The sequence below is a fragment of the Salvia splendens genome, chromosome 15 (genome assembly GCF_004379255.2).
Source record: "Salvia splendens isolate huo1 chromosome 15, SspV2, whole genome shotgun sequence".
Classification (NCBI taxonomy): domain Eukaryota; kingdom Viridiplantae; phylum Streptophyta; class Magnoliopsida; order Lamiales; family Lamiaceae; genus Salvia; species Salvia splendens.
Genome location: NC_056046.1, coordinates 25,343,495 through 25,415,583, shown reverse-complemented (window position 1 = coordinate 25,415,583; position 72,089 = coordinate 25,343,495). Strand labels below are relative to the sequence as shown.

The window sequence follows — 72,089 nt, the reverse complement described above, 5'->3', positions numbered from 1 at the left end:
CCTCCGTCATCTTCTCTCGCTCTCTTCCTTCTCTAATTCAAAGACGCCCCCATAAATTTGGATTTCCGGTTACGGATTTTGATGATTTCAATTTGGAAGAGGAGGAGATGAATTTGAGCATGATTCAAAGAATTAGTTCTGTTAACTACTGATAAAAAAAGTAAGCTTTGAAGTTGATGTTATTTACTTCAAACGAAGGGATGTGTAAAAAAAACTCCGGCTTCGGTATTTATCCCTCTTTTTTAGGGTGGTGGAAAGATTTGAGATAACTATCGTGGATTTGATATTGATGGATTTGGTGGTTGGAGAGATTTTAGGTAAGATGGAGATATTGAAAAAAAAATATATATACCCCAAAAAGAAAGGAAAAAGGCGGACGTTACAATCTACCCAACTTAACAAAAATTTCATCCCGAAATTTGCTTACGTCCTTCGGATATAGAATTTCTCCATCATCCTGTCTTCCAATTTCCAAGCACCTTCCTCATATTCTTTTTGTCCTTGTCGTTCGGGGAAAACGTAGGAAATAGTAAAATAGTTCACACATCAAGCTTGCTCCAACGTTTCGCGCCATTCCAAGAAAAAGTTTCATGGTCCACCGGCCTCCATTCGCACCCTCGATCTCCTTGCCCCGTCGTGCCTTGACAAATTAGGGGTTCACCTCAAACTTTCAGATTCTCGTTCGTTTTCATCACTCGGGAAAGTGATAGATTATTTCAACTTAAAACTACGGTTCGCGCGTATTCAATCTAGCCTACAACATAAGCACTATATATTCGCAACATACTTCAACATCTCACAGATCAACAACTTAGTATAACACAAGTATAACACACAACACTTTCACATCCCAAAGCAAAACACTTTCACACTTCACATTTACATTCAAAACTTTTTAAACAAAAATTTTCTTTACACTTTCACACTTTTCCTCAAAAAATTTCCATCTTACTTTCAATCTTATAGTAAAAGTTTTGACTCAAAACTAAAACGTATTTTCGCATCAACTTTCATCCTTCGTATAAAACACTCGATAGAATAACGCATCATACTTTGCACCTCATAACATAAATATCATCACACTTCCATAGTTCAATTTTCCAAAAGAAAGAGTAAAAACTATTTTCCTCGATTCTAAAAAAATTTGCGAACAATTCGTAAACACAACATTTTCTATTGATCAAATATTTTCATAAAAGACAAGTCATCCCATTGCAAGACATACATCTTTCTATCACCATAGATTTTCATCTTCTCGCAAAAAAAAATAAACAAAGATTTTTTTTATAACCATAGTTCATCTATCCCATTGTAAAACATACTTTGTTTTCATAACCATAGCTCTTCTATCCCATTGTAAAACATACTTTGTTTTCATGACCATCGCTTTTCTATCCCATTGTAAAACATACTTTGTTTTAATAACCATAGCTCTTCTATCCCATTGTAAAACATACTCTTTTTTTTTTCATAACCATAGCTTCTCATCTCATTTCCTGAAAACTTTCTCATAAAATTTTTTTCATAAAAATAAATTATCTCTTTCTTGATTGAGCGCGGCGAATCGGGATGTTGAGCCTTCAATACACAATTATTATTTTATTTATTTATTATTTTAATCTAGCGAAACAAGTCTAGACTAAGACTGAAAAAGACTCTCGAGCCCAGAGCGGAAAGAAAAATTGCTTTGATACCACTTTGTCACGCCCGCATTTTCTAAAGATAGAAAACACGGTTGATCGCGACTAAGGGAGGGTTAAAGAAGCGGGGAAGAAAGGGGGAAACAACATAACTCGACCAAAGCTCGAAACAAATGGGAATAGCTCGAATAAAATCATAGTATCTCAACAATCAACAACTCAAAAGAAACAATATTTAGCGGAAGCATTTCGAGAGTAGAATAAAGCTATGTATGAAGACACAACATATTCTATACATTTGATAGACATTCTTCACGTTTATGCTCAACACCCACCGCGCTCGCCACTGCTCAACCTGCACATTTTTTAAAAAAAGAAATGCAGGGCTGAGTACTTGATGCACTCAGTGGACTCATGCCGAAAACATTTTATAAAAAGTATTTATCATGCCACCATTGAGTGACCTTGGGGTTTTAACTTTAGAAATCGCCCAATACACTAAAATCATTTACATCGTAAAACTCGTGACTGCGCAGTCATTTTTCCATAGATGTCTACCATATCTGATCCATTGATGACAAAGAATGTGGCCACATTCCAAGTCACTAGACCGGCCGACCCAAAAGATGGCTCACGATCTCCATAGGTGTACACTAGCCTGAATAGGGACTCACTCCCTAGACAGACCCGAATTCGATTATCCATTGATGGCAAAAGCCACATCAGATAGGTTCCATAGAATAAAATAAAACACGGCATGACAAATATTCATATCATTTTCACATAAATATACTTAGGGCATTGCCCATATTTAAAAAGAAAGCCCACCTCGTTTGTTTAAAACTTTAACTTGTGTTTTATTTGGTCCTCGAAAAGCGTGCATGAAAAGCCTTTGTCATCATGAGTGTTCCCCTTAGCCCATCTCTTTTTAATTTGTAAACTCCCCATCGTGTTTCTCCCTCACGAGCTTCAACTCTGCCAGAGAACTTTAACATTTAGTTTCTTCTCTCCCCATCTTTTATTTTTCCTCTTCCACGATTCATTCTCGGAGACCTATGGCTGCTTTCCTCCCGCCGTGGCTGTGCACGATCCAGCCCAGAGCCGAGGTCGCGTCGCCGCTGCTGCTCGGTCGTGATGCAAGACTGAAGGTGCTGTCGTCGCGGTTAGCCCCTGCTCCTCGCTGTTCGGCCCGTCGCACTGCTGCATCGAAGTCGCGGTTCTAAATCGCCCTCAGTGCAGCCACACCGCTGCCTCACTCTCTCTCGCGATTGCTGCTGTCAGTACTCCCCGTGCTGTCCGTCGTCCTTCCTCCGCGAAGTCACCGCCCTCTGAACAGTCGTTGCCTCCTTGCTGCAGCTGCTGATCGGGCGCTGCTGCTCCGCCGGGACAGCCTGCCATGCCGCTGCTGCTCGTTGCTTTCACACCGTTATCTCCAGCCATCGTCACTCCGTCCAGCCTCCTCGCCTAGTGCAGCAGTTGCCGCTACGTGCCCCCAACATACCCGCCGTCGTGAGACTCCTCCTCCGTCATCTTCTCTCTCTCTCTCTTCCTTCTCTAATTCAAAGACGCCCCCATAAATTTGGATTTCCGGTTACGGATTTTGATGATTTCAATTTGGAAGAGGAGGAGATGAATTTGAGCATGATTCAAAGAATTAGTTCTGTTAACTACTGATAAAAAAAAGTAAGCTTTGCAGTTGATGTTATTTACTTCAAACGAAGGGATGTGTAAAAAAAACTCCGGCTTCGGTATTTATCCCTCTTTTTTTGGGGTGGTGGAAAGATTTGAGATGGATTTGATATTGATGGATTTGGTGGTTGGAGTGATTTTAGGGAAGATGGAGATATCGAAAAAAATATATATATACCTCAAAAAGAAAGGAAAAAGGCGGACGTTACACCTGTATTCACTGACGGAACCAGTATAGGGACAAACCCCTGCTCCAGCGGGGGCTTGCCTGGTGCCGGCAGCTCATTCATACATAGGAGGAGTTGAAGAGGTTGGAGGGGAAGGGAGAGAGGGAACACAGCGAGGAGACGGAAATGGTTGAGGAGAGACGGGCGCAGAGGAGAGAGAAAAGGGAGGGAGAAAATGGGACAGAAGAGGGGATACGTAGAGGAGAGAGAAAAAGTAGTTTCCTACTACACTATTTGTCAGTTGATTTAGTGTAACCTCACGAAAGGCTAGGAAAATTTTTATTTTGAAAATTTTATTCATTCTTAAAAAATTTCTTGTACTTTTATAAAATCCTTGAATTTTTGCATTTTATGTGATAAAATGTCGTACTATTATCTTCTATTTATAATTCATTATTATTATATGCATACGTTAATTACTTGTATTTACTTATGTTATTTTCTAATTATCTTATAATATCATAATCTCTGTATATTTTTATTAATATAAAAGGTATTGTTTTCTTTGTCTACAATTTAAAATTACATTTTGACTCGGCATGAGTTTTAAAAAATTATTTGACTTTGTAAAAGAAATGAGTGAAAAAGTTAGTAAAATTGAGTCATCTTTTATACTCTATATATTAATTTTATAATATAATATGACGGTAAAGAATTTGTAGAGTATGAGCCTCATTTACTAAAAATGGAAAAAAAGTAAATGTATTTCTAATTCGCAGACATTCTAAAATGGCAAAACATATTAGGTTTTACTAACGAAGTGAGTAATATTTATTTCGAATCCATTAATTGACAATTATGATATTCTGGCACTATTGGAATAGGCTATCGCTATCCGCTCTCGGAGATAATTAGGATACTAGTGCCACGCTAGCATATTTGTAGTTAAAATTCAGCACCGGCTTCTTTAAGTTTCTGGTTCCGTCACTGCCTGTATTCACATAGTAGCAAAAGCAAAGAGATGAAAATAAGTAGTTGGGACTCAGAAAAATAAGTAGGTAAACTAAAAAAAATGGAAATTGGAATATTTTGTACTCCTACAAAAATATTGTTCAATTGTTGTTAATTCTTGTTTAGGTATGTGGAATGAATGAAGGGAAAAGAGGTGGTGACGATGATGGTGTTGGAGTTGGAATTGGGTGTTCTCTCTCTGGGAATAAGGATTTCTTTGATGTTGTTATGTCAAAGACAAATGTCAACCCCCCATCATCTGGTATATATTCTCGTGTTTTTTCATTGCAACCTCTGAAATTTTAGTAGTACTATGTTGTGTGTGTAATAAATGGTGCATTTGATTTAATTTGAGTATTATTAGTTGATGGGATACGAACTAAACAACTAAACAATAATTGCGAGCCCAATAGCAGTGACGGCCCATCAGCCCAAAACCCAAGAAAGAGTATCAGTTCGGCACAACCAAAGAGTTCGGTCACAGCCTATAGCTCGGTAAAAGCCGACCAATCGAGCTCAACTCTCAGATCGGCAAAAGCTTCGGCACAACCAAAGAGTTCGGTCACAGCCTATAGCTCGGTAAAAGCCGACCAATCGAGCTCAACTCTCAGATCGGCAAAAGCTGATCGGCAAAGTTCAGCAGTTCGGTCTCAGTATTCGACCGAACAAGGAGATAGTGGACCCATGCAGGATCTCCACGACCTCCATTACACCCACGATCTATTTAGTGGTATTAAGCAGTTATCAACCCCCCTACCAGGGCTGCAAACCACGATCTTAGTTCGAATGTATAAATAGAACTTAGATCAGATAGACCAAGGTTAAGTTCTCTAGATCCTGAATCTCATATAGCAAATCAGTATTGTAATCTGTAAGCTAGATCAAGCAATACAAATTTGCCCTCTATTCTTCCCGTGGACGTAGATTTACCTCAGTAAATCGAACCACGTAATTTTCAGTGTTGTGATCTTCATTTATTACTTGCATTTATTCCCATCAAAAATTCGCTAAATCATCACTGGCGCCGTCTGTGGGAACACAGAAAACCAAAACTGTGATAAAAGCGAGTTTTTGATCCTCTTCCACCAAAAAATGCGTACCATATCACATAATACCCATACTTCCGTCCGTGATGAACGTGAGGAAGCTAGTCCAGCCCGTAGGTCTGGAAAACAGCCTCGGGAGAAATCTGCCTCCAGTTCTCACGGTGAAAGAACAAACCACTCAAAAAGTCATCGCACCGAGCCTCCCCAGCAGCTCGATTTGAATGAGGCTGTCAAGTTGTTCTTGGCTGAGAAGCAGGATGAGTTCTTAACATTCCTGCAAAAGAGCCAGAAGCCGGAGAAGAAAACGACGGATTCTCCCTCCCCCTCCAGACATGAAAGTCACTACCGCAGTAGTGTCGTATCTTCCAGGAGAAAGAATCCTCACCACCGATATGTTCCTTCTCCTCCTTGTTACCGAAATCACAGGAGAACTCCATCTCCACCATACCGTAGAGATGTCGGATTCGCTATGTATGGAGCACTGAAGACTCCATTTTCGGATGATATCACCAGAACTCCGTTGCCACAGAATTACCGAACTCCGTCAGTGACTTATGACGGGTTAGTGGATCCTCATGATTTCCTGGGACGCTATCAGTATAATATGGCGAACCAAGGTCTCAATGAGGTTCATATGTGTAAGCTGTTTCCCGAGCTGCTCATCGGGAACGCAAGAAGGTGGTTTGATAGCCTCCCTCAAGGCAGCATTAGATCTTACAGAGATCTAATGGATGCTTTTCATAGGAGGTTCTTCCAGAAAGCTGAAACCCGAATCACTTCGGCTCAGCTGCTTTCTATACGTCAAGGTCGCGATGAAAAGATTAGCGACTTCATGACAAGATTCCACAAGGAATGCCTACAAGTAGATGATCTCAATGATCTACTTGTCATTTCGGCATTCCAAAATGGAATTCTGCCAGGAGCTCTCTACAGAAAGCTCGTTGAATGCAGTCCGCAAACAGCTCAAGAGATGTGGGACATTGCTGACCAGTTTTCTCGTGCTGATGAGGCAGACCGTCGAAAACGGTCTTTAGACAGCTCTTCCAGAGGAGACAAGAGGAAGCCCGATCATAGCGATCAGGGACATCCTCGCCGAACTCCTTTTGAAAGAATTCAAAGGGCACCGGTACAAGACAGATTGGGACCACGTCTCAATCCTGAGAAACCACCCGCTCAGTTCGTACCATTGAACAAGTCGAGAGCGGAAATTTTCGAACTGCATTCTGATATGTTCGAAAAACCAAAGCCGATGACGAAATCGGCCACGCGCCGAAGTCAGGATAAATATTGCTCCTTCCATCAAGACCACGGTCACGATACCGAGGAGTGCCGAAATTTGGCAGCAGATATTGATGTTCTTGTGAAAGCAGGGACGTTAAAAAAATACCAAAGCAAGCCGCCGAAAAAGAATAAGAAACAGAGAAGTGCGAACTGCGCTCCTCAGGATCCTAAAAGGCAACAGGATCCCGAAGACGATGACGAGCCGCAATATGATGGAGTAATCCAGACTATTGACGCTCTCCCAGCCGGGAAGACTAAATCGTCTCTAAAATCAGAGCGCAGAGGCTTCAATCGAGAGGAGCCAACACATAAAAGGCTGAAGAAGGAGGAAGTAATTACATTTTCAGATGCAGATCCCGTCCCGGCCATTTCTCCTCATCAAGACGCTATTGTCATTCAAGCTGGAGTGGCAAACAAACTGATCCACAGAGTGTTTGTGGATACAGGAGCGTCGGTTAGCATTCTTTTTAAAGAATGTTTTGATAAACTGGAAGTGGATCCAGCTCGGCTCAGTCCGGCCCCACTTCCTCTGAAAAGTTTCGCCCAGGAGGACACCCGCCCTGAAGGTATTATCAGCCTTCCGATTACGGTAGGAAGAGCGCCTACTAGCTCCAGTACGGTGATCGAGTTTTTTGTGGTAAAAGCTCGATCCCCGTATAACATTATACTGGGAAGAGACTGGCTCAACACAGTTCGGGCCATTTGCTCTACTTATCACCTCACAATCAAGATCCCCACTAAAGGAGGGATAGCAGTCATCCGAGGTGATCAAAAGAGAGCAAAAGAATGTTTGCAGATTGCGCTTAAAAGTGCCGAACAATCAGATCGGCACCATCAAGCATAGCAATCACAGCAGCCGGAGTCAGAGGCAGGCGAAATGAACGAAGTCACACCGGAGCCGAACTCGATGAAAGTTCAGTTATATGAAGATGATCCATCCAGAACGGTCAAGATCGGTTTCGCGGGAACACCTCTACTCCGGGAAAAGACCATCCAGCTCCTCAAAGAGTACAAAGATGTCTTTGCGTGGTCTCCGTTGGACATGACTGGAGTGTCTCCCGAGGTAATTACACATCGGTTAAATATTGATCCTTTAGTCCGGCCTATAAAACAGAAGCAAAGACTCTTTGCGGCAGAAAGAAATCAAGTCATCCATGACGAAGTCCGCCAATTACTGAAAGCGGATGTATTATTTGAAGTAAAATATCCTTCTTGGGTGGCCAATCCTGTGATGATCAAGAAAAAAGAAGGAGGATGGCGGATGTGCATAGATTTTACGGATCTAAATAAGCACTGTCCTAAAGATTGCTACCCCCTTCCCAACATAGATAAAAAAGTAGAAGCTCTGATAGGCTTCGAAATTTTCTGTTTTCTTGATTTGTATAAAGGATACCACCAAGTTTTAATGGATGAGAATGATGCTTCAAAAACGGCTTTCATTACTGACTTCGGTATTTTTGCTTATAAAAAGATGCCATTTGGTTTAAAGAATGCCGGAGCCACATATCAAAGGATGGTAGATAAGCTATTTCGGCACCTGATCGGAAAAGAAGTTGAAGTATATGTTGACGACATAGTTGTTAAAAGCAGAAGCACTTCGGAGTACGAAAACAATCTCAAATCCACTCTCGACGTGCTCAAAAAAGCCAACCTCAAACTCAATCCCCAAAAATGTACCTTTTTGGTAGATTCGGGAAAATTTCTGGGTTGTTGGGTTTCAAAGGAAGGACTCAAGGCAAATCCCCTAAAGGTTCAAGTTGTTCAGAACATGGCAATGCCGAAGTCCATACATGATGTGCAAAGGCTAACTGGATGTCTTGCCGCACTGAATAGATTCCTTTCCCAAGCAGCCGAAAAGTAAATGCCGTTCTTCAATGTTTTGAAGAAGGCACCAAAGTTTGAGTGGGGAGCCGAACAGAAAAAGGCTTTTGACGAACTCAAAAGTTATTTAACCGAACTTCCTACTCTCTCTGCTCCAACAGATGCCGAAGTGATATTCTTATATTTAGCAGCATCAGATCAAACCATTAGCGCGGTGCTTGTGCGAGAAGAAGGCCTAAAACAGCGTCCTATCTACTTTACAAGCCGAGCATTAAGAGGTCCCGAAACAAGGTATCAACCTCTGGAAAAAATTGCTCTGGCATTAGTAAATGCAGCAAGGAGACTGCGGCCATATTTCTATGCTCACAAAGTATGCGTCTTAACCGATCTTCCACTTCGGCAAGTTTTGACTAAGCCAGAAGCATCAGGCAGAATTGCCAAGTGGGCCATAGAGTTGGGAGAACATTCAATAGAATATCTACCTCGGAAAGCCATCAAGGGACAAGCCTTGGCAGATTTTCTTGTAGAGGCAAAGTTCGATCAGGCAATCCCTATTATTGCCGAACAGAAAAATCCTACCAATGATGAACTAACACAGCCCCAGAAACCCGAAGTAGAGCCGCCGGACTGTTGGATTGGATTCGTAGATGGAGCTTCGAATAAGACAGGAAGTGGAGCTGGTATTCTACTTATCGCTCCCGACGGACACGAAGTAACTTATTCACTTCGGTTCTTATTCCCAACCACTAATAACGAAGCCGAATACGAAGCCCTTCTTGCCGGACTTCAGTTAGCGCAACATCTACTTGTCAAATCTCTCAAAATTCATTGTGATTCACAAGTCATAGTGAATCACATGCTGGGTACAAGTGAAGCCCGTGGTGAAAGGATGAAAAAATACTTGGACAAAGCGCAAAGTATTAGCCGAAATTTCTCTTATTTTCGGATAATCCACATTCCCAGAGCGGGAAATAGCCGAGCAGATACTTTAAGTAAGTTGGCCTCATATCCGAGCTCAAAGGTGGAGGAATTACCGCACAGAAGCATTGATGAAGCTGAAGTACACTCAGTAACCAGTTCACCAAACTGGATAACGCCAATATTAAAGTATCTAGATCAAGGACAACTGCCCGAGGATAAGAGAGAAGCAAGGAAAATCACATGCCGAGCACGTCGGTATGAACTTCATGAAGGAGTCCTATATAGAAAGTCCTACCTTCAACCGTTATTGCGATGTGTAGGACCAGAAGAGACGGATTACATCCTTAGAGAAGTTCATGAAGGATCTTGCGGTAGCCACATCGGAGCTAGAGCATTAGCTAAAAAAGTTCTGAGATGGGGATATTATTGGCCAACTTTGGTACAAGAAGCAGTACAGCTAGTTAAGAAATGTACGAAATGCCAAATCCATGCAAATATCCCAAGGACGCCGCAGACTGATCTATGTGCTATGCAAAGCCCTTGGCCTTTTATGCAATGGGGCATAGACATAGTAGGACCACTACCACAAGCTCCCCGGCAAATGAAATTCTTGATCGTTGCCGTGGATTACTTCACAAAGTGGGTGGAGGCTGAACCATTAGCTACGATAACAAGCTCAAAGGCATTAGATTTTGTCCTGAAGAACATAGTTTGCCGATTTGGCATACCCCATATCCTCATTTCAGATAATGGGACTCAGTTTACTGACAAAACATTCAAGAATTGGTGCCAAGAGTTGAATATTCAACAGCGGTTCACTTCAGTCTCTCACCCACAAGCAAACGGACAAACGGAAGTAACAAACCGTACTTTGGTGAAAGGATTAAAAACTCGGTTAGAACAAGCCAAAGGACAATGGGTAGAAAATCTTCCTCAAGTCCTATGGTCTTACCGAACTACACCAAAAGCCTCCAACGGTGAAACTCCGTACAGTCTAGTGTACGGCACTGAAGCCGTAATTCCGGTTGAGATCGGCATACCCAGCCCCCGAACCCTTAATTTCTCAACAGAACTGAATGACGACGGACTGAGAGCCGAACTACATCTTGCCGAAGAAAAAAGAGAATTGGCCTTCATAAAAGAAGCCAAGTACAAGGAGCAAGTAACCCGGTATTATAACCAAAGGGTGAAAAAGCTGCAGTTTCAAGTGGGAGATCTCGTATTGAGAAACAATGAAGTAAGCCGAGCAGAAAAGCTGGGCAAACTTGAACCCACATGGGAAGGTCCGTATCGGGTGTCAGAAGTCCTGGGAAAAGGGTCTTATAAATTAACCCACATGTCAGGAGAACAAGTACCCCGAACATGGCATATTTCCAACCTCAAGAAGTTCTATTTGTAAGAGACAAGGTCCGGTCAGTCTTGTGTCTAGTTCGGTCCTAGGGTTATGTGCTTTCATATTTTTATTGTTCTTTTTACTTGTCGTTTTTTAAAAGGTTAAAATCTTTTTCGTCCTTTTTATTTGTCTCTCTATGTGCGTTTTGTCTCTTATAAATGTTACTGAGGTATATTGCTCCTTAAAGGCTGATCCCCTTTTTTTAGAGCATGTATTAAAGACAATTGTGAGTCCAAGCTTCTAAGGAAGATACAAGATTCCACAATTCAGCTTAAGAAACAAGCAATTCGTCTGAAACGAACTGCAATAAGCCGAAAACCACTTCGGTTAACTAGGGAAAGTCCAATCCAAGCGATAAAACTCGCCAAATAAGGACACTAACTAAGTCCGGTCAAAGAAGAGTTTACTTCATAAGACCGAGGACGAGTACAATAAATGAAATAAAAAATCGCTGAACTGTAAATACGCAGTGATAGAAGCGAAATGAAAAAATTTCATTTACTAAGTCTTGTTGGGCATACAATTCCGCTGCCCTACGAGAATGCGTTACACCATTACGAAGGACTATTCTACTGTCTACGATTGCTAAAATTGAGCCACCTATCCGAAAAATCCTCATGATGCTGAGTTCGGGCGTTCCGAGCAGTTGAAGAATAAGTAGGTGGACGAGATGCTCTGATCGACCTACCGCCTCTTCCCTGAGTCCGGGAAGTTCTAGCACCTCGGCGGCGAAGAGTCTCTTCACGAAGCATTCGCTGATCTTGCTCACTCATATTCACAACTCCTCTACGAACTTCAGGGCGTTCTTGTCTTGACGTTTCCGGTTGCTCCTGAGTCCGTTGCTGATTTGGAGTAGAAATTTGAGTAAGTGGATTAGAGGTTTGAGTTGGAGTGTGAGCATCTGTTAGCGGGAAACGGCTAAGGAATCTCTCGATTGAGGGACGCCGGGAAAGAATGATGTCGTACAGAGAAGCCAAGCGCCGCAATGATTTCACAACTTGTTGGCAAGCCGAGCTCTCCAGCACATTGTTCTTCCGGAGTACATGAAGCTTCTCCCACTGTTCATCAACTTGATTCTGAACTTCAGATATAGTCATTCCCCCGCGCCCGCAGATGAAATCTTCATATGCAGTCCTCTCAGCGATGACAGTATTCAGCTCGGCCTCCAGATCTTTCTTTATGGACTCTAAGTCCTTATTGTTGGACTCCAGCTCCACTAAACGAGCCAAGAGTTCATCATATTTCATCTGGTCATCTATAGCTTTTTTCTCAGCTTCATTTAAAGCCAAAGAGTATAGCCGCTTCCAGTGAAGTACCTCCAGCTCCTTAGAGTTAAGAATACGAAGCAGCTATGTCAGTTCGGCATTTCAGTTTACCGAGCAGGCAGTAAACCACAATAGGAGTAAAAGAGATTAAGAAGAGCTATAAGGAAGACACGAGTGTAGAAAGAAGAATTTTTTTCATTCACAAGAAAAAATTTACACAAGGAGGGCTTCAAGGCCATTTTACAAATAGAAAGAAAGAAACTAAACTAAGAGAAGGGAGACGAAATCATACTTCGCCAGTTTCGTCTCCGGCTTCCCTGTGGGTTTCAGCTTCTTTCTCCTTGTCGACCTCGGTCTCAGCCTCGGCCTCCCTCCTCCCTCCCTCCTGCTCGGCGCCCCCATCGCCGATCTGCTGCACCTCTTGCTCGGCGTGCCCGTCGCCGGTCTGCTGATCCCTCTGCTCGGTCTCCTTGCCGGCCTCATTTTCCTGCTCACCCTCTTCTTTGAAAATTGAAGCGGGTGAAACAGGCCCCAAGGAGGCAAAGATGGCCTCCATGTTCTCGTCACGGTCAGCACGGCAATTACGGACTCGTTCAGCAGAAAGCAGGACCGATGAAGACGCAAGCTCCTCAAGGAGCGGCAGACTCTGGAGACGCGCTGCAATCTCTCGGCCATACAGCGGCAAGACGACTTCGGGTTCCTGCTCAACATTATCGGTCATCAATTTCAGCAGATCACCGATAAGGGCCGAAAATTGATTGCTCAAAAAGAGTTTCTCCGTGTAAACACGGAGAGCCTCCCCCTGAGCAACCACGGCAGCCGCCTCCCTCTGTGTCGACCGCTCTCTCTGGATGATGAGCTGGTCTTTGGCACGCTGGGCTTCATCCTGAGCCGAGATCATAGCGGCCCTTGCCCTCTCAAAGTCTGTCCGAGCCTGTTCGGCCTGGTGACGAGCAGCATTCAAATTCCTCTGCATCTCATCATAATCGCTGGACGCTTTAGAGAGTTCAACTGTGACGAGTTTGCAGAGCATATTGTTCCTCTGAAAATGGAAAAAGGAAAAAGTCAACAGAGGGGCCACAAAAAAAATATAGGAAAGAAGCAAAGCCAGAAAATCAAGAAGAAAATTCACCTCTACAAAGTCCTTTGGCCATAAAAAGGGCTCAGAGATATGTTCCGAAGTGGCCGTAACCACTCCTGATCCATAACCCCCCTGGACAATGTCTCTCTCTGGCGCTTTTGGGGGTTTCTGAGTCTTCGCCTTCCCCCTTGCCGAGGTCGATCCCGGCTTTTTTGGATCCGAAGACTGACTCGAAGAGGTCTTCTGCCTCTTCGGATTCTTCTCGGCATCAGACGCCGAGCTGGTGGTTTTCTGTTTCTCCGGCTCCTTTGATTCGGAGGATTTGCGACCAAGCCTGTTTAGCATGTTCACTGCCAAAAAGCAAGAAAACAAAGTTAGTTTTCGCCGCTAAAGCAGTAAAGCATAAAAAGAAATCCTCACCCTCAGTCTCTTCGTCCGAAGACGAGGAGTCGAACACGAAGTCACCCTTGACGAGCTCAGATTCCAAATACTGTTTCCTAATCATGGGAATCTTATTGAGCCCGCCCTCGAGCTCGTCCAACGGTTCTACCCGAGGATGAGGAATTACGGACTTCGGCCCTCTCCAGGAAAAGTCCGGAGCCGCTGTCCTATTGTAAAAAAAGAAGCGATTTTTCCACTTCGGCCATTTGGTTTTACAGAAGGCTCTAAAGGGCTGTAAAGGGATCAAGTAAAACCAGGATCCCTTTCTCTTAAACTGAAAGAAATTAAGGATTGCCCTCAGAGACAGATCCTTTTCTAGTCTACGCAGCTCGGCAGCAAAGGCCGATAAGTGCCTCCAAGAATTTGGAGTCACCTGACCTAAAGGAAGTTGGAAAAAATCAAGAAGCTCTACAAAGGCGGGGGGAAGAGGGAAACGAAGCCCGCATTCTAAGCAGGCTTCGTAAACGGTGGCATAACCCTCCGGCGGCGAGTTAGCCCTATGAGTGTCGTCGGGAATCACCACTAACCCCCCAGGAAGAAAATATTTTCCGTGTAAGGATATCACAGTATCCTTACTCAAAATGCTGTGAAAATATTCTACCGTCTTCTCCCCGGACTTTTTCCGGCCAGAAGATCCCTTACCCCCCTTCCTACCACTACCTGATTCAGAAACAGTTTCAGAAGAAGAAGACATGATTCTTACTCTTTGATGGTCGAAAGTCTCTGAAGAAATTCTTGAAGAAGCGGAAGAAAATTTTACGAAAAAGAGAGAGAATGCAGAAGAAATAATCGCAAAAGTGTTCCAATGATGAAGAAAGGAAATATTTATCAGATTCGCAGAGGCATTTCAAATTCGTCGCACCGTTTCAAATCCCACTTTTTCTGGATTCTCTGGCCGGATTTGCTGTCACATTTAATGCAGACACGTGCAGAGCACGTCCCCTGACGTCAGCCTCCCCCTTACACTTATCCGAAATGCCGAAGTGATTCACTTCGCTTTTCGGGGGGGTGGTGATGGGATACGAACTAAACAACTAAACAATAATTGCGAGCCCAATAGCAGTGACGGCCCATCAGCCCAAAACCCAAGAAAGAGTATCAGTTCGGCACAACCAAAGAGTTCGGTCACAGCCTATAGCTCGGTAAAAGCCGACCAATCGAGCTCAACTCTCAGATCGGCAAAAGCTGATCGGCAAAGTTCAGCAGTTCGGTCTCAGTATTCGACCGAACAAGGAGATAGTGGACCCATGCAGGATCTCCACGACCTCCATTACACCCACGATCTATTTAGTGGTATTAAGCAGTTATCAACCCCCCTACCAGGGCTGCAAACCACGATCTTAGTTCGAATGTATAAATAGAACTTAGATCAGATAGACCAAGGTTAAGTTCTCTAGATCCTGAATCTCATATAGCAAATCAGTATTGTAATCTGTAAGCTAGATCAAGCAATACAAATTTGCCCTCTATTCTTCCCGTGGACGTAGATTTACCTCAGTAAATCGAACCACGTAATTTTCAGTGTTGTGATCTTCATTTATTACTTGCATTTATTCCCATAAAAAATTCGCTAAATCATCATTAGTATATCTATCACACATGAGAATTCCTTGATTTTGGTGGCAACAGCGTCTATCAAAACACATTCTTCCCAAACTTCCTGATGTAAAGGTGCCTTTAGTTCTGAGGCATGGTGATAAGCAATGGCAGATGATGTATCTTGGAGACAACAAGTGGCCAGAGTGGTGTTTGGAAAAGATTCGTGGATGATAACAATCTGAAAGAGGGAGATGATAACAGCCACCGTATGGGTATGACAATGGTGAAGTCGCATGCGGGTTCTCCACCTTCCTTCTCTATATATCTCCAACCAAAGGAATAGTACCGCATTCACTAGAAAATTTAACAGTTACGAACCATATGTTAGGATAGTGAGAGCATAGATTTTACTCCCTCCGCCCGCCACTAAATGTCTCATATTTGACCGGCACATGTTTTAAGAAATTGTTTGACTTTATGAAGTAAAAGTGGGTAGAAAAGTTGGTGGAATGTGAGACATAATTTTATATATTGATTTTATAATAAAATGTGAGTGGAATGAGTAAGTGGGATATATGGTCCACTTACCAAATATATAAAAATGAAATGAGTCATTTATAGGCGAGCGGACGAAAAAGGCAAAATGTGACATTTAATGGGAGATGGAGGGAATAATAACTTTTCATATCAATTTAGTGAACAAGAATTCAGTATTAATTTATGTAATTTAATTATCTAAATTTAAATAAATTAACATGATTTTTAATTAAATACACATCAAATGGGGCCTCACTACTCCCTCTAGTATTTAAAAAATAGATAAATTTGTAAATGATATGAGTTTTAATGTGCAATTGGTAAACTAAGAGAAATGTAGGAAAAAGTAAGAGACAGATAAGAAAAAATAATGAAAGTAGTGTTAGTGGATTATGAGATCCACATTATAAATGATGTGTATGATTAGTATATGTTGAAAACTTTGTATATTTAGATTTAGTTTAATTTTGAGGATGACCTAAAATGATAAAACTAGTCTATTTTTTTGGGACAATGGACAATAAATTAAAAATGAATTGATCAAAATGAATTGTTCAATTTCCACCCAACCCATTTACTAGATTATTTATAATAACTAAAATGAAATATGAATTTTAACATGCGTTTATTCTCCTCCACCCGCTTTTATTCATACACGTGGAGAATATGAAGCTTCTTGGGTTATCCATATCATATTCGCCGCGTTTGAAATTTATCAAAGTTGCGTGTGCTTCCTTCCAAACGTTATTTAGTTCTTTCATTTCCATCTATTTACCAACCTTATTACTTATTACTCTCTACGTCCGCCATTAGGAGGTCTTATTTTTTTGGCGACATGAGTTTTAAGAAATGTTAAGAATGGTCAGTGGAAAAAAGTCAGTGGAATATGGTCCCACTTGTATATATTAGTTTTAAATGAAATATGAGTTGAATGAGTTAATGGAAGGTGTGACCCTATTACCATTTATGATAAAAAAGTGAACCGGAACTTTTTATTTGCGGACGGACTAAAATGGAAAAATGGAACTTCTATTCGCGGACGAATGGAGTAATATCTTCATGACCCTGGCATCAAGATAAATGAGCAATATTGAATTATTTTATCTACTCTATAAAAATATAAAATATAATAGTTTTGAATTATAGGGAAATTAGATCAAGAAAAAAATATACGCTAAAAAGTTTATGGAGAATTTTCCAATGTCATTACATGACTTATTCCGCCGCCGTAACCGACAAAAGTAAAAGGTAGATGACTATATGGACGACAAAAAATTAACACTTCACGTATACAGGTATTTAAGATAAATTGTGAAATTAAGAAAGATATACTCCCTCCGTCCCATGCTACTCGCACTTTTCATTTTAGGCCGTAAATTTGGGATTGATTTTTTTGTGTAATTAAAAAAGAATTTTAGGTGTAATGAGACATCACTTAATAAAAGAGCTCTTAACTTAAACTAACATATTAATTAAATGCATTAATTCTAACTTAAATTATAAATAGTGTAAGGACTTTGTGACGAGCCGAAAAGCAAACGTGCGAGTAGCACGGGACGGAGGGAGTACTATATTAAATTTAGTTCATTCTATGATTTCCAAAAATCAAATTGTAATTCACAAAATTGTTCAATACATGAAAATGTTATATCTTTATTAGGAATATTAACTATTTTTCCATAGGATGGATTTAAGATTTTAGGATTTCAAATCACAAAATTGTATAATTAAATACATGAATATTTATGTCTAGTAGGAATATTAACTCTTTTTTAATAGAATGGGTTTATGAATTTAGGATTTAAAATTGATTGTTACATCATCACATAGTTTACCAAATAATGAGAATAATTTGATGATTGCAAAAATTAATAATTTAATTTTTAAAAAGTATAAAATAAATTAAAATTTGATCATCTTTCAGGATCTATTTAGTAGTTTACCTTGAGGTGTAATTTGTTGCTAACTTTTCTTAAGTTGCTAACTTATCAACGCAGTGTATTAAAAATGTCAACACGATGATACTGAATTGTCAACATAAACTTAAGTTGATATTTTAATACTCCTTCCGTCCCAAGGTAGATGTCACACTTTCCTTTTTAGTTTGTCCCACAAAAGATATCACATTTATTCTTTAGGAAAAAGTTCTCTCTCACATCAATTATAAAATTATATTTTCTCTCACCACTTAACACACAAAATAACATTTTCTAAAATCTCGTGTCATCTCTCAAGTGTGACATCTACCTTGGGATGGAGGGAGTACATTGTTTTGACATTGATATTTAAATATGAATATAGTTTATTAAAATGTCAACACATATTTTGTGTTGACATTTTAATATGATCGTGTTGACATTTTTAATACAATACGTAGATGAGTTAATAAATTAGTAATGTAATAAAAATTAGCATTTTAAGATACCCCTATATCTTGTATCTAAATATTACATATTTTATAATATACTCCTTTCCTTGTGCTAACACCCTAACGAACTTGATTTTTTTCGCTTCTGAATTTATTAATTCCTTGACACTGATTTTTATAATTACTTACAAATATACTCTTTATTTAACTTTTGGAGATTAAATACTCGAACTATTTTACATATAATCACAACACATTTAATAAGGCATGTTTTTACAGCTTTACACATGTACCGTATAAATGTTGGCTACCGATTTAAAAATTCCTAAATTTAACATTCACAGAATTTATTAAGTCAAGCATAGCAAGCTGGAATATATACGACAAAATGTTAAATACAGTACTTATATTTTTCTTATAAATAAACATATAGTAGAGTATTTTTTTGTTTGGTATAGAGTTCGTTTATTTACGAAAATAAAAAAAACTTCGGAATTTGGCGTCGGCCCCTCTTGTTCTCGATATTTTCAATCAACTACTAAAATTATTAATACAGAGAGATACATACGAATGGGTGGAGAGAGAGAGAGACAGACAGAGAGAGAGGGGAAACCGGGAAAGCGAGGAGAAAGAAAATGACTGTTTCTGGTTCTCTGCAACTCTCTCTGCAGCTCGGAATTTGCCGGAGCAATGGGCGTACTAACAGATTTAGGGTATTCTATGCAAATCGTGTAGTCTCTCCCTTCAACTCAGCTATTTTTCCTCTAATTGTTTTCTAATCGTAATAATCACTTTCCAGCTGCAGAATCCGAATGCCAATGGCAGATTATGTGTATCCGCTGATAATCTACCCTCAATTTCATTGGTATGCTCCGTTATAGGATTGATTTTATTTTGAGCCATATTTCTGATGGTTTCATGGTAGGGGTGGAATTCCCATGTTGTTTTTTGCAGTTATATTTTCGATTGAAGTAGTTCTTTGAATTCTAAGAGGATTATTTCTGTTAATTGGAATGCCTCTCTTTGCTAGTCGTTTTTTGCAGGAACTTTGTGGTTTCTTACAATAATTCGTGTTTTTGGTAATCTGAATTTAATTATTGTTTCTCTTCCTATTACTTTGCACTTCATTGAAATTTGGCCTTCATGTTGTCTCTTTGCTCTTGGCCACGCTTGACATTATTATCCAATTACATTTTCAGCAACACTATTCTTGGAGTTCAAATGTTTCGAAGAGAATAAATAGAAGAGTATGCACGATTCCTTGTAGAAATAACCGGCTTAGGTGCCATTGTTTTTTAAATCTAGGCGCGCCTTTGGACACTAACTGTGTAAAGAATGCAACCTTGACATTAGAAAGGTAATTTCTCCTTTTCATCATCTGCTTTTTCGTCTGATTTCTCTGAGAAGACCCCTTAAGCCACAATTAAACCTGTTGAAGCATTAGTGTTGCACGTGAAATAGGGCAAAATTCTTAATGGGGTGCGATTATGGGCATGTATCCGCCATTTGTTGTACACTCTTTTTTTAACATTACAAAAGAGGGAACGACGCATTAGCGTTTGAAGGAAACGCGAGAATGTAACGCGTGTTTCTGAAACACTCAAGACTGAAACGCGTGTCTGTGGTACACGCAAGAGAGAAATACGTATCTTTGGTAATTATATTTTCTTTCTTGCGTGTACCATAGACACGCGTTTCAATCTTGCGTGCTTTAGAAACACGTGAAATGCTCATGCGTTGTTCCCTCTTTTATAATGTTCAAAAAAGAGGGTACAAATGGCGGATACATGCCCATAATTGCACCCCATTAAGTATTTTGCCAATGAAATAGTCATCTGATTTGAAACTGTGTGATTCTGTTATTGATTCTCTAGGTGTCAGATTGCTTAAGTCATAAGTTTGTGTGCTGCAGATCATTTAATCGTTTGCAAGGAAGTCCCCTTGTCATTAAATTGGCTTCAGCAGTCGGTATTATCATCTTTGCTGTATGGGGTCTTGGGCCACTTGTGCGACTTAGCAGAAACATACTCTTCCACGTATTGTGTTCTTCATATTTCATTTCCTGAACCTTTTTTTTTATTGTTTACACCCTTGAAAGAAGGGGTCTCTGAGACTTAGTTGAGTACTTGATCTTTGTAAGTCATCGACTAATTGAATACAATTAATCTGTCACATATGCAGAAGGGTGATAATACATGGAAAAAGAGTAGTACTTATCAAATTACAACAGCTTATATTCAACCATTGCTACTATGGACAGGAGCAATCCTCATTTGCAGGTTAGTATGTCTGTTAGCGGAAGATAGAAAAATCAGATTTGATAGGGTCACTAAACTATATTTAGTATCGTACAGAGCATTGGATCCAGTAACTATTCCCACAGAAGCTGGTCAGGTTGTTAAACAAAGACTCCTAAATTTTGTCAGATCTTTATCAACAGTGTTGGGCTTCGCATATTGTCTGTCAAGGTTAGTATCGTTATCTTTTTACTGACTAATGTTGACTTCTAAAGAATTTTATCTACACTATAGTGATACTTTCTTTTTGCTGTGACATTGACATTGATAGAGGTTGGTTTCCCATGATTCTTTTCATGTATATTGGCTGCTGGACTTACTAAAGCCCCCATACATATTTATGCACATTCACCTGAGCTTCCTGCTGGTTAATTATTGCATTCTTTTATACGTTCATGCTCGCAATATGCATACAGAAACTTACATCATACATTTTTGCGTTTCAAGATTCTTTCGTATCCTTCTTAGATAAGATAACTCCCTTTCTTGCTTGACTAGCATATTCACTGATCCATCACTTGCCCGATTTTTGTTGTCTTCTTTGCTCTTCTTTCTGAATTGTTATTTAAGCAAATACAACAGATAAATATAAAACAAAATGACTTGATAAAATAAGTAGGGTTTTGGACATAAGAATTTGCAACACATAAGAATAGTAGCCTCTAGCCTGGCTAAAGTACACATAGAAAACTTGCCTTGGTGCTTTCTAGGTGATTAATTGCGAGCTGTGTGTAATTCGACAACTTTGATATGTAATTTTAGTTACATTTTTAAGTGTCTATCACATTTTGGATCTATGTATAAGTATGTATCTTATTCCAGATTTCTACCAAACAGTTTACATCTCAGAGAACTAATGTCATTTTTTATTACTTTGTGCAGTCTGATCCTACAAGCACAAAAAATTGCAATGGAGACAAATGATTCCACAGATACTAGAAATGTATGTTCCCACTCTTTGTTTCACGCTACAGGATCTCTTCATGCGCTTGTACTACTGTTACTGTGAAAAAACGTATTTTACTTATGGTGGTGCACAGATACTTTAGTTATATCACCACTTTACAGTACTTTTTAAAAGCTTGGCCAACTGCATAGTTGCTTGATCTACACTTTTTTTCTAATATAATGGGTTCCTCCCCCCCTGAAATTCTTTATCTGGAACTTTTTTCATAATTTCATAGTGCATATCTTACCATTGTAGCATGTTTATTATGAACCCCCTGAATGTGTAGCATTGTACGCATTCAATACGCATAAACTTAACCCACACCATAATCATTGAAACTTATAGTTGGTATATTTATATGACAATGCTCATATTTTCATACAAATATGAACTATTAAAATGCTTGCAAATTGTGTGTATCATAGTAAATTAGGATCCTATTGTATCCATACAAACATAGAACTCTCTTACCACTAAATGATTTCAGTTAATGATTAGACAACATGTATTGATTTACAACCATTGTAATGCTTATGGATTCTGTATGTATTGGCAAGTTAAGGATCCTTCTTATTCAATCTACCTTCACCAGTTAAAAGTTCCACATGAGTGATCACTGATCAGATATTCAGTAAAGGCATGAAAAGGGTTTCAGTGGTCACCCAGATGTGAGGGTCAATGAATAAATATTTATTTCATTTTCTTTTATAGTTGGTTTATTAAATTACCAAAATAAAGTTAAGCCCTCAGAAATTTTGACTATTTGGCTTCTAAATCTTTATTTCATAATTTACTGTATATAACCTGCCTTCTGTATGTACTCCACATCAGGAACTTTTATAATTGAACATTTGTATCATTTAGATTTTAAATTTTATTTATAGTGAACATGGTTTTAAAGAAAATTTAACTGTTCTGTACAAAATGGCATTTCAGAGCCTTTTTTTTGTAAAAAAGGGTTATTTATATAATTCAACCTTCCAATGATTTTAACTTAATCTGATACCATAGATAATCCCACCCATTTTCCACAACTGAAAGTGATGATTCTATAGGTCAAGGTTAAAAATTTGATTGGCTGCGGCTCAATGGATTTTCATGCATAAATTGGAAGCTACCAAATGGAAGGATATATCTACGTATATGAGTAGAGAAAGCAGAATACGTGCTCCATTTGATACTGAAATTAGTTTACTCTCAACAGTTTTTTGTTGTTTCTTCACAGATGGGTTTTCAGTTTGCTGGCAAAGCTATATATACAGCTGTGTGGGTTGCGGCTGTATCATTGTTTATGGAGCTGTTAGGTTTCTCAACTCAAAAATGGCTCACAGCTGGAGGTCTGGGGACGGTCCTGCTCACACTAGCTGGACGTGAGGTGCAAATGAAATTTCTGTTCATTTTTTAGTATATCCCAATCATTTTTTATTTCTTGCCTATTTTAAGACCCATTTTTTGTAAATCCACTCAAGAGTCCTTGGTTTCTTTATTCAGATCTTTACCAATTTCCTTTCAAGTGCAATGATTCATGCTACCCGGCCATTCGTTGTGAATGAGTGGATTCAGACCAAGATTGAAGGTTATGATGTTTCTGGGACAGTTGAGGTTCGTATGGGGTTGTTGAAAAACAGTAGCAGTGTATCATAAAAATTGTATTAGGCATGTTGCTCCTTGAGACATGAAAATTGTATATAGGTTGTTTAATTATGTTCTCACAGTCTGTATATCTGTCTGGCCTATTACTGCTGTTCACACACTGCAATGCACATGAACTCGTGAGAGTTGCAGATGTCTACTTTCAGAGTGAATGGACAAACCTTTTTTCACCTTGTATCATGTTTCGGTCCTCACTGATGTTGCTTGATTTCAGCATGTAGGATGGTGGTCGCCAACAATTGTAAGAGGCGAAGATCGCGAAGCTGTCCACATTCCCAACCACAAGTTTACTGTGAATGTTGTGAGAAATCTCACTCAAAAAACTCATTGGCGTATTAAAACCCACCTAGCCATCAGTCATCTGGATGTCAGCAAAATTAATGTGAGTGCTGTTATACTTTGTGTAGTTGATAAATTCTGCTGCAAAGGAATGGATGGGTTCTCTCATTTTGATCCATCTTAAAATTTTATCCGCTCTGTGCAGAACATTGTAGCTGATATGCGCAAGGTATTGGCAAAGAATCCTCAAGTGGAACAACAGAAATTGCACAGACGAGTATTCTTGGACAATATTAATCCTGAAAATCAGGCCCTCATGGTGAGTTTTAATTCTTTGAAGTACAATTGAAGGGATTTTTTTTACTGTGAAAATTAATGGTGAAAACAGTTGATGTTTCCCTACCTACCTACCAAAACCCCAACCACACACAGAGAGTTTACAAAATCTTCTGCATTGAGCTTGATTTAAAATATGTTTGTGAGCATTGCACATCATCACCTGGAATATGCACTCGTGATACATATAAAACTCCATATTTATGCATATGTAATTTTTTTTGGTGTATTTGTGCAGATAATGGTATCATGCTTTGTGAAGACCTCACATTTTGAAGAGTATTTATGTGTTAAGGTGAGAATTTTTCTTAGTCATTGCTCTCTGACTCTCTGTCAATAAACACTGCTCTATACGACCTTAAATGATGCATCTTTGGAGGTCATGGGTCCATAGCTAAATAAGTATCAGAGAATGCAGACGCTAAACTGTCTCTATGATATGGTTACGAAGTTGATAGAAGTGGCACAATTTTTTCTCGGACTTTTCTTTTTTTCAACTTATACGCATGACCTTGGTTTTTTCTACTAGTTCAGATAAAACGCCTTTTGATTATTGTATTTGATTTCATTTATTTGGACAACAGGAAGCTATTCTGCTTGATCTACTCAGAGTCATCAGGCACCATCGTGCTCGACTGGCCACTCCCATCCGCACAGTTCAGAAAGTGTTTACTGATGCAGACCTGGACAGTGTACCATTTTCAGAAACTATGTACAACCGAGGGGGAATGTCAAATCGCCAAGTGCTGTTGATTGAACCATCATATAAAGTCAACGGGGAGGAAAAGCCCAAAAATCAAGCTCGACCAGCAAGAGCAAATGTGGAGGAAGATATCAAGGGAACATCTGCAAAGCCAGTATCAGATAGTAAGGTAGAAGCTAAGGGTGAAACAAATTTAAGCACTGATTCTAAATCCAGAACAACAACATCTGATGATAAGGCGAAAGACGTGCAAAAATTAGATACCAAAGCTGATTCCGAGGCTGGAAAAATGCCTAAAGTTGAGTCCAAGGAGGATCTGAAGACGGCTTCAAAATCCTCACCTGATCCTAAACTCAGTAGCAGTGCGAAAACTGTTGTGAATACTGACAGCAAGTCTATCGAAGAAGCAAGTCCGACAGCTGATAGTTCTTCTAAGCAACCACAAAAGGTTGGGCAAGATGCAAGCTCAATCTCCTCACCGGAGTTGGGGGGCCGAAGATCAGACAATGCCTATTCAACTCCACATTCGAAGCAAGCTGCACAGACACCTGCAGCCAAGCCGCCTATGGAAGAGAATATAGTCCTCGGGGTTGCACTGGATGGCTCGAAGAGGACCCTTCCCATTGAGGAAGAAATGGTTGCCCCTCCAAATCCAGAAGACATGAAGGAGTTGGCCACGTTGCGTAGTGGCAATGGGCCAGCAGTAATTGAGGAGAAATTGAAAAACGATAGTAAGAGGCCGAACACCCCTGGCTCTCCGAGTAGCGAGCAGTCAGATCAGCAAAAGTAGAAGCAAAGCATATCTGGCCTCTCCTGCAGTGCACAATTGGAACTGTACATATGCATATGCTATTTTTGAGAGAAGTGGATGATCTTAGGTAAATCTTCAATTGTGCTTCTTTATATATGAAGTTCAATTTAACTTTGCTGATGTAAGCATTGAACTTGCCTTTTGTGATGCATCTGATTTGTAATAGCTTGCCCCTTTGGTGTTGTACTATAGATATTGGGGGCATAAATCCCTTTCTCCTATATTTTTCGGGAATGAGGGTTATTTGTCATTCTATATTAAGTCCATTTTGATGAATTTTCTAAACCATACAACTCTCTGTTGAAGCCTATGCCTATGCCTATGCCTATGCCTATGCCTATGGTATTTTACTTTTCATCATAAACTGTACTGAAATTATATGCAGAGATTAACAAATCTTACCAAAACTGCTCGTTTTTTTATCCGTAGAAGCCTGCGATTTGACTTTTGATGTAACAAGTAGGGGATCATTTATTAAAGAACGACCCTGGTTATCAAATAATTGAACAACCGGGGGTAATTTACTTACGATACTTAGTTGACATTCATAAAAAGTAGTACTCCCTCGGCCTAAGGTAGTTGAGTTATATTCTTTTTTTTGTTTGTAACAAGGTAGTTGAGTAATTTATTTAAAAAAATATTTATTTCCTCTCTTACTTTACTATCTCTCAACTCCCTTATTTTATTCTCTCTCTTACTTTCATCTCTCCACTTTAACCTTTAACAAATCAATTTCTTAAATCTCATGTCCAAAAGAAATGCTCAAACTACCTTGGGACGGATGGAGTTCTATTGAATTATGAGTTTTCGATTGTTAATACGATATATAAGGACCGTTATCTTTCAAACATATTAAAATTGTTATTACGGTATATAAGGACCGCTATCTTTCAACATGAATCTATCTGATTCGGGAGGGAAGAACTTGCATCAGTATCTCAATTCAAACAAGGGTCTGATTCACACACTCCATGTTCTGAGTTACTATCTGAAAAGAGGAAAAAACGGAGTCTTTGTCTACAGAAAAACATTGAGAAATAACATATGTATAGAACCTTTCAACGAGATGATAAATTTAGATCCAATTGTGTTTTTTTTAATCGTCGTAATTATATGCAGCAAAATTATAACAAAGAGATGCACGTTTTCGGATTCCACCCGAGTGTAAAGTTTTTTTTGTTTAGCAATTTCTCTAAAGTAAGTCTCACTCACAAGAGAATTGGAAAGTTCAACGTACATAAAAAAATGAAATGCATTAATTGATTAAAATAATTTAAGATAGTGGAAATGAGTGGCATATTACAATCATATCCTAAATGCTGGTTCAAGATAATTGTATAGTTAATCACGACCTCAAATTTTACAAATATATAACTCCTAGGACGACCCCAAATGAATGAAGGGAAACCATTTATTGTCTAAGTAATGCAAGCCACAACCACACACTCTATCTGCAGCCAAAATTCATACAAGGATCGACCCGGTAAACGCGCAACCCGCCTCAAGCACTGCACATACAGTCCGGAGCTGGGTACGTATAGATAGACTGTTGGGACCTCCTTAGCCGGAGTATCCCTTGCCGACTTTTATGCCCTTCCACTACCGCCTCCTGAAACTCTAGCCATGTCAAGCTCTTGTTCAAGAAAAGCGGCCCTAAAAGCGCCATGTTAGGCCTTATCGTCTTCATATTCTCGTATGTCCGATGGCCAACCTGCAAATTTGGGAGTCAAACGTAGAAAACCAACAAAATTAACAAATACGATATGAGTATTGTTTGACACAAGTTTTCATGTTTGATAGATTTGACGGGAAGAGCAAATTACCATGGCATTGTGCATGTTTCCCGGTGAGGCGGAGATGAAGATATCGCTGTGCATGCTGACATAGTAATCAACCGCAGCTAATAGTGAAGCCTTTCCTTTGATTTGAGCTCTCTCCTCTGAAGATGCAAGGCTCTTTTTATCTTCCATAAGAGGAAACAAGCTACGCAACGTCGAGATCCTCCCTTCCCCGCCATATACCTGAAACAGAATCACAAGAAATTAGCAGCTTCAAGAAAGTGTTGGCTAAGCTATAAACATTTATGCAAGTAAAGAAAAAGGAACATTTGCTTGACATACCTTGTGAGAAGCAAGATACAAGCGAGTGCTGTTGTCGAACCCTAAAGCCGCTAGCAGCAATCCGATCTCTTCTGGAGTCAACGGGCACCGCCCCTGGCTCCTCAACTCCTCATCAGTGAATTGAGAATTTAACACCCTTCCCTGCCAAATAACCTGTCGATACTTGGCAAGAGCTAGTTCCTCGGCTTTACCTCCACCGAAGTCGCAAGCTGAGTGGGCAGCCATATCCTGAATAACGAATGAAACTGATGTGTTATAGTGTGCACTGTGCAGTCACCGAAAAAAGGTGAACTAGTCTCAGAGTGCGTCCCTGAAGATGCATATATCCAAGTTCGAGAAACAACATAAAAATCTAAAAAGGAATAAATAACTGTAGAAATAAGTCCAAAGAGAAATGAAATCAAATTTTAGCCCATAAATTATCTAAGCAAGCATACCTTGTCAAAACGAAGGTGGAGGACAACAAATTTTCCACTCCCTTGTTTGTCTTTTGAGTCGGTTACTCTTGTTAGGTAGTTACTGCTGTCGGCTTCGTTTGTGGTGGGAGGATGTCTTAGACGACTGACAAGGGTGTTGCCCAGATCCCTAATGTGAGGAACAAAGACTAGAGCCTGGAAATTGACCTTACACCGTAGCCTCTGGATGTCCTTGGGCATATTGTCAAAAGCCAGACGGTGGGAAAAGGGCGCAACTGCAGCAATACCGTAGCTGCAAAATGGAAAAATATAACAATTAAACCCTAACAAAATTGAAGTTAAGAACAAGAACAATGACGTTTATACTAAGGCCAGCCAGGCTGAACGTTTTATTCAGACAAAAAAGAAGCTTTTATATTAATTCCAGAACAAGGTACAGCAGAAGGTCATGAAACACGTGGTGTTTAAAAGAAATAGAGGAAACATGCCAAGGAAATGGCGAATGACATAAACACGTGGCATGATTGAGTATATGAGAAGAATGCCAAATCATTATTTCAAATCCAGAAAGCGAAATAAATCTCTAGGAGGTCCAACCTTTGCAGGACAGGCGAGACATTTTCCAGATACCAGTTTGCTGAAGCATGAACAGGTGCAGTCTTTATTCTGTTAGCACGAATTGCTTCAGCATAGTACTCCCGAGTGCTCCAAAAGTACTCATCCGGCAACTCTTTTACAATAGATATGTCGTCTTTCAGTACATTAATGAAGTGGTCGACATCAAATATTTCCTCAAATGTGCTGGAAGGAAAAGACAAAAGAGCGATGTCTCGTTCGGGTCAACGACTGACGATCAAAAAGAGAATAAGAACTAGAACTCTCGTCCTAACAAAACTCATTTGAAGGGTAAGAACTCAATAAAGAGGACCTTGAATCTTTCCAAACAGGATTTACTTCAAGATGCGGAATTATGAGTGTGGCATTCAAAATTTTAGCAAGAGCAACTGCATCACAAATCTTTATAAACGGATATATGTATTAGTGGACTCCATATAAACTAATATCAACCAGCTCAGAAAAAAAACAGAACTTGTGCACGTGCCACCTAATAATAAACTGAAGTACTTACACCCATTCTCTGCTGGTTTAGTCCTCCATCGAGGAACACCTGAATATAGCCTTGAGATTTCTCTGGCAACGCTGCTCAAGAAAGAACACCATTCATTTAATGGAGACAAGCAGCAGTTCAGATTATACATGCTTGCTCAGATTCGGCTATGCCTTTCTCTTAAAAAAATAAAGAGACACAAATTGAGAAGATGCAGAAAAATTTGCTTACTCGATGTACTAACTTGTTGAAGACAAGGTTTCCATCCTTGGTCGGCAGAAGGCCTCCATAGATCACGTTGTAGCTCCACAGACTGAAACAAAAGGAAAAACAGAAGCAAGAATGGCTCAGCAGCCTGAACTCTGAACAAAGAACATTGTTTAAGACGTGCGAATTAATCAGTGAACTCTTACTCACAGTTTGGCGTTCCAGAGCACTCCTAAGTAAACGAGTATGTTGTGGTTTTGGAGCATTCCACTCCTGCACCAGAAACAATTGTCAGCCAGTGAGAACGATAGCAGGTTGGTCGAGCGACAAGATGTTCATAGTAAACCAAAGCAAACACATTCATCATGAGATTCATGACTTTAATATCCGCGGAAATTGGGCTGGTAAACCTGTACATGTTCAGATCAGTCGTCCAAGCCTGTATCGTGAGTCGTTTCTGATAACCATATGCTGTTTTACCGATGAACACGACACCAATCATACACGCGTTGCCTTCATAGTTCTATTTAAACCTCATTTACTAACGCAAATCAATAATCCAGCCAGCAAGGGACCAGAAAGAATATACGTTCTATAAATACATAATCAGATCCAAATTACCTACTCTAACATGAAGTCAACACTTGAAATAATTATAGTAATAAGCAACTATGTCTGACACAATAATTCTATGCTTGACCAATTTGCTAGAAAAATTGAACTGCTTCAATATTTTTTTTTATCGGAAGCCAAATTCCAGATTCCTAACTATCTACTTTAAAAATAAAAGTTTTTCTTCTGGACACCAAAATATGATTAATAGTTCAATTAAAAACTGCCACCAAATCAAAGGAAATCCTCACTGGCAACGAAATCCTCAACAACCGAATAACTAACCAAGAATCAAGATTGCCAAAATTTCCAAAATTCCCATCAAGATCAAATCTTTTCCCTACCTACCTAACAATTCACAAATTTCCACAAAATACCATTTCATATAAAAGGCAAAAGTCATCCAATCTCACCTCTTTTGCAACAACCTCTCGTATAACTAAACAAAATAGCAAATTTTACTAAACACAGACACAAAAAAAGCAAAATTACCAAACACAAAGATAACTTCAAACAAACAAGACATAGATTCATCAAACATACCGAGAGAAGTGAGGGAAAGGCATGGCTGAAAGGAGTGAAGAGGCTGGGAAAGAGAAGGGGCAGCAGCAGCAAAAGGGCTCCAGCCATGGTTCCTCCTCCTCCTTTGTAGTTGTGAATGTGAGAATGACAACCCTCCCTCATACTAATAATAATGGCTCTTGATCTTTATTGCAAGCTAACTGCACATGTATTCTTTTTTTTTTATTGCTGTAAGCAATGAAAGAGGCAGAGATAGAGAGGGACTACAACTAGAAATAAAGAGGACCAATTTCATTCAGTCCACTCACCCCCGTTTATGACGCTCACAGACAAAACACACTACCAAAATAAAGATCCAATTTTTTTAACTAAAATATTGTCAGAAAAAAACCTTTCAATATTTACACCCAAAATTAAGGTGGAAAGAGTTAACAAGAACCACAATTACAATAATAGAACAATAATGCAGTAGCAAGAAAATATCAAATTACACTCACAAAACTTCACAGTGAGAAGACAAGAAACAGCTGCATAAATTTGGAGTCTCTTTATGGTCAAGGGGGAGTAATATAATTGGTTGGGATATCTTATCAAACAGCTGATTGTAATATTTTATCAGCCACCGCTTTCTACGCGTCGCACAATGAATTGGGTTATCTTATCAAACAGCTGATTGTAATATTTTTTGAGAAAATTCTTTCCAATTTTATTATGCGAAGTTCCCTTTTTAAAAAAAAATAAAGTAGGGAGGTTTATAAATTATTAGGTTTAATCGCGATCCAAATATTTGTGGGGAAAAGAAAATATTTTGTGGGGTGTTTTTTTTATTATTTTGTAATTGGGACATCGCGCCACCGACAGATTGCTTTCGCCATGGGCAAATTTTTGGATGATTTAGTTTTCTCTTTTTTACACTGTACTTATTTATTTTCATGTTTTTGGAATGTTTGGAAATTTGGGGTAATTCATAATTTAACGGAATGCATATGGAAACATGTTGTATTTTACAAAGGACATTTTTTGGAATGTTTGGAAATTTGGGATAATTTCTAATTTAATGGAATATATGGAAACACATTGTATTTTTTAGTAGGAAAGATAAATGAAAAAGATATATTATGTATTTACTATTCTAAAAAAAGTGAAATATACCCTTTCAAATATTAACACATTCTTAATGAAAAAGATATATTGAAAATAAATTATTTTTAAAATAAAACAATACTCCTACAAAATGCATTAAAAAACATAAAGGTTTAATACATTCTCAAATACCTTCCCCGTTGAAAAATGGTTTTTATGAAAAGAAGACAAATAGTTATAAGATTTTATCTCTCCATCGATGGAAAGTTAAAGATATGTCTTCAAAATGGAAAAGAGGTGTAATACATTCTCAAATACCTTTCTTTTTGGAAAATAATTTTTCTTAAGAAAAGAGTAAATATGATAATTATAAAATTTTACCTCTTCATTTACTCTCTCTTTTTGGAGATGCTTTTAGAAAACTTAATAAACATCTCATTTTCTTGCTTTCTTAAAAAAAAGAGAAAAGAGAGACGCAATCTCGGGTTTAATGCGAAAAGGTATGAATCTGACGGAAATTAAAAATTCATATAAATATAAGAAAATACGTTGTAAATAAAGAATATCATAATATAAACAATTATTTATTTATTTATTTATTTATTTATTTATTGCAATAAATCTCATTGAAGAAAGGGATCAAGTACTTTTACCAATCGTTCCATTGTAAAAACATTTTCCTTTGGATCTACAGAATGAATATTCCAATCAACGGTTGCAAGCAAAGCAATAGATAAAAGGAATTCTAATTTCCTAAAAGTAGAGGAACATATTTATTTATTTATTTATTTATTTATTTATTTATTTATTTATTTATTTATTTATTTATTTATAACTATTAGGGTATTTTGGGGCAACAAAAAATCATTTCCAATTTTGTAGTTAAATGACGTACTAATCACTTAATCTAAATTGTCGCATTTATGAAGTAGCCATCCAAACATGTTGTCGCATATGCTATATTTATTGCTGACGTACTAATCACTTAATCTAAATTGTCGCATTTATGAAGTAGCCATCCAAACATGTTGTCGCATATGCTATATTTATTGCACTTGTCATATTTTACCTAACTCGAGTCCTCACTCTTGATGACATTATTTTGATTCAAAACGACTCATTTATTCTCACTTGTCGTCTTCAAACCCTATTGACCACTAATGTTCTAGACATTAATTCTAGTGGTTAAAGTGTTTAAAGTACTATTTATAATAATCGTTTTGTATTGATTTTGAGATTCTAAATTAAATTTTGTGCTCTATCATATATATTAATAAGGCTCGTTTCATGCATCGGTTTAAGGGTAAAATGTATGTTACTTGATAAAAAAAAATATATGCTACTTGATCGGTTTATCGCGCAAAACAAGTGTTACATGTGCAGAAATGTCACTTGCCACTTGACCAAGGCAGCAAGGCCGAACTGATCAAGCAAGTACAAAAGGCGATAAAAGGCCAAGAATCGGGGGAGTTGATCAAGGGGGTGATCAAACAGTTAGGCGGGGACCGCTGGCTTCTAGAAGAAGAACACGTGAGGAAATGAGCTGGATATGGCGCACCATTCTGTTATCAAGGATGACGTTCTAGAAGGGGACATATGCTAGCTTATGAGACGCAAGGACAGAGCTGAGTCATGAATCTGTTACTCAAAAGCGTCGTCATTCTAGAAGAAAGGCACGTCGTAATTCTAGAAGAAAGGCACGTAGTAATCAATGAGTCGCTCATTCTCAGCATGAGTGAATATTCCCTGTCAAGATCGTTATCCAGCTGGAGGCCGAATCGAGCTTATAAATAGAGGGTGTGCCATCACAAGAAGGAATCCGATCTTTTACTTTCCGTCTAGTTTAGCTTAGGTTAGTTCTCTAGCTTAGTCCAGTTTCTAGAATAGCTTAGCTTAGATAAAGTAATGCGTAGTTAGAAAGGAGAATTAAAGAAGCGCTGCAGAATACTTGTTATCTGTCGGCGTATTCCTAAATTACCCACCGAGATTCTTCTCGGTTTACTTGCTTTCTTATTTTCCGAAGTATTAGTTTAGTTTCAATTTCACGCTGTACTGCTCTCAGTTTAGTTTAATCAAAGTTATTACATTTTCATTCTCGCGTTTACTGTTACATTTTCACCTGCAATTCACTTGACCCAGTAGTTAAATTTACCTCTATCAAGTTAGCAAGTTTAATTCTGCCTAGAGTAAAAACAGTAGTTAAAAAACTCCCAAGTTAAATAAAGCGTGGCAGCAACCAACCCCCTGTTCACTACACACACTCTCGACACACCAACTTCTCTGTGGGATAGACCCCGAACTTGCCGCTTTACTGTTAAAGTAGTGCAAAATTGGGAGTTTACAAATTACATTGGTAGGAAACGAGCGATAGCGAGTTTGAATCGATCAAGTGGCAACGACATTTGCTAACTGATCCAATCGGCTCAGTTATTTTCAATATAACTTGGTCCGAATTCGCGCCCCTCTCGAGGCCTTCCAAAATAACGCCGTTGCCGGGGAAGCATGGTGTTACTTTATGTTTGTGTGTAGTGCGTAGGTGTATATAGTTTTATTTCCTTGTTTTCTCATTTTGTTTTTCACTATTGATGAGAAGGTACCAACGCGGTGGACACTGGAATCACCCCTTTCTATACAGAGAGACTGACGCTCATTGGAGAGTCCAGGAAGCCGGCGTTGTCACCACTCATTACAGAGCAGCATTAGAAGCCGCAGCAGCCACTGAACACAACACACAACCACCTCCAGAACGAACAGAAGAGATGGCCCTTGTCGCTGACGACTCCGGTATTGGCTCTCTGTACACTCATGATGAGAAGGAGCCCACATATGCCATTGCCGCTACTCCTGGAATGCGGACCATCACGATCAAATCGGGAGTACTGGCCATTTTATCCCACTTCTACGGTTTTTCGAAGGAGTGTCCGTACGCCTTCCTAGAGGAGTTCTGCCGGTACTGTGATATTCAGCCCGTTCCGGCGGGATCCACATCCGAAGATTACAGGCTCAAAGCTATTCCCTTCGTTTTGAAGGGTGATGCGGGTGTCTGGCTGTCGAGGCTGCCGGAAGGATCCATCAGAACCTGGGCTGAATTCCGCATGAAATTCCTAGATCGCTTTTTCCCAGCATTAAAGACTAGTGCCCTGAAAAGGGAGATCACAGAGGCTAGGCAGGAGTACGATGAACCCCTTGGCCAGTACTAGGACAGATTCCAAGGTTTGCTTCAAGCATGCCCCAATCACAAGCTGGGGGAGCGGGAGATCTACTCGATCTTTTATGGCGGACTCACTGTGGATAGCAAGAATGATGTCAACCTCGCAGCCCAAGGGGATTTCTCAAAAACCCCATTCAGCCAAGCCAAAAACATCCTGGAGCGGCTTATTGAAGCCATGCGGTCGTACGAGACATCCCTAGGACAGTATAGAAGAGGGGCAGTGCACGCAGCAGAGGAGCGCAATGATGAAAAGTTGGAGGCTCGGTTTGAGCAGATGGAAAAGAAACTGCTGGAGGCAGTAGAGAAAGCCAGGCTACCTCCACCACCTGCACCAAAGGAAACGCAGTATGTGCCGCAACCGTCCCCACCAGAAGAGCATCACTACTACTATTGCGAGTTCCCCCCTGAGGTAGAACCACAAGCCCAAGTAAATGCCGTTGGCCACTGGAATGCAAATGGCAACTGGATCCAGGGAAAACAGAGAGATGCCCCATGGAGAGACCACCCAAATTTCAGATGGACTAATCAGAATCAGAGCCAACCACCACGACCCTCGACACTGCAGATACAACCCTCTGACGGGCAGCCAAACTGGCCTACTCGAATCCAGGAGAGGGCAAACATTGGAGGGAACAGAATGCAAGGAGGTCAGGCAGATTGGTAAGTGGACCTCAAGGGAACTGGTCAAGTGGAGGACAGTCTAAATGGTCAAGTCGACAACAGGAAGGAAACTGGGGGTACAGACAGCAAGGCCCTCAGTTTAGCAACCAGGGAAGGCAACTGAACAACCAGATGGTCAGCTACATCCCACCACACCTACGTGGAAATCAGCACCCTGGAAATCAACAGTACAACCAGCCGCGATATCAGCAAGAACACTACGGGCAATCTGACTACCTGTAGCCCAACTATAGTGGGGGACCACCGAATCAAAGATACAACCGACACCCCAACGAAGGCCACGGAGATATGTTGGTACCGCACCATCCAAATGATGCGATGCGGGAAATCCAGGAGGCTCAGAAAGAGTAGCGGGCGGCGTTGGAGATGCTGACGAAACAACTCTCTCAAGTTGCAGTGTCGCTGGGCGAGTTGAAGGGAAATGAAGCCACTACGCAACCACCTGGTCGTGAGAATATTAGTGAAGTATCCCTGAGGTCGGGGAAATTCTACCAAGGCCAAGCCATCCTGTGATATCTCCAGCAACTGGTTCTGGACCAAGCCGTGAAGAAGAGGGAGAATCCAGTAGATTGGATCAAGTGAAAGAAAAGGGCAAGGAAAAGGTGGGAGGTGAAGCCTCGGAAGAAAATCATAAGGAGAAAACTGAAAGGGTTAAACCTTATCTGTACCGTGGAATGGTGACAAGGAAAAGGGATGCTACAATTGATGTGGCAAGTATGTTCAAGGACGTGGATATGAAGGTACCGCTCTTGACGGCGTTAAAAATGCCCCCGATCAGCAAGTTCATTAAAGACTACCTGGCAGGGAAGGTCAATGAGGAAGGGAGACTAATTACAGATGAGAACGTCTCTGCCGTAATCCAGAGAAGCGACCTCCCCTCCAAGAAAACTGATCCTGGAATGTTCACACTCCCTATTTCTATCGGAGACATCCAGGTGGAGCACGCTATGTGCGACTTAGGGGTATCAATCAACGTTCTGCCATACTCCATCTATCGGAAGTTAGGAGCGACCAAGCTCGTCGACACTGACATAATGATACAATTGGCCGACAGATCATGTATTCACCCCGAGGGAATTCTGGAAGATGTGATTGTTAAGGTGAATAACTTTCTATACCCAACTGATTTTTTTGTGATCAAGATGGCGGAACCCGCAACAAAGGAGTCGAGTGGAGTCCTACTAGGACGACCGTTCCTGTCAACAGCCAGCACTATTATAGACTTCCGAAATGGGACGATAAGCCTGGATTTCAAAGGAGAGCAGTATACGTTCAATATTGATGAAGACATGAAGAAGCCAGCTGACGGCGAAAACGTATACTCCATAGATGTGACTGAGCCCTTGGTACAGGAGTATTTGGAGGAAGAATTCTTAAAGAGACAGTTCACTGACTCCGCTGCAGATAAGGAGGTTGAAAAAGAAGTAGAAGAGTGGTACGATACCATGAAAGTCGGAGAGATGAACAACCAGGCCGTCGTAAAGGCGATATCGGAATTTTGCGAGCGTCCGAGGCCAGCTGGGTCAAGTGGGACGGCTCAAGTGTCTAGCTTAGCGAAACGGCTTGATCAAGGCAAGCCACTGGAACAAGAAGTAGCAGAGAACCCTCTGCCCAATGAAGAGCCAAAGCCCGCAAAGGAATTGAAACCCCTTCCAGCACATCTAAAGTACGCCTACCTAGGTGAGGGTGAAACAATGCCCGTTATCATCAACAACCACTTGACCCAAGGGCAGGAAGACAGATTGTTGGAAGTATTAGGAAGAAATCAAAAGGCTATTGGCTGGAAGCTGACAGATTTGGTGGGCATCAACCCAGACTTATGTATGCATCACATACGACTGGAGGAAGGAGCCAAGCCACACCGCGACCAACAATGGAAACTCAACCCCAACATGAGGGAAGAGGTGCTGAAGGAAATTTTCAAGTTGGTTTCGATATGGATTATCTATTCCATTCCCGACAGTAACTGGGTCAGCCCAGTACACATGGTGCCTAAGAAAGGAGGGATTCAGGTGGTAAAAAACAAAAAAAATGAATTAATCCCGACAAGGCCAGTTACAAGGTGAAGAATGTGCATAGATTATAGGAAGCTGAATCAAGCTACGAAGAAGGATCACTTTCCTCTGTCGTTCATTGATCAAATGTTGGAGAAATTGGCAGGGAAGCAATACTTCAGCTTCCTGGATGGTTATAGTGGTTATTTCCAGATCGCTGTAAATCCGGATGGTCAAGAGAAGACGACGTTCACATGCCCCTTTGGCACGTACGCTTACAGGAGGATGCCATTTGGCCTCTGTAATGCCCCAGGCACCTTCCAGAGATGCATGATGAGCATTTTCTCGGACCTGTTGGAAGACTGCATTGAGATCTTCATGGACGACTTTACTGTCTATGGGGACGATTTCGATCAAGGGCTGCATAACCTAAACAGGGTATTAGAAAGATGTCGCCAGAAGGACTTGGTTCTGAATTTCGAGAAATGTCATTTTATGGTTACTGAAGGGATAGTCTTGGGACATGTAGTATCAAGCAGGGGAATCGAGGTCGACCCAACAAAAGTAGCAGTCATTGCAAAACTTCCATACCCAACCAACCAGAAGGAGATCAGAGCCTTTTTGGGGTACGCTGGGTTCTATAGAAGATTCATCAAAGATTTCACGAAGATAGCCCAGCCTCTGACGAGACTTCTCCATAACGATGTGGAGTTTGAATTCTCAGATGTCTGCAAAACCGCATTCCAATTTCTGAAGGACAGATTGATAAGCTCCCCAATAATACGTGCCCCCGACTGGAATCACCCATTTGAGGTGATGTGCGATGCTAGTGACTATGTTGTGGGGGCAGTATTAGGTCAGAAGATCGAAGGAAAGAGTTACGTCATTTTCTACGCTTCCAAAACTCTGAATCAGGCACAAAGGAGCTATGACGTGACCGAGAAGGGGATGCTATCGATGGTCTTCGCATTCGAGAAGTCCAGACCTTACCTGCTAGGGTCTAAAGTGATAGTGTATACGGACCATGTGGCCATCAAATACCTCTTGACAAAGAAAGAATCGAAGCCACGATTGATCAGATGGGTACTCCTCTTATAGGAGTTTGATTGGGAAGCAGAGGGATGCGAAAACAAAGTGGCTGATCACCTAAGTCGAATTTTGCCAGACGATAACGGTGAAGCCATTTTAGACGCCTTCCCTAAGGAACACCTATATCTGGTCAAGACAACGTCTGAATGTCAGTGGGTCAACCAAGTGGAAGAGGTTAATCAAGCTGAGTAACGAAGCAAGGAACAACACATGCGGAAAGAGCCATGGTTTGCTGACATGGCCAACTACTTAGTAACAGGAGAGCTGCCCGGGGATGATGAGATTACAAGGGCACAAAAATTGAAGCTTAAGAGCGATTCCCGGTACTTCTATTAGGACGATCCTTATCTATGGAAAATGGGGGCAGATCAAGTAATCCGACACTGTATACCCGAATGGGAGCAGGAAGAAGTGATGATCCACTGCCACGCACTAGCTTGCGGTGGCCACTTTGGACCAAAGAAGACAGCAAGGAAAATACTTGATAGTGGGTTTTACTGGCCTTCCATCCATAAAGATGCTTACGAATTCTGCAAAAGGTGCCCTCGATGCCAGCTTACTGGAGGGATATCTACAAAAGATGAGATGCCTCAGATTCCCATTATTGTCTGTGAAATATTTGATGTATGGGGAATGGACTTCATGGGACCCTTTCCCGCGTTTGAAGGCAATCTCTACATACTGGTGGCAGTGGACTATGTGTCCAAATGGATCGAGGCGAAGGCAACTAGGACGTGTGAGTCCAGAGAAGTGGTGAAGTTCTTGAAATCGAACATATTTACCTGATACGGGGTGCCACGGGCTATTATCTCTAACCAAGGAACTCATTTCGTCAACAGAACTATCGAAGCCTTGATGCGAAAGTATGGAGTCCACCACCGCCTATCCACACCTTATCACCCGCAGTCCAATGGACATGCTGAAGTTTCTAATAGAGAAATCAAGGTAATTCTAGAAAAGACAGTCAATCCCACCAGGAAAGACAGGAGCCGCCGACTGGAGGACGCACTCTGGGCCTACAGGACAACTTTCAAAACGCCTATCGCAATGTCCCCATACCGATTGGTGTTTGGGAAAATGTGCCATTTACCTGTGGGGGTGGAACATCAAGCCTACTGGGCAGTCAAAGAAATGAATATGAACACCGAGGCTGGAGCTGCAGAGAGGAGAATGCAGCTACAGGAGCTTGAAGAGCTCCGTCTGGATGCCTATGACTCTGCCATGTGATACAAGGAAAAGACTAAAATGTGGCACGATAAAAACCTTCGCAAGAAGGAACTCAAGGTGGGCCAGAGGGTACTACTGTTCCAATCCAGACTAAAATTGATGCCAGGGAAGCTCAGATCAAGGTGGATAGGTCCTTATACCATTATCGCCCTCTGAAAGAATGGAGCAATCGAACTTCAAGGAAGCAATCCAGATTCGCCTTCCTTCATGGTGAATGGTCATAGGGTAAAGCCATACAGAGAAGGAATGGAGGCATTTGTGGTGGACGACATTCCACTACTCATGACTAACTCCCTCCAATAATCGGGTAAAAGGGATGATCGGGTACTCATGGGTAGTCTGCTTGATCAAGCGACAAAGTCTTAATCTATTAAACTGATCAAGTGACATCCTAAGGGAACCCGGTCAAGTCCTTAGTAGTTAGTGTAAATAGTCTTTAGTATGTTAGTTTTATTTTCTTAGTTAATTAAAAGTCGGAAGAAAGGAAACTGATCAAGTGGAGCAAATTGAGTTTCATCAAAAATTAATTGTCCACTTGATTAGTGCAATTTGAATATAACGGCGATACAATGATTGAGTTGATCAGGGCAGGTGATGAAAGGACGTGCGTAGTCACTGAAAAGGTGTCAGGAAACGCCAACTGCTGCATTAAAAGGACGCCTTGGGGAGAATGAGGAAGCGTATCAGAGAAGCTGAGCCAGCTGGCACTCTAAAAAGGCGCTCCCGTAAAGAGTCGCAAAGATCTGAACAGTCGCAGGGATCTCAACAGTCAAGAATCCCAACAGCCGCGATATTATTATAAAAAGCAGATTTCAGATCCGTATATCACTTTTACCCAAGCCGTCTATCTTTCATTCCTTTTGCTCTCGTTAAGAATTCTCCCAAGATCAAATCCTTTTCCAGAACATCATCTTCCTTACCAAGACCTACCCCCATTATCTGTAACAATGTTGATGCAACAAATCCCGACTTCATCCTCATCTTCCAGTACCCGTGCCGATAGTGGTAACCCAGAAGCCTCCTCTCAAGCCCAAATAGAAAACCCTAGCCCACCTACACCAACCAACGCTCCACTACCCGAAGTGGACGAAGAAGTTCAACGGCGCTTGACCAAAATCCTCCGGAGTATGCCCTCCGATTTGGATGTCGCCGTTGCTTATGCCACCCTGAAGGCTCGAATGGGAATTTCCCTGTCAAAGGACCGAGCCACAACCTCCACCCCACAAAACCCTCCATCTTCCTAAACACAAGCCCAGCTGATCGCTCAAGCGAAGGTTTTGGAGGCTATCCGCCAACTGACTCTTGCTATGCGACCACCACCTCCCTCTGAAAGCTCCCCTCCAACTCGGCGCCAAACATCCTTCAGGCCACCTTCAGCTTCCCCAAGTCAGCCTCACAGGAAACCCTAAGTACACCCTCCCCCCAAATCTCAATTCATTTTGTTTCAAACAGTTTAATTTTCTTGTTGGTTTGTAAATACTATTTTTTTCACACTTAGACCTGTTTTGGGTCTAAGTGTGAGAAGTATGCATGCTCGTTTTTGCTCTATATGTTGTTTGCCTGACTTAGATGCCTATGTATTATGTTTTTCTATATTTGTTAGCATGCGTTGATCGCTGGCACTGTCTCACACTTAGCCCAGTGTCTAGTCTAAGTGTGAGAAGTTTCCCTTGTTTGTTGTTGTGCCGTTGCCTGTGCCTAACCCTTTTTTCCACTGCATCCAGTCCCTCGAGGACGAGTTCATATGCAGTGGGGAGGGGGGACGGGTTAGTTACAGTAGAATCATACATGCTAAATTTTTTTACAAAAATAACAAATTCCAATTAGTAATAAAATAGGCAATATGCATGAAATTGGATAATTGGAAGACTTGATTACTTTTTGGAAGAGTTAGAAAAAGGATTCAGTATGTTAAAGTGTAAAAACTTGATTGCAAAAACTTGATCAATTTGAACAACGCAAGTATGATGGAAACGCTCAATTTCTAAACCAAGTGTGAAGCCTCTCTATATGTGAGTTATAAGCCAAAAGTAGAACACTTTCTACTATTTTTACAAAAGAAAATTTTACGAGAGGCTGACTTTTAATATTGAGATGAAAATTGCACAAGTAGTAAGGACTAAAGGCATTAGGACTTAGCCTTTTGAGCCGTTTTTCTTCCTTCGTTCCGCCCCCGCCTCATTAATCAAGGCACCCCTTAGTTAACCACTTTTGAGCCCATACACTCTTACCCATTCTTTACCCATTCTTTGAAGCCTTAAAACCAAATTCAAAGTTTCATATCACATGAGGAAAGAGGGTCAAAGAGATGAAGTTTGTCAAGGAAACAAAAGGGGATAGCAATAGAATGGTCGAAATAAAGGGTAGCCGGGTTGATCAAGTTAGACAATCGGGTTGATCAAGTTAGTCAAATCTTTGGCTTTTTGACTCATGTGATTTTTCTTTTTACAATTTAAAATTTTTATTTTGAACTTAGAACCCCTAGGACCCTACCCGAATACGTTACTACCCTTGAGCCTTGTTACAATAAAAAACAAAGACCTTAAGGAACTATCTTGTGCAGTCCGATTCAAAGTATTAAATTTTTGGCAATACCGAGTGAACAGTCCTAACATCTCTGGTGAGAAATGAGTGACTGAGTGAATCCAACAGTGGTTTTTAAATTGAGCAATCTTGACAAGCTGACACCTTGATCAAGCAAAAGCGAAAGAAAAGGAGCACAAGCTACTGGAAAATGGATTGACCTCGACCTCGGGTATGATTATTGGAAAATTATTCGGTCTAATGCGTACATGTGAATACGTGTTTTTATTTTTTTAGTCTTGTTTTTCTTTTCGTTTTCTTTTACTTGTGAAATGAGTAAACCATGCCTGAAATTTGCCTTATCTTTTTCTTTTCTTTTTCTATATACTTGAGGACAAGTATGTTTTAAGTGTGAGCAGTTTGATAAGGCTCATTTCATGCATCGCTTTAAGGGTAAAATGTATGCTACTTGATCGGTTTATCGCGCAAATAAGTGTTAAATGTGCAGAAATGTCACTTGACCAAGGCAGCAAGGCCGAACTGATCAAGCAAGTACAAAAGGCGATAAAAGGCCAAGAATCGGGGGAGTTGATCAAGGGGGAGTGATCAAGCAGTTAGGCGGGGACCGCTGGCTTCTAGAAGAAGAACACGTGAGGAAATGAGCTGGATATGGCGCACCATTCTGTTATCAAGGACGACGTTCTAGAAGGGGACACGTGCTAGCTTATTAGACGCAAGGACGAAGCTGAGTCATGAATCTGTTACTCAAAAGCGTCGTCATTCTAGAAGAAAGGTACATAGCAATCAATGAGTCGCTCATTCTCAGCATGAGTGAATATTCCCTGTCAAGATCGTTATCCAGCAGGAGGTCGAATCGAGCTTATAAATAGAGGGTGTGCCATCACAAGAAGGAATCCGATCTTTTACTTTCCGTCTAGTTTAGCTTAGTTTAGTTCTCTAGCTTAGTCCAGTTTCTAGAATAGCTTAGCTTAGATAAAGTAATGCGTAGTTAGAAAGGGGAATTAAAGAAGCGCTGCAGAATACTTGTTATCTGTCGGCGTATTCCTAAATTACCCGCCGAGATTCTTCTCGGTTTACTTGCTTTCTTATTTTCTGAAGTATTAGCTTAGTTTCAATTTCACGATGTACTGCTCTTAGTTTAGTTTAATCAAAGTTATTACGTTTTCATCCTCGCCTTTACTGTTACGTTTTCACCTGCAATTCACTTGACCCAGTAGTTAAATTTACCTTGATCAAGTTAGCAAGTTTAATTAATCCAAGCCTCCTAGCTCAACTGGTTGAGAAGGGAGGCAATGATACCGCATCATCCTAGAGGTCGCGCGTTCGACCCCTGGGAGGCGCATCTTGGGGATTAATTTCCCTAGGGCCTAGTGGATTCACTGTCCTGACTCCAGAGCTTCAGGAGGTGATTAAGCATGTACCCGTGCCTGGACCCAGGAGCTGGGGGAGGTGAAAAATCCTGGACCCGTTCCTGCGGGGCTGGTGGACCCATTGGGTCCCACCTTGACAATGAAGCGCAGCTTGGTAAGACGCTTCACCTCCGACCGTTAGGCCGGGGGTCCGAGTCACTTCGGGGGTAGGTGGGGAACCACCGTCGATCCTCCTTTAAAAAAAAAAGTTAGCAAGTTTAATTCTGCCTAGAGTAAAAACAGTAGTTAAAAACTCCCAAGTTAAAGTGTGGCAGCGGCCAACCCCCTGTTCACTACACACACTCTCCACACACCAACTTCTCTGTGGGATCGACCCCGAACTTACCGCTTTACTGTTAAAGTAGTGCAAAATTGGGAGTTTACAAATTACATTGGTAGGAAACGAGCGGGAGCGAGTTTGAATCGATCAAGTGGCAATGACATTTGCTAACTGATCCAATCGGCTCAGTTATTTTCAATATAAATTGGTCCGAATTCGCGCCCCTCTCGTGGCCTTCCATATATCTAGAGTGATGCCAAATGGCCATATTATGGCTGGCCATAATTAGATTTTTAATTTGAAGATTGAGTCATTTAATGCACTTAGAAAGTATCAAAATTTTCAAGACTATGCTACCCCTTGCCTTAATTTATCCAACAATATTTTCCTTAGCCTTCAATAAAATGTACTACGTTCACTTTATACTTAATTTTTCCCACTATTTGCCAAATCTAGCAAGTTTTGGTAATAACTTATAGTAATAAGTAGATTATCAATTTATAAAAATTCATAATATTACAACATGTAAAACTATGATATTTCATATTATTAATTATAATAACATCATATACGGTATATTATTTGCAACATTAATAATATATAATATTATTAATCCATAATAATAACTTTATACAACAGTAATACAAATACATATTATTAATATTAATTAATATATTACACCATATTATAATATATCGATTAGTGGTTCATAATAATAATTCTATACCCCATAATATATTATGGTACTTGATATTAATGCGTATAATAAAATATATAGTGTATAAATTTACAATTTAAATATCTTAACTAATGACATTATGCAATAAACATACATACTTCATTAGTTCAAGATTAATTATACATGACTTTAAATATCCGATAATAATTACTTTTGGGAAAGAGAGTTGTAATTAAGAGCACCCGCAATGCGGGCCGCCCTCGTTCCGCGTTCCGTGCTGGCGGAACGGAACCGGCGCGCGACGCGTTGCGGAGGTGCGTTCCGTCTCCGTGTCGTTCCCAAGCCGTGCCGGGTGCCGACGGCACGACCCGCGGCACGGTCCGTGCCGCCACGCGCTTCGGCGACGTGGCTCGCCCTGCGTCGTGCGTGACGCCCACTCACCGGCCCGCGAGTGGGCGTCGTCACGCTGACGCAATAAATTCATTTTTTTTAAAAAATGAATTTTTAAAAAAATATTTTTTATTTATAAAAATTGTTTTTTATATTTAAAAACAATTTTTACAAATAAATGAATACTAGAAATTCGTATTAGCCCATATATATTTGATGGGCTTGCGAATTTATGAAACTCATTCTTGGTTGTCTCTCTTTTATAGAGACATCCTTGAATGTTTCATGTTCCACTTTCGATGTGGGACAAACTCATTCTAGGTTATCTCTATTTTATAGAGACATCCTTGAATATTTTATGTTCCACTTTCGATGTGGGACAAACTCATTCTTGGTTATCTCTATTTTATAGAGACACCCTTGAATGTTTTATGTTCCACTTCCGATGTGGGACAAACTCATTCTTGGTTATCTCTATTTTATAGAGACATCCTTGAATGTTTTATGTTCCACTTCCGATGTGGGACAAACTCATTCTTGGTTATCTCTATTTTATAGAGACATCCTTGAATGTTTTATGTTCCACTTTCGACGTGGGACAAACTCATTCTTGGTTGTCTCTATAAAATTGTATTTTAAATTATGTCATTTTTTTATTTTTTTTAGGATTTTAATTATGTCTTTTTCTATTTTTTTGAATTTTAAGTTGTAATGTTATTTTAATTTTAATGAAGTGTGTTTGTTTTAATTGAATTGGGTTGGAAATAAAAATAAAAAATGAAATTGAATGAATAGTAATTTAAGGAACGGATAAGAAACGGAGGGTTGCAGGTTTCGTTCCTTAGTTAAGGAATGGAGTAAAAAAGTACAGTGGGCCCGTAAATAGTAGTTTAAGGAACGGTTTAGGAACGGTGGGGGAACAGCGTTGTGGATGGCCTAATAGATAGAGATTGATCTCAAACAGTATAAATTTGAAATGCAATGTAAATTCGCTCCCCAAAATTAAAGGAAAAGGGTGATTATGTAAAAGTAATAAAGCACTATCTAAAACTATTATTTTATTATATTATAATTTTCAATTATTTACAAAATGCCACCGTATGGCCAGCCATATTGTGGCCGCACAGCATTATTGATATATTTAGTACTATTAAGGTTGTAAATCATGTCACAAGATTCTCCAAATAAAATTATAGGTCAAGAATCATCATTAAGCATCGATGTCGAAAAGATGATTTGGATGACGACATATTTGCTCTACTATCATTCTTAGAGCATCCACATCCGTGCTCTTGCCAACGAGCACGGATGTGGGCCCGAGCCCACTTTTACTCCCTGCTCTTAGGCAAGAGCACAACACCCACATCCGTGCTCTTCCGCAAGGACAAGCTCATGGGTCCCACCATTCAATTATTCAATTTAAATAAAAATATTTCCACAATATTAAAATGCATTAAAAATAACCGGAATAATACTACAAATTACAAAAAAAAATTAAAAATTACATAATTAAAATCCTAAAAATTAAAATTTTCATAATTAAAGTCTTAAAAATTAAAAATTACATAATTTAAATCCTAAAAATTAAAAATTACATAATTAAAAAACCCACTACTCGTGGACGAATTTCGCCCAACTGTGTTTGATTAGGTCTTCTTGTAGCTCAACGTAGGTTCGGGTATCGCGCATTGTATGCCTTGTTTCGATTCTCTCACCCACCGAGGTGTACCTCGCGGTTGAGCTTCCGACTTCATCCTCGTCGTAAAAGCTAGCCGCCCTTGGTCCTTCGTCGGCTATAATCATGTTGTTCAAGATAATACACGTGTACATGATGACGGTGATATTTTTCACGTGCCACAGCCGAGACGGGGCCTTCACAATGTTGAATCGGGCATGAAGGACCCCAAAAGCTCTTTTGACGTCTTTACGAGCAGACTCTTGACGCTGCGCAAAAAGAACCTGTCTCGGGTCTTGCGGGTTGCTGAGCGTCTTCACAAAAGTCGACCACCTTTGGTAGATACCATCGGTGAGATAGTAACCCATGTTTGTATGTATTTCCATTGACGTTGTAGTCGATTGCCGGTGCTACACCATTCAACACATCATTGAAGAGTGGTGAAGAATAGAGCACGTTTAAGTCGTTGTTGGATCCGGCAACACCGAAATATGCATGTCAACTCCATAGGCGGTAGTCGGCGACCGCTTCAAGGATAAGTGTTGGGCCGCCGCCTTTGTGACCGCTTAAGTGTTGCCCCGTCCAAGTAGTCGGGCAATTCTTCCACCTCCAATGCATGCAGTCAATGCTGCCAAGCATACCGGGAAAACCATGGACTGTTCGTGAAGACGAAGCAACCGTTGGCAATCATCGGTGGTGGGTGCCCGAAGGAATTCATCCCCAAAAGCTGAACGAACGCCCTCACAAAAATTTTAAAGGCAAAGGATTCCAGTGGACTCACCGACATGCAAATACTCGTCGAAGAGGTCAGTCGTTTTCCTAGTAGCAAGTTGTCGGATGGCACACGTACACTTTTGCAATGCCGAGAGACTTTGCCGACCGGCTGCGTTTGTACTTGTTTGAAAATATTCAACACGGGCGGACAATGTGTTGACAATACGCATAAACAAGCGTTTTGACATGCGAAAATGGCGCCGAAAGTAATCTTCCGGAAACCGCGGCTGGTCGGAAAAATAGTCGGCAACGAGCCTTTCGTTGGCTCCCTCCCGGTCACGATGGATGTATCGGCGAGTTGATCTAGTTGGTTGAGGAGGAGGGGTGGGGGTATTCGCTGCGACATAGGCTTCATAGGCGGCACGATGTTGTTCATAGTATTCTTGTTTTTCGTGCTCCGCTTCCGCAATGAGATGGGTGAAATCCATTTGAGGGTTTGAGTGAGAGAGGAAGATGTAGATATAAGTTGTATGAAAAAATGTGAATGAGAGATGATTTGATGTGAAAAATGGATGATGAAACTGTGTATTTATAGATGATTTGATGTGTAAAAAACGGCCAGATTTTTGGGATTCTGAAAATATATATTTTTAAATTTTTGGTATTATTTTCAATTTAAAAAAAATTGAATTTCCAACGGAAATGCAGTTGGCCAATCAGAACGCGCCACGTCAGCTGCTCGCTGGCACGGACGTGCTCGATGCATCGAGCAGCGCCGCGCCAACGGCAAGAGCGCAGCGGCGGACAGCGGTGTCGTGCCGCTGGCACGGACGGACGAACAACGTCCTGCTCACCTCTGGTGATTCTCTTAGTTACTCTCTCTACTATCATTCCTAGTTACTCTCTTGTTCAATAGTAATAGAGTCATTTTTTTAAACGATCCATAATAGTAGAGTCATTTTCTTATTAGTAAAAAGTAAAATTTTCCCACTCTTACTGTTCCCTCCCTTTTACTTTGTTATCTTTATTTTTCCTCTCTCCTACTTTATTATTTTTTATTTAATATATTACACACTTCTTTCTTAATCTTCGTGTCGGAAAAAAATGTCTCCACTACTATGGAACGGAGGGAGTACATTGCAAAATACTCCCTCCATCCACAAAAAATAGACAAGTTTTACCATTTTGGGCCGTCCACCAAAATTAGACTAAGTCTAAAATTGAAAAGTTTTAAACCAATACTAACCCTACACTTCATTCTAAATATGGACCCCACAATCAACTAACACTACTTCTATCACATTTTCTCTCTCTCTCTCACACACACTTTACCAATCTATCTATACATATATAAAAGGCGAGTTTTGACCTTAATTTGAATATTTATGAATTTTGGGTATGAATTTAAATATTTATAAGTTTTGAGTAGGATGTTTAATATTTATAAATTTTGAATGCAATTATTTATTTAATTTGTGTGTCAACTTTTAAATGCAATAACTGAAAAAAACCATTGTCATTTTTCATAATTTATTGTATATAAGTTAATTGACTATGCTAATGTAACCGTTGTTATTTGTTATAACTAATAATTAAGTCATGTATTTGAATTAGGTCATGTATTGGAAAGAAAATGGAATAAATGGAATGTAACTTCTGTTGTCCCTTTTCTAGTTCAGTTACAAAAATAAGAGTCCATATTGTGAAAGTGTGTCCATGCAAACTACTGATTTGATCGAGTGGTGGAGCCTCTGCAGCTCAAAGAAGAGATCAAGAAATGAAGCTCGGTTTTGAGCTAGCTCGGCTAGAAAGGAGTTCGGCTAGAAAGGAGTTCGGTAAGCTCGCTAGAAAGGAGTTCGGTAAGCTCGCTAGAAAGGAGTTCGGTAAGCTCGGCTTACCGAGCTGGAACTAGCCGAGAAGAAGAAGGCAGAAGAAGGAAGCTCGGCTTTGAGCTGGAACTAGCCGAGAAGGAAGAGTTCGGTTTTGAGCCGAGTAGCGGTTATAACTAACTTTGGGAAATAGAGTTAGTTGGATTTTATTTCTTGATTGCATCTTGTATAAATAACTCGATAGAGCTCAGTAGTGAAGTAGCAGAATTACACCATATACACACACACTCAGAGAGATTAATTCTCAAGATAGCGAGCAGTTGTGAGCGGTTGAGTGTGAGTGTGAGTTCATTGTAATTGTAAAGAGTTCATCAATAAGATTCCGGTCATCTTCTCCGTGGACGTAGGTGGTTTATCACCGAACCACGTTATATCGTTTGCGTGCTTTATTTTCTCGATTACGTGTGTGAGATCAGCGGCATCGCAACCCAACAGGTGGCGCCGTCTGTGGGAATTTCCCAAAGGAGTTCTTGATTGCTTTCTGGGATAGTTAGGGTCCAAGAATTCCGGTACTTGAGCTGATCTTGGCGATTGCCCACCGTCTGTTTGAGAAATGTCTACAGCTAAGTTTGAGGTGGAGAAGTTCACCGGGAAAAATGACTTTGGGCTGTGGAGGTTGAAGATAAAGGCCATCTTGATGCAGCAGGGCCTATGGAATATCTTGAAGAATGAGGTCGATGCCGAGAAAGAAGCGGAGGTCGATGAAAAAGAGAAAGGAAAGCTTCAGGATATGCAGTATAGAGCCTACAGCACCCTAATCTTGAATTTGTCAGATAGGGTTCTGAGGGAAGTCTCCAAAGAGGAGACAGCTGCGGGAGTATGGACAAAACTTGAGTCATTGTACATGACCAAGTCCACTACAAATCGTTTACACCTGAAGCAGAAGCTCCTTGCATTCAGATTCTCAGATGCGAGAGGAATTACAGAGCAACTTGAAGAATTTGGTAAGTGTGTAGATGATTTGGAAAATATCGATGAAATGATCAAGGATGAAGATAAAGCCTTGATGCTGCTGAATTCGCTTCCTAAGAGTTTTGAACACTTCAAGGATGCGGTGTTACTTGGAAGAGAGTCCAAGGTTACATATGAAGAAATTCATTCTGCTCTGAAAATGAAGGAATCGCAGAAGAATGATTATTCCACTTCAACTAGACAAAATGATCCAGTGGCTGAGAGTCTTTTCTTGAAGAAAGGTCAGAACAAGAAAGTTTTCAACAAGAAGAAACAAAACAAAGATAAGGCTGAGGGAGAGAGGGAGACTAGAAGCTGCTACTATTGCAGAAAGCCGGGTCACTTGAAGAAGGCATGTTTTGCTTGGAAAAGGAAGCAAGAACAAGCGATCAATGCAGGTTCAAATACTGCAGATCTTGCTCAGGAAGTGGAGGCCAATGAGGCCTTGAATATACTCTCAGGGGCAAGAATTGAAGAATGTTGGATCATGGACTCGGGTTGCTCCTTTCATATATGCTCCCACAGATCCTGGTTTCAAAAGTTGACAGCACACACAGGATCAGTAATGTTGGGGAATGATCAGACTTGTGATGTTAGAGGGATTGGAGAAATCAAGCTGAAGGTGAGTGATGGTAGTGTAAAAACTCTCACAGAAGTGAGGTTCATACCTCAGATCAAGAGAAACTTGATTTCTTTAGGGCTGCTGGAGTCCAAGGGCTACAGGTTTGAGTCCAGTAACGGAGTGCTCAGGGTGACAAAGGGTCCCAGAATAGTCATGGAGGCCAAAAGAAAGAATAGCCTGTATTACTTGGTGGGTGAAACCGTGATCAATGCAGCAAATGTTACTCAGTCAGAGAGCCTGGATCTGTGGCATGCTAGACTTGGGCATGTGGGGGAAAAAGGCATCAAGGAGCTTGCTAAGCTGGGTGTAATGAGGCTGGGGACATCAGAGAGGCTCAACAAATGTGAGTCTTGTATTCTTGGAAAGGCAAAAAGGCTACCATTCTCTGGTGGAAAGCACACTACAACAGCTCCCTTTGTATATGCTCACAGTGACTTATGGGGGCCTTCTCCAGCAGAATCCATAGGTGGAGGTAAGTATTTCATATCTATTATAGATGACTATTCAAGAAAGGTATGGGTTTACATCCTCAAAGAGAAGTCTCAAGCATTTGAGAGGTTTAGAGAATGGCATACTAGATATGAAAATGAGAGAGGGTCAGTGTTGAAGTACTTAAGAACTGATAATGGGATGGAGTTCTTATCTACTGAGTTTGATGGCTTCTGTAAAATGAAAGGGATAAGAAGGCATAGGACCGTGCCAAGGAACCCTCAACAGAACGGGCTGGCAGAGAGGATGAGCAGGACGTTGCTAGAAAGAGTGAGATGCATGTTGTTCCACTCTGGAATGCCAAAGAAATTTTGGGCAGAGGCTGTTTCTACTGCAGCTGATCTGATTAACAAATGCCCCTCTTCATCAATTTCTAATGAGACTCCTGATCAGAGATGGTATGGAACTTTGGGAGACTACTCAGGCTTGAAGATTTTTGGGTGTACGGCTTATGCACATATCAAGCAGAATAAGTTGGAACCAAGAGCAAGAAAATGTGTGATGTTGGGATACCAAGATGGAGTGAAGGGGTATAGGTTATGGAATATGGATGAAGGGGGTCAGAATATCATTGTGAGTAGAGATGTAGTGTTCGATGAAGGAGAAATGCCATTCAAGAAAAGTAGAGCACCCCCTGGTGGTGACAGTAGCTCTAGCATACAAGAGTTTGAGTTTGATGAGAAATCTGCTTGGTCTGATGCTGATGAGGATGTTGAAATCTCTGAACACCAAGAAGAAGGTGGAGCTTCCAGTTCTCAGTCAGATGAAAACACAAGAGGTGGAGATCCATCAAATCAAGGAAACAGAAGAAATCCAAGGAGGAATGCAGGCTTGCCCAGCAGGTTTTCAGATTATGATATGAGCTTCTTTGCTCTTTGTGTAGCAGAGGTGCTCATGTTCTCGGAGCCTTCAACCTATGAAGAAGCCATAAATTGCAAGGAAAGTCAGAAGTGGATCAGAGCCATGGAAGAAGAAATAGAGTCCTTGTTGAGAAATGGGACTTGGATTTTGGTGAATGACCCAGGGACTCAGAAACTCATAAGTTGCAAGTGGCTATTTAAGAAGAAGGTTGAAGTTGGGGAAGTTGAAAGCATACGTTTTAAGGCAAGGTTGGTAGCTAGAGGATTCACACAAGTAGAAGGTATTGACTACACTGAGGTGTTCTCTCCAGTGGTAAAACACACCTCCATTCGGATCTTATTGGCCTTGACAGCTCATTTTGATTGGGAGCTGCATCAACTCGATGTAAAAACAGCTTTTTTACATGGGGATCTAGAGGAGACGATCTATATGATGCAGCCTAAGGGTTTTGAAAGGCCTGGAGAAGAAAAGAAAGTTTGCTTACTTAAGAAAAGCCTATACGGGCTCAAGCAGAGCAGTAGGCAGTGGAACAAGAAGTTCCATGAGCAAATGGAGCTGATGGAGTTTGAGAGATCCAGTTTTGATAGCTGTGTATATGTCAAGAGAAGAGGAGATTTGATAATAGCCTACCTGTTACTGTATGTAGATGATATTCTACTAGCTGGATCAAGCTTGAGTGAATTGCAGATTGTAAAAGATGAGCTTAAACAAAAGTTTGAGATGAAGGATCTTGGGGAGGCAAAACGAATCCTAGGCATGGACATTGTCAGAAATAGGAAGAAGAAGGAACTGAGGCTTGTGCAAGCTGAGTACATCAAGAAAGTGATAAGGAAATATCAGGTGACAAATGCAAAGGCAGTCTCTACTCCATTAGCAGGCCGTTTTAAGTTGAGCAAAGAACAGGCGCCTAAAACCGATGAAATCAGAAGGGAAATGAGTGCGATACCATATGCGAATATAGTGGGAAGCATAATGTACTTGATGATATGTACAAGGCCGGATGTGGCTCATGCTATAAGCGTGGCTAGCAGGTACATGGCTGATCCGGGTAGAGAACACTGGATGGCTCTGAAATGGATCTTGAAATATTTGGGAGGATCTGTTATGATTGGTTTGAGATTTGGTGGAAAAGCATGGTCTGAGAAAGATGAGATTCTTGTAGGCTACTGTGATTCTGATTATGCGGCCAACTTGGATAATAGGAAGTCCCAAAGCGGCTACATATTCACTTTGTTTGGTACAGCCATTAGTTGGAAGTCGAATCTACAATCGGTGGTCGCATTGTCCACAACTGAGGCAGAATATATTGCACTAACAGAGGCCGCAAAGGAGGGAAAATGGCTACAAGGAATCTTACAAGATCTGGGGATAGAGCTGGGAGCAGTAATGATTAATTGTGACAGCAATTCAGCCATATGCTTAGCCAAGCACCAAATGTTCCATGAGAGATCTAAACATATCGATGTAAGGAGGCACTTCATCAGAGACGAAATTCAGAGTGGGAAGATCAATGTGGTGAAGGTTCCCACTGAAGAAAATGCCTCAGACATGTTAACCAAGTCACTGCCAACTTTGAAGTTCAAGCATTGCTTGAAGTTGGTGGAAATTGTGGAATGTTGAAGTATGGAACAGGATTGAGAAGGGAATCTAGATATTGATGGAGTTTTGCAAGGACAAGGTGGAGATTTGTGAAAGTGTGTCCATGCAAACTACTGATTTGATCGAGTGGTGGAGCCTCTGCAGCTCAAAGAAGAGATCAAGAAATGAAGCTCGGTTTTGAGCTAGCTCGGCTAGAAAGGAGTTCGGCTAGAAAGGAGTTCGGTAAGCTCGCTAGAAAGGAGTTCGGTAAGCTCGCTAGAAAGGAGTTCGGTAAGCTCGGCTTACCGAGCTGGAACTAGCCGAGAAGAAGAAGGCAGAAGAAGGAAGCTCGGCTTTGAGCTGGAACTAGCCGAGAAGGAAGAGTTCGGTTTTGAGCCGAGTAGCGGTTATAACTAACTTTGGGAAATAGAGTTAGTTGGATTTTATTTCTTGATTGCATCTTGTATAAATAACTCGATAGAGCTCAGTAGTGAAGTAGCAGAATTACACCATATACACACACACTCAGAGAGATTAATTCTCAAGATAGCGAGCGGTTGTGAGCGGTTGAGTGTGAGTGTGAGTTCATTGTAATTGTAAAGAGTTCATCAATAAGATTCCGGTCATCTTCTCCGTGGACGTAGGTGGTTTATCACCGAACCACGTTATATCGTTTGCGTGCTTTATTTTCTCGATTACGTGTGTGAGATCAGCGGCATCGCAACCCAACACATATAACCTTAGAATTAAAACAATAAATTACTCTATGTTGTGGCGTTTTTTAACCTAATAATATGATATGATTATACTATTAATTTCTCTAAGACTCACAATTTAGTGAATATGTATATGTTGTCCATGTCGTGCGATATGTTTTTAAATTGCCAAATTAATTACTCCATATAATAATGACTTGATATTTTTTGTCTATAATAAGTATGTATTATTTGCTAGCTTATATTTCACTTCCACACCACTTTCCTCCGTGGCATCACGAATTTTTTACAAAAGGACTTTATTTTTTCACTATTTTTAAACACTATTTTTGTGTGATTATTATGTTCCTAATATTGTGATCTTACTAGAGGAAGAAAAATGAAACAATGAAATTAACATTATTCAATAATCTAAAGCCTAGAAATACTTCACCAGTCATCAATGTCTGGTATGTGCATGTTTTTGAAATGACTAAACGTGGAGCCAAATAATGTAATTTCCCTGGAATGTGCTTTCCATGGTCGTAAAGTATAAGTGTTGTTTCGTATTTTTTTTAACGTCTTCATGGCAGAGGGTTAGGCGGACCCTCAACCTGTACATTTCACAAATTCAATTTTTACATGGTTGCCCAAAAGTGGCTTGAACTTACAACAATTAAAACAAAGCTAGAGTAGATGGATGACGTGATCTAGACAAAGAGCTCGGCACCTCTATACTCTGGCCCTCTCATGTTAATTATCTTCTTCCGTCCCATCTCCAAAAATCCTAACATTCGGAATCCCAAGTCGATCCAAGCAGGCTAAAGCCTTAACAAACGGCGGTGCTGAGTCTTGATCAAACGTGAGCCGGTGTTCCTGTCTTATTCCTCTTTTGGCAAGGTGATCAGCAATCTTATTCCCTCCCTAAGGATGTGTGTGATTTTGAATCTGCAACCCCTTAATTCGTTTCTAATCTCCGTCAGAATATGTCGGTGTTCCGCTGCCCCTCGTTTTCCCTTTTCAATTAGTTCCACCACCTCTTGTGCATCTACCTCAATCCAAATGTTGCCACCAACTCTTCTGGCCATGTTGATTCCTCTAAAAAGAGCCAACAATTCAGCTTCCACTCCAGAGCTTGCATTAAAGAAATCTGCAAAGCCCCCAAGAATCCTTCCATGTTCATTCCGGATGATTCCCCCGCCACCCGCAGGAAAGTTGGCATCCGAAAAGGCCCCGTCCGTGTTAAGTTTAATCCAGTTTGGTTGCGGCAATAGCCACCGGATTATGGCCGTGCGAGGTGTTTTATCTGGTCTTGACTGAGGGAAGTTGAATTTTACCTTAGGGGGCGAGCCCTTCCACTGTCTTGCTTCAAGTTTTCTAGCTGAAACTGCGCACTGAAGGTAATTTTGTATGCGCTCTATTACGATTATGCTGTTGAAGACGGCTCCCCTGTGTATAACATTGTTCCTTTCGGTCCAAATGAACCAGAGAATCAAACATGGGATGAGTATACTGACGTGGTCCCTTCCTATCCTCGCCGTGATCCCCTGTTGCCACCACCTAAAATGCTGCACCAGATCCGTTGTTTCGACCAGGAATGGTGGCGCGTCAGGAAACCTATTAGCGAAGTATCTCCAGATTTTTGCCGCAGCTTCCCCTTGGATGAAGAGGTGCTCGCGTGTTTCCCCACTTGGGTTCTTGCAACATCTACATTTTGAGGCCAACTGGATGTTCCTCCATTGTAGTTTTGCATCCACCGGGATCCTATTAGCAAGGAGTCTCCAAACGAAGATCAACATGGAGGGGGAGATGGCCCTGCTCCAGATCAGACCGAAGATTTCCATCCTTTCCTGTTGGTGTCTGACTAACTCCCATGCCGACGATGTGGTGAAGTTACCATGTGGCGTGGCGGTCCATCGTGCTACGTCTTTACCAGCTCCATCAATCGGAACTCCTAGAATTTTCTCCACAATGTCATTTGAACAGCCGAGTGGCAGAAGAGTAGCCTTGACCTGTGCCTCGTCCCAACTGTTATCAAGCCAGAATTCTTTGACAGCTTTCCGTGGAAGACTGGCTCCCGGGTGGCAGAGGCTTCTCAATGGAAGATCATTCAACCAAATATCATCCCAGAATTCCACAGCCCCTTCCCCTATCGACCATCTTATGTGCTGATAGGTTCTTGCTCTGGCTCGGGTCATCCGTCTCTACGTAGGGCTGCTCCTTTTAATTGGTTTTACCTCCGAAGGGGGGGGATGTATGACAGTATTTTTTGAACAGAAACTCCGCCCAGAGAGAATCTCTCTCCCTGAATCTCCACCATAGTTTCATGCCAAAAGCAGCCACCATATCTTTAAATCTCCTAATTCCAAGGTCACCTTCCTCAATGGGATGGCAAATTTGTTCCCACGAGATCCAAAGTGTTCTCTTGTTGTCATTGTTAGAACCCTAGAAAAACCGAGCAATGATGCTCTCCATCTGTTTCATCACCCCATCCGTGGATTCCGGTACTTGAAAAATATGCAGTGGAATCGCTCCCAATGTGCTTTTAATAAGCATGAGCCTCCCACCAAAGGATAGGTGTTTGTGGGACCAAGAGTGCATTCTCTTCCAAATTTTGTCCCGGAGGAACATGAGCATAGATGTCCTCTTGATGCCTCGGAATATAGGTACCCCTAGATATTCGAAAGGAAGGTTACCTTGTAGGGAACCACTCGCGCGGGATACTGTGCGTCCCCATCTTCTATATTTGTCATCAATGAAAAACTTACTCTTTCCCATGTTGATCTTCTGTCCGGAAACTGCAGTATAATGGTCGATGCATTCAATGACCTTACGAAGAGCTGGCCGGCTAGCCTTTGTGAACACGATGATATCATCATCCGCATATGTGATGTGGGATATTCCGGGGGTATGCCTTGCAGTACTGAATTTCAAATCTCTAGTGTTGTTTCGTATCTTATTACTCTCTCCGTCCCATGTTACTCGCACTTTTCATTTTAGGCCATAAATTTGGGATTGATTTTTAGTGTAATTAAATTAGAATTTTAAGTATAATGAGACATCACTTAATAAAGGAACTCTTAACTTAAACTAACATATTAATTAAATGCATTAATTCTAACTTAAACTTTAAATAGTGTAAGGAGTTTGTGACGAGTCGAAAAGCAACAAGTAACATGGGACGGAGGGATTACATTTTTTAGTTATTTATCTAAACTATTAATTATTAAATTTTTTTCGTGAAGGGCAATAGGATTCAAGGAACATTCCCTACATTTTACAAAATAAGTTTAGTGATCGAATTAGGAATGATCAATCGTTTCTATTTGCTTTTATTGTAAGAATAAATATAGTTCAGACTCTTATTACAAACCATTGTCAAATATGCTTTTTTATTATTATTATTATTATTATTATTATTATTATTATTATTATTATTATTTACTATTTAACATTTTGATAATCATATGAAAATTCAAAAAATTAACCTATTTTCTTATATTATTGTAAGAATGTATGAAAGTATGTATGTTGCAATCATTTCATTCTATTTTTACCTACTAAAATTTTTGTGTGATATTTTTGCATTTTATTGAAAATTGTTTAAAGACTTTGTTAATAATTGATTTTATAAATTTCTAATTTTAATACATAATAATTTGATATTATATACTTTTAAAATGAAATACAATGTGCCGTGCATCGCACGGGATGGATACTAGTTATATATTGAAATTCGTGTTATTTATAACTTTGTCTATTTTTTGTGGAGAGAGAGTAAATTTTCATTTAGCTTGTTTAGAGACCATGCAATTTAAAAGACCCCTACCAAAAAAAAAGGAGAATAAAAAAATGACAGCAAGTCCTGACGAAATTGGCCCCACTAAAATGGGCCATTCAACACTTGAAGCCCAAAATATCTTCAGCTTCCTCTCTTTCTTCTTGTAAATACTTATTGATTTTCTTCTGATCACTATGTGATTATATTTATATTTTCCTTTTTTGAGGGGACAAAGATTTGGAGTTTGGGACAGCCAAAATATGAAAAATAAAATTTTGATTTCTAGCATGAATGCATTATAAAACAAGAGATATGGTGTGTGGCATGAATCATTTATTATTGATACTATTTTATTTTCTTTGGAATTAAGATTGCATAGGATCGAAACCGACAATAAATTAAAGTACCATTCAAGTTTACATATCAATATATCATTAGTACTGGCGCAGACTATATTTAACTGACATGACAATTATAGATATGGTGCGTGACATGAATAGTTAATTAAGCGTAAGCATGGATGGAAAAAATATACTATACTCCCTTCATCTAAAAAATAAGAGTTTCATAAGGTGAGAGTCACGCAAACCGACAAAAAAATATTGATATACCCTAAAAACATACTCCCTTCGTCCCACTTAAGATGACACGTTTTCCTTTTTAGTTTATACTAACTAAGATGACACATTTCTTTTTTTGAAAATTTTCTCTCATCAATTAATACAACCAACTACTTTTTCTAACTCCTATTAAAATATTAATCTTTTTTTTATTTTTCTATTTTAATACTTACACCCACATTTTCTTTCTACAATTAAACACATTAATCAATAACTCCTAAAATTCCGTGCTGGCCAAGAAATGTGTCATCTTAGCTGGACGGAGGGAGTAGTTTTTTTAACTTTATGCCAATTTTTATGGAAAATAAAAAAAGGAGAAAAGATAAACGTATATGAATTTTATAATGGTCGTAAATTTTTTTGGACCAGCTTTATTTGAACCAATTTTATTATTAATTATATTGTTTATTTACTTATCACCTTTTATTATATCTTAAATCCTAAAACAAACTTTATTCTTAATATCTCATCAAATTATCCAATTATATACATTGGCTGATAAGTAGTACTTGTTTAAGAATTTGTTTTAACTTGTGTAGAAAAGTAAATGGAGAAAGTGAGTGTAATGTGAGACCCATTTAAAGTACTACTCCCCTGTCCTTGAAGAATATGCATTTTAGATTTGACACGAGTTTTAATGTAAAATTTGTAAAGTAGGAGAGAGATAGAGAGAAAAAGTAATTAAAGTATTGTTGGTGGAGAATGAGTCACACTTTATTAAAGAGAAAAAGAAACTTTCCAAAACTAGAAAATGCATATTCTTGTATGACAGACTAAAAAGGAAATAGTACATATTCTTGTGGGATGGAGGGAGTATTAGTTTTATATCGGATTGTGAGTATAAAAAGTTGATGGTACGTGAAGTTGTATATTAAAAGTGGAATAAAGTAAATGATTCTATAAATGTGAACAACCAAAAATAACAAAATAGTTCTTTAAATGGTGTACAGAAAACTTTAGTCTTTATGCTTAGTTTTCTTTTACCCTCTGCATTTACATTTTAGCGTGTTTCTTTCAAATTACCTTTCTCTTGCTCGATGGAGAACACATCTCATCGACTTATCTCCTCATGCTTCGTTCTTTTCCGCTGAAGATAACAAAAAATGATTAAAATTAATTTCTTTCATCAATAGATCCAGTCCATATAACTGTATATATGTTTATAATTTTTTTTTATTAATTTCTCTCTATACCGTTCCTCAAATGGAATTGTGGATCTCACAAAGAGATCACTGCTGCTTCAACTGGATAATAAACAACATCGACGCCAGCCTCGTAAACGAGGTTTCTCAATACGAAACAGCCCAAGATCTCTGGGAAAACTTGGCTGTAACGTACGGAAGCGGCGCCGACCCTTTCCAGATCTCCGACCTGCATCGACAAGCATACGGGATGAGACAAGGCAATCTATCATTGGAAAATCTCTGGCAAAAATTCCAGGATTTGTGGATCTCCATCGACAGTCGGGACCCGAATCCAATGGACACCCCGACATCCATCGAGAAATACAATCAAATTGTCCAACGACACCGACTATACCAATTCATCTGGGCGCTCGACGACAGATATGAGAAGATCAAGAGAGAGATCCTCAATATGGATCCCATTCCAACGGCCCGAAAAGCCTATGGAATGGTACGACGGGAGGCTGTCAACGAGAAGCTAATGAACTTAGAAGCCAACAATTCCGGAGTAGGGGTCGGGCTAGCAACCATCGACAGAAGAGGACCATATCCCACCCAGAACCAGCCACCACCATCAAAGCCGTATCGACCAGCCGAGGACAAAAGTAAACTAGTGTGCTCTCACTGTGGGGGGAAGAAGCACACGAAAGAGACGTGCTTCCACCTCCATGGATACCCAGAATGGTGGGAGGAGATGAAGAAAACACGCTAACAAAGAAATGCACACCGAAACAACGGCGGGGGGAGCGTACGGGCAGCATCAGCAGTGTCAATCGGCGATCGGGCCACCTACGCCGATATATCGGCGGGCGGCATCGGCTGCTCAATTGCAACAGATGGGAATGGCGACAGAAATCAACCGGCGACAGAGGAGAAAGCCGTGGCTCAGACAACAATCGCGAGAGTATGGTCCGAAGGTAATGGAAAAAGGGGAGACCTCACCGGCGACAGGCGGATGGCGGCGGCTGGGATCCCCACTGGAGAGGACAAGACGGCGGATGCTAGGGTTTCAAGCCAAGGAGCGGCTAGGGTTCCAGACGTATCAATTGGGGATTTTTCCCTAAATTACACCCCAAGTCCAAATCCTACAATTAACCCCAGACTTTTACCAAAATCGCACCCCGACCCCCGAGACAAAAACCTCTCCAAAATGACACCCCCGAAATCCCTAAAATCCCACTATGAACCCCGAACCAAAAATACCCTCCAGATCTTACCCCATAAAACCGAAAAATTACCAACCTACCCCAGAAATATTAAGCCACCCGATTTTCAACCCCTCAAGACTAAAAAATTCCAGAATGCCCCACACACAGCAAAAACCTTACAGATTGCGCCCCAAATGTTGGAAAAATTCGAAAACCTGCCTTCTGTACCATGTAGAAACTCTTTTGATGCCTTAGCCTGTTCATCCGTGTCACAAACAGGTCCTAAAGATACACAGTGGATTTTTGACTGCGGAGCCACTGACACCATGTCGTTCGATGCTTCAGATTTTCTGAATATCTCAAGGTCTAATAAGGCCTATGTCCAAACAGCCAGTGGGGATCTAGCCCGCGTCCAGGGGGCCGGCACGATCAAAATTTCGCCTACTCTACGCCTTTCTAACTGTCTTTTTGTCCCATCATTGTCACATAAACTCCTATCTATCAGCCATGTGACGAAGGAGCTCCATTGTAAATTACTAATGCAGCCAAAATTTTGCATGTTACAGGATATCAAGACGGGGACGATAGTTGGGCGTGGCACTGAGCGACGAGGCCTGTACTATGTGGACGAGATGGCCCAACAGAGTGCTGCGATGCTGACTCACGGACTGACAGACAGGCAGGCTTGGCTTTGGCATCGTCGGTTAGGACATCCATCTATAGGATATCTTCGCATGCTTTATCCTAAGTTAGTTAATTCTATGAACTCCTTTCATTGTGAAACTTGTCTGTTAGCCAAAAGCCACAGACACACATTTAAGTTGAACAATACGAGAATGAATAAACCTTTTGCTTTGATACATTCTGATGTGTGGGGCCCAGCTCCTGTTAGTGGGGGACAAGGTTTTTGATATTTTGTGTTGTTTATTGATGATTATTCACGTATGACTTGGATATATTTCTTGAAACATAAGTCTGAAGTTTTTGATAAATTTACCCAATTCTATGCCCTAGTCCAAACCCAGTATAACCAAACAATTCAGATCTTGAGGTCAGATAACGGGGGGGAATTTGTCAACAACAAAATGCAAGAATTTTTTCGGGAAAAGGGATTAGTTCATCAGACATCTTGTGCGTACACTCCAGAGCAGAATGGGGTAGCCGAAAGGAAAAATAGGTATATACTTGAAATCACCAGAGCCCTTTTAATCGAGTCCAAAATACCCAAATCTTTTTGGCCCGAAGCCATTGCTACAGCTGTCTACCTTATAAACTGATTACCCACAGGGACTCTAGAATTCAAAACACCCTTAGACCTTTTTTCCAAGCATTTCGACCTACCTTCTTCCCTGTCTCTGGAACCCAGGGTGTTTGGGTGTACTGTCTTTGTGCACATCCCTAAGCAAGATCGTACCAAATTTTCCTCATGTGCCCTCAAATGTATCTTCCTGGGTTATGGCAAAAACCAGAAAGGGTATAGATGTTATGACCCAACCACTAGAACCATGCATACCACTATGAATTGTGATTTTGTAGAGGAAGAATATTTCTATAGCCAATCTAGTGGTCAGGGGGAGACACAACCTTCAGATAATCATCCGAACAGTGACCTACTAAATTGGCTACCTACACCCATGCCTGACCCACAGGAAGTCCAGTCGGGGAGAGAACCACAGTCACAACCAAGTCCTGTCACAGACGTCGGTCCAACAGAGGAGGTTAGCAACACCACCGGGCCGTCACAACCAATAGTGCAGGACGAGGAGCAAGGTGGCATCATCCAAACATCAACCCCGTCACCAAATCCTGAGGTAACTAATTCATATATTGAGGCAGCCTTGGAAAACACTAATCCTGACAGGAACAATGGAGCCGAATGTGGAACCAGTGGAGGACGTGGTAATACGGGACAACCATATGAGTTACCCACTAGGAGTACAAGAGGAGTTCCACCTCGAAGATACTCACCTGAATGGAAGGGAAGAAAGGCCAGATATGCTGTAACAAATATGACACAACCTTCAGATAATCATCCGAACAGTGACCTACTAAATTGGCTACCTACACCCATGCCTGACCCACAGGAAGTCCAGTCGGGGAGAGAACCACAGTCACAGCCAAGTCCTGTCACAGACGTCGGTCCAACAGAGGAGGTTAGCAACACCACCGGGCCGTCACAACCAATAGTGCAGGACGAGGAGCAAGGTGGCATCATCCAAACATCAACCCCGTCACCAAATCCTGAGGTAACTAATTCATATATTGAGGCAGCCTTGGAAAACACTAATCCTGACAGGAACAATGGAGCCGAATGTGGAACCAGTGGAGGACGTGGTAATACGGGACAACCATATGAGTTACCCACTAGGAGTACAAGAGGAGTTCCACCTCGAAGATACTCACCTGAATGGAAGGGAAGAAAGGCCAGATATGCTGTAACAAATATTGCCCAAGGACAGATATCAGAAATGGCCCGAGCATTTGAAGCTGCCCTTTATGAGGAGGAAGAAATTCCACAGTCATTCGAAGAAGCGTCAAAACACAAACACTGGAGAGAGGCCATGAAAAAGGAAATAGATGCCCTCGTCATAAATGGAACATGGGAGAAGTGCACACTCCCTGAGGGAAAGAAGCCAGTTGGATGTCGATGGATTTACACAATAAAAAGAAGAGCAGATGGTTCGATCGAGAGATATAAGGCAAGACCTGTGGCAAAGGATACACTCAAGTGTACGGAATAGACTATGAAGAGACCTTCTCCCCTGTTGCGAAGCTGAACACTGTTCGAACTTTGTTATCTGTAGCAGCGTGTAAAGATTGGCCCCTACATCAGTTTGACGTCACCAATGCCTTTCTTCATGGAGAATTGGAAGAAAACAAGGAAGTCTATATGGAAGTTCCACCTGGGTGTTCGGCAGAATTCAGAACTGGCCAAGTGTGTCGTCTGAGGAAAACGCTATACGGGCTCAAGCAATCGCCAAGGGTCTGGTTTGGAAGGTTTTGCCAGGCCATGGTTAAACAGGGGTTTGAACAAAGCCAATCAGATCATACACTCTTCACAAAGAAACGAGGAGACAAGATAACCTGCCTAATTATCTATGTGGACGACATGATTATCACAGGAGATGACAGTGAAGAAATCCAAAGCCTAAGAGAGAACTTGTTCAAGGAATTTGCGATGAAAGATCTGGGAGCATTGAAATATTTCCTTGGAATCGAAGTGTTGAGATCCAGACACGGAATATTCCTGAGACAAAAGAAGTATGTCCTGGATTTGTTGGCAGAAACAGGATTATTGGAGTGCAAACCGGCTGAAACCCCTATGATCGCAAATCACGGATTGAAGATGGAAGAAGGAGCCGACCTTGCTGATCGAGAACGGTATCAACGGCTGGTAGGAAAGCTTATATACTTATCACACACACGGCCAGACATCACCTATGCAGTTGGTGTAGTTAGTCAGTTCATGCACCGACCACAAACCAACCACATGGAAGCCGCCTTAAGAATCGTTCGATACCTGAAAGGAACGGTAGGCTATGGAGTATTCTTGGCCAAAAGGGAAGACCTTGAGATCGACGGATATACTGACGCTGATTGGGCAAGTAATCCCGTTGATAGGAAGTCCACGGGAGGTTACTTCACCTTTGTTGGAGGCAATCTTGTCACATGGAGGAGCAAGAAGCAAAAAGTGGTAGCCTTATCAAGCGCCGAGGCAGAATTCAGAGGCATTAAGAGTGGACTTATGGAAATCATGTGGTTAAGGAGATTGCTAACAGAAATTGGCTATCCACCAACACGGAAGAGCCAATTATTCTGTGACAATAAGGCAGCGATCAGCATCTCAGAGAATCCGGTGCAACACGATAGAACCAAACATGTAGAAGTCGACAGGCATTTCATCAAGGAAAATCTCGAGGCAGGCACCATTGAATTCCCATTCGTACGATCCGAAGACCAACTGGCAGATATCTTGACAAAAGCAGTCCATCCAAAGGCCTTCAAGGAAATTTTGGGCAAGTTGAGCATCAGGGATACCGTTTCTCAACTTGAGGGGGAGTGTCAGAATATATCACGGAGGATATTCCCTCCAATAAGAAAAGATTAGGGAATAAATTAGAGATTCAATCATACAATAGCCTAGAATAGATTGATCCTACATTTATGGTATTTACCATATTGAAAGGAGAGTTTTACCTATATATTCAAGGTTGTAATACATTGTAATCATCTAACAAGAAATAAGAAAAATATTCCCTATTCTACTCTACTGTTCGATTCCTTCAAACCTTTCACCACCATGAATCACCTCTCTCGATTACCATCTTCAAGACTCCTTCTCCTTCTCTTTTTAGCTATTCTATTATGTTCATTTTTCAATTTGTCTGCACCTCGTCTCTTTACTCTCTCTTTCATATATGTTTAGAAATTAACGGCATTATAATGTTGCTGTGTTAGATTCTTATGATATAAGGATTTGGAAAGGTGCATAGGATAATAATATATATAGAATCGTAATCATTTGGTAACTTATTGCAGAATTACTAATGATGATGAACATTTTACCCACCTGTAATAATCATATAATGGACTATCTCTTGTAATGAACATTATAGGCATTATGTTTATTACAAGGAGACAGTTCAATACATGTATATATAAAATATTCATTACAGGTACATAAAATGTTCATTATTTGTACTTCTACGATAAGAATTGTTTGTATTTTCTAACACCATGAAATTAGAGAATTAAAGTCCACTCGCATGCCCTAAACATTTCTCCACAAATTTGAGAATCGGCATTAAAATTGTAGTATATCTTGATCATGAATAGTAGTGATATTCGAAATATTCTACTCTTTATTTTTGTACCTTGAGTTAAACGCGTGATAATAATAATAATAATAAAAAAACAGATGCAATCCTTTAGTATTAATTACATCTTAATAAGAAGAATAGCACAATTGTGAACTTTGCGTTCTTGTTTGGAATGGTATATATACTGGCTTAACAGATAATCGCTCTATTCAACCATAGTTGAATCGTTTTTCTATTTTTGGAAGTTCCTTCATATTTAAATCGTTTTTCTGTATAAAATAATTAATTCACTTTTTTTTCCTACTTCATTCCTCTTTTCCTTTATTTTTTCTACTTTATTCACTTTTCTACTTTATTCTATCTATTATTTCCTCCTTTTTACTTTTCTCTTCCTCCATTTAACACAATAAATATATTTTTTAAAACTCCACGCTGAAAAGAAATGCCTTAACTATGACAGAACAATACTATATTAGAATCTGTTGACTATAATTGGATTCAAAATATAACGAATAAATATATTTTTCTTTATTTTTGGAGTTGGGCGTATGATGAAATTCAGGAATTAACCGTAAAAAGCTAAGGTGGTAGTCCTAAAATATTAGCTATAAATGGAGATGCGAGTACATCGCTCCGAAGCGGCCTTGCAGCAGCAGCAGCCGGCGGTACCTCGAACCATCATCGTCGAACTATAGTACCCCGGGACCACATCGCTGCACACCGTCGGTTGTATGAGGACTACTTCGCTCCGAAGCCGCGGTTTGGGGAGAACATGTTCCGACGACGTTTTATGATGCATCGTCCGTTATTTCTGCATATCGTGGGCGCTTTAGAGCGTCGATACGGGTATTTCAGGATGAGGGAGGATGCGGTTGGTAAACCCGGCCACACGCCCATACAGAAGTGCACTGTCGCAATCAGACAGCTGGCATACGGAGATGCGGCCGACATGTTCGATGAGTACCTCCACATCAGCGAGACGACTGCCCGCAAATGTCTGAAATATTTTTTTGAGGTCATTAGAGAGATATTCGGGGATAAGTATCTTCGGAAGCCTACCTCCGAAGTACCTCCGAAGATTGCCAGGCTCTGATGGATATGCACGGGAGTCAGCACGGGTTTCCGGGAATGTTGGGCAGCATAGATTGTATGCATTGGGAGTCAGCACGGGTTTCCGGCCGTCAGTTTCGTCGCCAACAACAACTAGCACAATATGGGCTATTATTTGGTGGATGAGATATACCCTATGTGGCCCGTCTTTTTAAAGATGATCAGATGCGCAACAGACGAAAAAAAGATCTATTTTGCGGGTCGTCAAGAGGCAGTGCGCAAGGATGTGGAGCGGGCATTTGGTGTGCTCCAGGCTCGATGGGCGGCAGTGAAGAGTCCATCACGACTGTGGTGTATTGACAACATCGCTGATATCATGTACGCATGTATTATCATGCACAACATGATTGTCGAAGATGAAGGTCCATCAATGACTGATTGGGCCAATGATGATGTTGATGTTGCAGGTCCAAGCCACGGCTTGGCCACCGCCAATGTACGTATGGGGATACCCCAAGAAGAGGCCAATCGAGTCCGTGCATTTACCGACATGCGCCAACGACAAGCCCATATTCGACTCCAGAACGATATAATTGAAGAGCCATGGACGCGGAGGGGTCGTCGTTGATATTTATAATGTAATTATTTTAGAATTTTTTTTGTTGAAATGGACTTTTTTATGTATTTTATTTAATGAAATTATCATTGCACTTTCTCCGTCCGTATTCGTGTCGAAATTTTAATTTCGTAATTATTTAATTAGTGAATTTGTGAATTTTTATTATTGTAGATGCCCGTCGGGATGTCCTTGGGGATGTCCGCCATTGTGCAGTGGGATGTCCTTATGCCGTGGCAGTGCAGTGGGATGTCCTTATGACATGACAGAAGGTGTTTTTGGGAAGTCCGTCGATATGTCCGATGGGACATCCGTCCCACTGTGGATGCTCTTAGCCCCATAATCGAATTTGCTGATCGCACACACATCAGATTCCTCCCACCAACATCAATCTATATATCTCCCTAACTTCAATCATTCTCTCTCTGTCTCTCACAAGATGAACTTCACTGCAGTTTTCACAAATTGAATGTGATTGTGTGAATTGAATATGTGTTTTGTTTAGTCATTTTGTATTTTTCTTTGAAAATTGATTTTTCCCAGTAAAAAAAAAGTAAGGTAGATATGTGATGGGGTGCGTACTAAACAAGCCCAACAGCAATGACGGCCCATCAGCCCAAAGCCCAAGGAAGAGTATGAGTTCGGCATTACCAAAGAGTTCGGCCTCAGCCTACAGCTCGGTAAAAGCCAACCAATCAAGCTCTACTCTCAGATCGGCAACCAAAGCAGTTCGGTCTCAGTATTCGACCGAACAAAGAGTTCGGCCTCAGCCTACAGCTCGGTAAAAGCCAACCAATCAAGCTCTGCTCTCAGGTCGGCATCAAGCTCTGCTCTCAGATCGGCAACCAAAGCAGTTCGGTCTCAGTATTCGACCGAACAAGGAGTTAGTGGACCCATACAGGATTTCCACAACTTCCAACACACCCACTACCACTTGGTGTCAACTCAGGCCACGATCGTAGGCCATGACCTACGCTACATCCACGATCTTAGGCCATGACCTACACGACATCCACGACTTAGGGTGGTGATGCAAGCCACGATCTTAGTTCAATATATAAATAGAACTTAGATCAGATAGAAAAAGGTTAAGCTCTCTAGAGATAAAATCATATAGCAAGTCTGTGTTGTAAGCTGTAATCCCAGATCAAGCAATACAATCTTGCCCTCCCTTCTTCCCGTGGACGTAGATTTACTTCAGTAAATCGAACCACGTAAATTCTTTGTGTCGTAGTCTTCATTCTCTACCAGCATTTACTAACATCAGAAATTCGCGGATCCATCACTGGCGCCGTCTGTGGGAAACAGAGAACAAAATTTGTGATAAAGCGAATTTTTGATCCATTTTTTTTTCCCACCCAAAAAATGCATACCAGATCGCAGAGTACCCGTATTCCTGCCCGTGAGAACCAGGAGGAAGCCAATCCATCCCATAGGTCTGGAAAACAGCCTAGGGATAAATCCACCACCAGTTCTCATGGCGAAGGAACAAGCCGCTCCAAAAATCGTCCCACTGAGTCTTCCCAGCAGCCCGATTTGAATGAGGCTGTCAAGCAGTTTTTGGCTGAAAAGCAGGAGGAATTCTTAACCTTCCTGCAAAAAAGCCAAAAGCAGCCGGAGACGAAAACGGCGGATTCCCCCTCTCCCTCCATACGAGATAGTCACTACCGCAGTAGTGTCATGTCTTCCAGGAGAAAGAATCCTCGGTACCGGAATCACAGGAGAACTCCATCTCCTCCATACCGAAGAAATGTCGGGTTCGCCATGTACGGAGCATTGAGGACTCCGTTCTCGGACGATATTACCCGAACTCCCCTACCACAGAACTACCGAACTCCGTCGATAACCTATGACGGACTCGTGGATCCTCATGATTTCTTGGGACGCTATCAATATAACACGGCGAACCAGGGTCTCAACGAGGTCCACATGTGCAAGCTGTTTCCCGAGCTGCTCATCGGGAACGCGAGAAGGTGGTTCGATAGCCTCCCCCAAGGCAGCATTAGATCTTACCGAGATCTAATGGATGCTTTCCACAGGAGGTTCTTTCAGAAAGCGGAAGCCCGGATCACTTCGGCTCAGCTGCTTTCTATACGTCAAGGTCGCGACGAAAGGATCAGCGACTTCATGACGAGATTCCACAAGGAATGCCTACAAGTAGATGATCTCAACGATCTACTTGTCATTTCGGCATTCCAAAATGGAATCCTGCCCGGAGCTCTCTACAGAAAGCTCGTGGAATGCAGTCCGCAAACAGCTCAAGAGATGTGGGACATTGCGGACCAGTTCTCCCGTGCCGATGAGGCTGACCGTCGCAAACGGTCTTTAGACAGCTCATCCCGAGGAGACAGGAGGAAGCCCGATCATAGCGATCAGGGACATCCTCGCCGAACTCCTTTTGGCGATCAGGGACATCCACGCCGAACTCCTTTTGAAAGGATTCAAAGGACTCCGGTGCAAGACAGATTGGGACCCCGTCTCAATCCCGAGAAGCCGCCCGCTCAGTTCGTACCGCTGAACAAGCCGAGAGCGGAAATTTTCGAACTGCACTCTGACCTGTTCGAAAAGCCAAAGCGGATGACGAAATCAGCCGCGCGCCGACCCCAGGATAACTACTGCTCCTACCATCAAGACCACGGTCACGATACCGAGGAGTGCAGAAACTTGGCTGCAGGTATCGATGTTCTTGTGAGGGCAGGGACATTGAAAAAATACCAAAGCAAGCAGTCAAAGAAGAATAAGAAGCAGAGAGGTGCGAACTGCGCTCCTCAGGATCCGAAAAGGCAGCCGGATCCCGAAGACGATGACGAGCCGCAATATGATGGAGTAATCCTGACTATTGACGCTCTCCCTGCCGGGAAGACCAAGTCGTCCCTGAAGTCAGAGCGCAGAGGCTCCAATCGAGAGGAGCCAACGCATAAAAGGCTGAAGCAGGACGAAGTGATTACGTTCTCGGATGCTGATCCCGTCCCGGCCATCTCTCCTCACCAAGACGCCATTGTCATCCAAGCCGGAGTGGCAAACAAACTGATCCACAGGGTGTTTGTGGATACAGGAGCGTCAGTCAGCATTCTTTTTAAAGAGTGCTTCGACAAACTAGAAGTGGACCCAGCTCGGCTCAGCCCGGCTCCGCTTCCCCTGAAGAGCTTCACCCAGGAGGACACCCGCCCTGAAGGTATTATCAGCCTTCCGATCACGGTGGGGAAAGCGCCTACTAGCTCCAGTACGATGATTGAGTTTTTCGTGGTGAAAGCTCGGTCCCCGTACAACGTCATCCTGGGAAGAGACTGGCTCAACACAGTTCGGGCCATTTGCTCCACTTATCACCTCACCATCAAGATCCCTACTAAAGGAGGGATAGCGGTCATCCGAGGTGACCAAAAGAGAGCAAAGGAATGTCTGCAAATTGCGCTTAGAAGTGCCGAGCAGTCAGATCGGCACCACCAAGCATAGCAATCACAGCAGCCGGAGTCAGAGGCAATGACCGAAGTCATACCGGAGCCGAATTCGATGACGGTTCAGCTGTACGAAGACGATCCATCCAGAACGGTTAAGATCGGCTTCGCGGGAACGCCTCTACTTCGGGAAAAAACCATCCAGCTCCTCAAGGAGTATAAAGACGTCTTTGCATGGTCTCCGTTGGACATGACCGGAGTGCCCCCCGAGGTAATTACTCATCGTTTAAATATTGATCCTTCGGTCCGGCCGATAAAACAGAAGCAAAGACTCTTTGCGGCAGAACGAAGTCAAGTCATCCATGACGAAGTCCGTCAATTATTGAAGGCGGATGTGTTATTCGAAGTGAAGTATCCTTCGTGGGTGGCCAATCCTGTCATGATCAAGAAAAAGGAAGGAGGATGGCGGATGTGCATAGATTTCACCGATCTAAATAAGCACTGTCCCAAAGATTGCTATCCCCTTCCGAACATAGATAAAAAAGTAGAAGCTTTGATAGGCTTTGAAATTTTTTGTTTTCTTGATCTATACAAAGGATACCATCAAGTTTTAATGGATGAGATTGACGCTTCAAAGACGGCCTTCATTACTGATTTCGGCATTTTCGCTTATAAAAAGATGCCATTCGGTTTAAAGAATGCCGGAGCCACTTATCAAAGGATGGTAGACAAGCTTTTTCGGCACCTGATTGGAAAGGAGGTCGAAGTGTATGTTGACGATATAGTCGTCAAAAGCAAAAGCACTTCGGAGTACGAGCACAACCTCAAGTCCACTCTCAACGTGCTCAAGAAAGCCAACCTCAAACTTAATCTCCAAAAGTGTACCTTTTTGGTAGATTCGGGAAAGTTTCTGGGTTGTTGGGTTTCAAAGGACGGGCTCAAGGCAAACCCCTCAAAAGTTCAAGTCGTTCAGAACATGGCAATGCCGAAGTCCATACATGACGTGCAAAGGCTAACCGGATGTCTAGCCGCACTGAATCGATTCCTTTCCCAAGCAGCCGAAAAGCAACTGCCGTTCTTCAAGGTGTTGAAAAAGGCACCAAAGTTCGAGTGGGGAGCCGAGCAGAAAAAGGCCTTTGACGAGCTCAAAAGTTATCTAGCCGAGCTTCCTATTCTCTCTGCTCCAACCGAAGCCGAAGTA

At 41.0% G+C, this 72,089-nt stretch overlaps 3 protein-coding genes across 4 annotated transcripts; 2 read left to right on the top strand and 1 right to left on the bottom strand.

Moving 5' to 3' along the window:
• Positions 1–18,753: 18,753 nt before the first annotated feature.
• On the top strand, positions 18,754–25,504 carry LOC121769116 (mechanosensitive ion channel protein 2, chloroplastic-like). Of its 2 annotated transcripts, none has more exons than XM_042165811.1 (13): positions 18,754–18,913; positions 19,000–19,065; positions 19,400–19,557; positions 20,113–20,236; positions 20,382–20,479; positions 20,555–20,668; positions 21,380–21,440; positions 22,672–22,821; positions 22,938–23,048; positions 23,314–23,481; positions 23,584–23,697; positions 23,953–24,009; positions 24,299–25,504. In XM_042165811.1, exons 1-13 carry the CDS (start codon positions 18,836–18,838, stop codon positions 25,205–25,207), a joined length of 2,208 nt encoding a protein of 735 aa, XP_042021745.1. In that variant the 5' UTR covers positions 18,754–18,835; the 3' UTR covers positions 25,208–25,504. The 2 variants fall into 2 exon arrangements, with proteins under 2 accessions (XP_042021745.1, XP_042021747.1); XM_042165813.1 differs by having other exon boundaries at positions 18,765–18,913; positions 19,006–19,065.
• A 958-nt stretch (positions 25,505–26,462) lies between these two features.
• LOC121768791 (O-fucosyltransferase 31-like) lies at positions 26,463–30,856 on the bottom strand. Its single transcript, XM_042165343.1, has 11 exons — positions 30,711–30,856; positions 30,235–30,413; positions 29,290–29,352; positions 29,104–29,185; positions 28,894–28,964; positions 28,693–28,781; positions 28,362–28,565; positions 27,786–28,056; positions 27,349–27,576; positions 27,052–27,249; positions 26,463–26,939 (listed from the first exon to the last, which is right to left on the bottom strand). Exons 2-11 carry the CDS (start codon positions 30,373–30,375, stop codon positions 26,730–26,732), a joined length of 1,557 nt encoding a protein of 518 aa, XP_042021277.1. The 5' UTR covers positions 30,376–30,413; positions 30,711–30,856; the 3' UTR covers positions 26,463–26,729.
• Positions 30,857–39,126: 8,270 nt separating this feature from the next.
• Positions 39,127–39,498, top strand: LOC121766917. Its single transcript, XM_042163145.1, has one exon. It carries the CDS (start codon positions 39,127–39,129, stop codon positions 39,496–39,498), a length of 372 nt encoding a protein of 123 aa, XP_042019079.1.
• The last annotated feature ends 32,591 nt before the right edge of the window (positions 39,499–72,089 follow it).

Excerpts from the sequence above, each read along its gene's own strand:
- LOC121769116 (XM_042165811.1), top strand. The coding sequence starts at position 18,836 with ATGACTGTTTCTGGTTCTCTGCAACTCTCTCTGCAGCTCGGAATTTGC. Across the intron at positions 19,558-20,112 it reads GCAACCTTGACATTAGAAAG|ATCATTTAATCGTTTGCAAG; the intron begins GTAATTTCTCCT and ends TGTGTGCTGCAG. Across the intron at positions 22,822-22,937 it reads TCACACTAGCTGGACGTGAG|ATCTTTACCAATTTCCTTTC; the intron begins GTGCAAATGAAA and ends TTCTTTATTCAG.
- LOC121766917 (XM_042163145.1), top strand. The coding sequence starts at position 39,127 with ATGCGAAAGTATGGAGTCCACCACCGCCTATCCACACCTTATCACCCG.
- LOC121768791 (XM_042165343.1), bottom strand. The coding sequence starts at position 30,375 with ATGAGGGAGGGTTGTCATTCTCACATTCACAACTACAAAGGAGGAGGA. Across the intron at positions 29,186-29,289 it reads GTGCTCTGGAACGCCAAACT|TCTGTGGAGCTACAACGTGA; the intron begins GTGAGTAAGAGT and ends CTTTTGTTTCAG. Across the intron at positions 28,566-28,692 it reads CCTGTTTGGAAAGATTCAAG|CACATTTGAGGAAATATTTG; the intron begins GTCCTCTTTATT and ends TTTTCCTTCCAG.